The sequence below is a fragment of the Pygocentrus nattereri genome, chromosome 14 (genome assembly GCF_015220715.1).
Source record: "Pygocentrus nattereri isolate fPygNat1 chromosome 14, fPygNat1.pri, whole genome shotgun sequence".
NCBI classification, from domain to species: Eukaryota; Metazoa; Chordata; class Actinopteri; order Characiformes; family Serrasalmidae; genus Pygocentrus; species Pygocentrus nattereri.
Genome location: NC_051224.1, coordinates 7,852,943 through 7,924,689, shown reverse-complemented (window position 1 = coordinate 7,924,689; position 71,747 = coordinate 7,852,943). Strand labels below are relative to the sequence as shown.

At 39.0% G+C, this 71,747-nt stretch overlaps 4 protein-coding genes and 1 non-coding gene across 7 annotated transcripts; 1 reads left to right on the top strand and 4 right to left on the bottom strand.

Annotated features, from left to right (window-relative positions):
* Positions 1-25,428: 25,428 nt before the first annotated feature.
* Positions 25,429-29,016, top strand: s1pr5a (sphingosine-1-phosphate receptor 5a). The gene is made up of 2 exons (XM_017705914.2): positions 25,429-25,555; positions 26,582-29,016. The coding sequence occupies exon 2, from the start codon at positions 26,817-26,819 to the stop codon at positions 28,008-28,010; it is 1,194 nt and encodes a 397-aa protein (XP_017561403.1). The 5' UTR covers positions 25,429-25,555; positions 26,582-26,816; the 3' UTR covers positions 28,011-29,016.
* Positions 29,017-30,919: 1,903 nt separating this feature from the next.
* On the bottom strand, positions 30,920-36,480 carry spc24 (SPC24 component of NDC80 kinetochore complex). Of its 2 annotated transcripts, XM_017705834.2 has the most exons (7): positions 36,304-36,480; positions 35,997-36,110; positions 35,186-35,393; positions 34,858-35,002; positions 34,264-34,368; positions 31,954-32,030; positions 30,920-31,178 (listed from the first exon to the last, which is right to left on the bottom strand). In XM_017705834.2, the coding sequence occupies exons 3-7, from the start codon at positions 35,358-35,360 to the stop codon at positions 31,072-31,074; spliced, it is 609 nt and encodes a 202-aa protein (XP_017561323.1). In that variant the 5' UTR covers positions 35,361-35,393; positions 35,997-36,110; positions 36,304-36,480; the 3' UTR covers positions 30,920-31,071. The 2 variants fall into 2 exon arrangements, with proteins under 2 accessions (XP_017561323.1, XP_017561324.1); XM_017705835.2 differs by lacking the exons at positions 35,997-36,110; positions 36,304-36,480 and adding an exon at positions 35,853-35,967.
* Positions 36,481-38,791: 2,311 nt separating this feature from the next.
* kri1 (KRI1 homolog) lies at positions 38,792-48,763 on the bottom strand. The gene is made up of 19 exons (XM_017705913.2): positions 48,548-48,763; positions 48,291-48,370; positions 48,076-48,181; positions 47,879-47,981; positions 46,608-46,665; positions 46,472-46,521; positions 46,254-46,338; positions 46,029-46,106; positions 45,604-45,707; positions 45,128-45,260; positions 44,462-44,557; positions 43,771-43,941; positions 43,469-43,547; positions 42,579-42,709; positions 42,281-42,449; positions 41,586-41,716; positions 41,250-41,314; positions 40,682-40,777; positions 38,792-39,477 (listed from the first exon to the last, which is right to left on the bottom strand). The coding sequence occupies exons 1-19, from the start codon at positions 48,621-48,623 to the stop codon at positions 38,946-38,948; spliced, it is 2,343 nt and encodes a 780-aa protein (XP_017561402.2). The 5' UTR covers positions 48,624-48,763; the 3' UTR covers positions 38,792-38,945.
* On the bottom strand, positions 41,390-41,487 carry LOC119265176. Its single transcript, XR_005131460.1, has one exon. It is a non-coding gene; the product is annotated as a Z30 small nucleolar RNA (small nucleolar RNA).
* Positions 48,764-56,307: 7,544 nt separating the features above from the next.
* On the bottom strand, positions 56,308-70,981 carry ldlra (low density lipoprotein receptor a). 2 transcript variants are annotated; one of them, XM_017705911.2, is made up of 18 exons: positions 70,763-70,981; positions 66,507-66,629; positions 65,756-65,878; positions 65,256-65,639; positions 64,228-64,350; positions 63,992-64,114; positions 63,755-63,874; positions 62,892-63,017; positions 62,610-62,781; positions 62,026-62,253; positions 61,795-61,913; positions 61,510-61,649; positions 60,486-60,627; positions 59,808-59,951; positions 59,430-59,639; positions 59,143-59,220; positions 58,839-59,002; positions 56,308-58,545 (listed from the first exon to the last, which is right to left on the bottom strand). In XM_017705911.2, exons 1-18 carry the CDS (start codon positions 70,818-70,820, stop codon positions 58,513-58,515), a joined length of 2,610 nt encoding a protein of 869 aa, XP_017561400.1. In that variant the 5' UTR covers positions 70,821-70,981; the 3' UTR covers positions 56,308-58,512. The 2 variants fall into 2 exon arrangements, with proteins under 2 accessions (XP_017561400.1, XP_017561401.1); XM_017705912.2 differs by having other exon boundaries at positions 59,436-59,639.
* Between the last annotated feature and the right edge of the window lie 766 nt (positions 70,982-71,747).

The window sequence follows — 71,747 nt, the reverse complement described above, 5'->3', positions numbered from 1 at the left end:
AGCTCACTCAAGTACTGAGGGGCGAGTCCGTTTAGAGCTTTAGAGCTCAGTCTTAATACTCATTTAGCATTAAACCTAAGATGTTGCAGTTTTAACTGGCAATAACTAAAGCCTGATGTACTTCAATATTAAATATTTCTCACATGTATAACTGAAAGTTTAGGATGCAGGCTTCTATAAATACATGCAGAATTTTTTTCTGGATCCTAAACTGATATCCTGTTTATGTTTGTGACCAGAAGAAGACATGATTTATGATTTAAATTGGCTGTATAGTCTTGCTTTGCAGAAACAAAACAATCCTTTACATTTTTTAACACATTTTTGTCATTTTCTGACATCAAAGCAAATGTATAGACTCAAATCTGTTGACAGTGTATAAATGAAAAATAAATTATTCATTGCGACTTTCTAATAAATACGTAATTTAAAAAAACAGCACAATATAGTAAAACGAAGAGCTAAGTTTTGAAGTCTGACAAAGTGCTTTGAGCTAGTTCTAATGATCTAATAAACATACAAAGGGTTTTTCTACAGTCTTCCATTATTGTTCATTCAAGTTAAACTGGTTTTGTGCAAATCTTTGACTCTTCTACACTTTTGCTTCACAGCTCACAGTTTGAGAAGATGTGATGGTTGGCTTCAGGCACTGAGGAAATGCGTGTTACCCGTCAGCCAGACTGGCAGACATTGTTCTACAGAGGAAGGCTGGCCATGACTAACACTGAGATAAAAATGTCAGAATTTGGGAGGGAACTAGGTCACCTTTAGAGGAGAACGATTGTAGTGTTTCTGATTTAGAACCATGAGTACCAATGCAGGTTAATCTGGGAGAAAATGCGTAAGTAAGTGTTCTTCCTTACTAAAGCAATATTGTATTGCACATCTCTCAAGTGTTATTGAAATTGAATATTTGTGCTTTTACTTCAATATAATTTCAATTAATGAACAGAATTATCCATACAAACTTCTTTGATTCAGTTGTACATCAAAGTATTCAATGAAAATGTCAATGACTACGGCTTTTCTTTTTTTCTAAAATGTTGTATTGTCAATCAGAATAGCCTGACTGTGCATGTAGATCGTGTGACCACTCAGCAGTAAAAGCCTTCACTTGACTTTGTTCCTTTCAACACCTGAAGTTTGTAGTGGAAAATCTGATCGCCACCTTATAATGGAAAATAAAAAAACACTTCATTTTCAGGAGGTTGATAGTTTGTTGTATGTAAACACTGTTAAAGAGTCAATACTGTCCATAGAGGGAAGCTAAGCATAAAAAACAGACATTTGCATCTATCCACCTATTTGGCCTTCACCAGTTTAGCCCCACCCACACACACTAAAGTTATAATAAATGTTTTAGTCTTGACTGTTTTGAGGTACAATACAAAGCAGCCAATCAGATCGTTTACACATATCCATCTCAAATATGTATACATCAACTTTGTATTTGTTGCTTTTTTAATCTGCATTTAAATATCAAAAAATAATTTTTAATCAAGCAATTCAGGTAATGATGGGTTTGCTGCCTGAAGGCCTTGGTAAGCGTGTGATGATTTAGGAATGGAGATTGCATTACATTAATTGCTGCACTCTTAATAAAGATGGTTACTTTGTACAGAGAATGGTTACTGTTTAAAAGAATGAGTTCTATATTTCATGCATAAATGGTTCTTTGTCTGGTGAAACGGTTCTTCAGACTGATGGAGATTGTGTTGTATACGGTTCTACATAGCACCAAAAGGGCTCTGCTACTGTCAAGATGTCAAGGTTGTAACAACAGAAGAACATGCCATATAGTACCATTTTCAAAATAAAAATTCACATCAATCTGAAGAGACATTTAACCACACAAAGACTGTGTAAGCACAAAATGGTTCTGTATAGAACTCATGGTTCTAAATAGAGCCATTCCCTTTGTTAAAGAACCCTCGAAGAACCATCTTTTTACAAGCGTCGGGTATGAGCTTCCAATGCTTAGCAATGTTAGTCTTGTAGTCTAGGGCATAATGAAAGAGGCAAATGTCGGACACAACACATAAGTAAATAAATACATGAATAAATAAATAAAAGGGAATTTTATTTTGCGGCACTCTGTTCTTTGACTGCTGGATGTACAGAGCTTAAGGCTGAGGTAAGTGGGGTCACTGCATGAAAATAGTACTTGTCCAGTAAAGCAGCTGTGTTAGACCCTGTAGCCCACTGCTGATCTGCACGTTCTTCCACACTGGCACTGTGCCTACCCAAACACCCCCGCACCTTCTCCTTAACCCCTCGACCTCTGACTCCATGACCCTTTCACTGCTCGCCCACGTCACATGCTAGCCACAGCTGCTTCCCACAGAGCTGCGGGACAGCGTGTGGGTGACAGTAGCTCAGTGAGTGGCACAAATAACCTTCAAACTTGGCCCCTCGCTTCAAGGATAATCCGGGACACTGAAAAGAGGAAGCAAATTTTCTTAAATCTACAAAAATAGAAAACACCTCTGCATCATCAGCCCCTCCACTCTTAGCCTTGCAAGACCGGGCCAGGAAAAAAAAGGAAAGGAGAGAGAGAAACGAGTGGGTCGGATTTGGTTTGAGTGTCCAGCTGGGAGGTCAACACTCCTTGGGGACAATGTGAGGATATGAGTGTTTGATGACAAGAACTGATAAGACGCAGTGAGGGGAAGCGAACGGAGGGAGAGAGGCAGAGATAGAATGCAACAAGCTTTTTTTTTTCCTCTCTGACTTGGTCCTTTCATTCTCCACAATGACATGCCCAAGAGCATAACTAATGACTTTGATGGCCTTGATTGCTCTGACTCAGTGAAAACAGTACTTTCAACACAAGCTTCTGAATCATACAGCTGCGTCAATAACAAGACAAATTGGTTGTTAATGCCAAAGTTATATCTTTTCTTCCTTCTTCTCTGGAGTAGGTGTAGACTGGTAATTCTGGTTTTGAGGCCTCAAAGTAGTTTGCTACCAAATGTCACATGTAACCACCAAATGAACGTTGAGGGCAGGTACACATATTTGTTTGAGCATTAATCCATGAAGCATGTTCAGACACCAGTACAAATGTACAAGGGTTGTTACCAACAGCCAAAGATCATCTTACTCAGCGCAAATCATTTGTATTTTGGGAGGAGTTGTGTTATTTACCTGTGTGATTATATCACGGAGGCAAGATACCAAAAGAGTTCTTTGGAGCAATGCCGGTGAAGAACCACCTTTGGTTCACTAAAGAACCTTTCAGGAAGGCTCTATTTTTAACCTGACCTCAATCAGCTAAATGTGTACTGTGTGACCAGTTACCATGGACAATGATTTCAACACATTTCCCTACATTATCCTGTAAATTGCCTGACCTATTATATCCTTAGGCTTATTATGTATTAACTGTATGAACTGCAGCGCCTTTGGCCTGAAAGCAGGTACAGGTTATTTAAAAAGTTGATAAAAGAACAAATTGATTTCAAGAAACATCTACTGAAAGGCTTTTTAGGAAACCAAAAGAGGTTCTTCTCTGGCATTGCTCCAAAAAAACCTCCTTTGGTACCTTTATTTTTAAGAAATTAAGTTGGTAACAATTGGTCTACTTGGAAACTTAGGAATAAAAAATGTGCTTGCTCACCAAATTGTCACAACCCACACATCTAGCAGGGCACGTTCAAGAGGTAATACCTGGGTAACAGTTTAAAGCCAGTGGGAAACAATCATCTCCATGAGATTCTGTTTCCTGAGAGAGTGCTAGCGATTAGCAAACAGCTCACATCTATTCCAGAGCATTTTATCAGTTCTTGAAGTCTTCATCAACGCTTTTATCTATCCTACCGGACAATGGGCTCAGGATTCCTGCTTTGTCTACTGAGGATTAGCAAGCAATTTAGATAACCATATCTCAGTGTCTAGACACAGAGGCAAAGCCAATGGCCTGACAATGTCACTTACTGAAACAGTACTCTAGTACGAGGCCTTTAAGAACTGTTGTTTCCAAGTGTTTCCAGGGGAGTCGCAGTCCATGGTGGAATTCTGATTGATTTTGACCTGAGGTTTCAAGCTTTGAATACAAATGTTAAAGATGTTTGAAGAGCATGGTATACAAGGATGAACGGAGATGAAGGCAGGAGAATGTGCATTACAGGAAACATTCAGTATTGAGCAAGCAATGTCAAACAAGCACACCATCTGGACAGCTGATGTGCCAGGTCTCAGATGTGGTGCTGGCAAGCAGCTTTATCTGGTGTGGAGACATGGAAAGAATTTGAAAGAAAAAAGTACAGTCAGGAAGACAGAGGAGGAGAAACGAGAGCAAATTCTTAAAAAATAAAGGTTCCTAAATGGTTCGTAGTTTGAATTTAGAGAGCAAGGACAAACTTTAATTGGTATATAATCTTTACATACTGAGGAAGTTGCTTAAATAAAAAAAGACCTCTTTGGCACCTTTTAAGAGTATAATGGTCCAGCAATAAGCAAGTCCTGAAAAGAAACCACAGTTGGTGGTTGAATTAGAATGGAATTAGTATAACTGTGCTCTACAGACTGAGTCTTTCTGTTTTAGTGCAAATCTTTGTGGCTCTCGAGCAAACTTCAGAGAACCCACAGAGTGAATGCGGGAACATACGTGGGTGGGAAATGTGTGTTTTTTTTTTTCTCAAAATGGCCCAAAGCCAGATGGTAAGTGATGATTTCCTGTGAATTAAGCTGAAATGTAAAAGCAACAATTCTTTCCATACTCTCAGTGGGTTTTCCCTCTCTCACATTCGACGCTCACATTTTCCCCAGCATTAGAGACACAGCAGGACGTTTCTCAGAGGCCACATCTTGTAATGACAGGTCTCACTCTCCAACTCCCAAACCCACAGAATTGAGGCTATGCCGAGAAAAAAGGAGGAGTGGGATGAATGAATGAGTGGATATGGGTGGGAAATGGTCCCACTAAAGATAGTATTGAGATGTGGGTGGTGGAGCCTCTGGGCCACTAGATTAACTACATGGGGCTTAATACTAGGGTATGACTATGTGGAAGTCAGTATTGGGTAATTGTGAAAGGGTGTGACCTCTTTTTGACCTCCTTTATATAGCAGGCATGATAAATAGCCATAAGCACTACTATACTGCGACTTAGGATAAAATCCTGGGTGATACATTTCGGGCCAGACTAAAGAAAGCATATGCATTTACAAGAATTGCACCTTTCCCTGCAGAGGTGTGAAAACCAGCACCAAGGGCATGCACAATGCTGTTGAGTGTGCAACCTCAGTAACCAGAAAAAAAACCAATTTGGTCAACTCATTATCACTCTAACCATGTGCTGCACAGTAGATGTTGCTATTTCCTATTTAATTGAAAACTTTCATTCTGTGAACTGTCTTATGGCCCAACAACATATGTTTATCTGTCCAGTGCTGGTGAACAAACAGTGCCTTATACTGTTACATTATTATCACCTTTTCTCACTAATTTGCATTTCCAATCAAATCCAAAGGTCCAGCCCAGTTTTATAATGGTGTGAAAATGCATTGCAAAAATAAAATGTTTCCCCTTCAGTTGAGCTTTGGGGGAAATATAGTTAAACTGCCTATGTCCAGCAGACAAGCATGGAACTTTTTAAAGACTCAGGACCACTTTGGTAGAAAGAGTAAAGATTATTACCCTGCAAAGTATATGGGTGTTTGCATGACACTACTAATATAGTGTTGCAGTTAGCATTGTCTACGGTTAGCATATTGAATGCTTGTGTTGGGAAAATTATGCAAAACCAGCCACCAAGCAGACTCAACATCACTGATATACATAAACGCATGGATGCACCTCCATTTTTTAAGGCACCTTCAGAGATTTTTTTTTTGGGACTGGGCCTGTTCGTCACTGCTAAATGTTGGTTCTATAGGAACTTTCAGGCAGCAAAGAAGATAATAACAATGTAGACAAGTAAGCAATTTAACTATTTATGCTATTTTCTAATGAAATCAGTAATGGCTGTACATTGAGCAGTTTAACCTGAATTTGATTTACAAGTTGACATTAAATTCAATGTTGCAACATATGCAACACCATATGGACAAAAATACATGGACACTGGACCATCGCACCTAACTAAGTTGGTTGGACATCCAAATCCAAAACCATGGGCATTGATGTACATTTGGCCCCCATAACAGCATTTGTGAAGTCAGACACTGATATTGGATGAGAAGGCTTGGCTAGCAACTGATCATTCCAAATATCAAAGGTCTTCAGTGGGATTGAGGTCAGGGCTCTGTGCAGGGCACTGGAGTTCTCAACACTAAATTTGTCAAACCATATCTTAATGGACCTCACTTTAGGCACAGGGCACAGTCATGCTCTTACAGGAAAGGGGCTTTCTCATATTGCTGTCACCAAGCTGGAAGCAAATAACTATCTACAATGTCTTTTAATGGTGTAGCATTACCATTACTCTTAATCAAACCCTGAAAAAAACAGCTCCAGACCATTACTGTTGGCACTATGCATTCCTGTAGCTAGCGTTCTCCTGGCATCTCTGGCAAACCCAGACTCATCCATCACTGCCATTTAGTAAAATGTGACTCATTACTCCAGAGAACACATTTCTTCTGCTCCAGAGTCCAGTAAAAACGTGCTTTACACCACTCCAGCTGACACTTGGCATTGCACATAGTGGCACTTGGCATTAGGTGTGTGTATAGAGATGCTCCACCATGGAATCCCATTTAATTGAGCTCCCGATGTACAGTTTTTGTGCTGATGCTGCTTTCAGAGGCAGGTTGGTTCCCTGTAGTGAGTAATGCAAGAAAAGACAGGTCATTCTAATGCGCTACATGAGTCAGCACTCTGCAGCCCCACTCTGTGAGTTTGCATGGTCTGTCACTTAATGGCTGCACTGTTGTTGTTCTTAAACACTTTCATTTCATAAGAATAGTATTTACAGTTGATCAGGGCAGAACTAACAGTACATGAGAGTGAGCTCTTCAGTACAATCCTTACTACTGCTAATGTTTGTCTATGGATATTGCATGGCTATGTGCTTGATTGAAACAACTAAATTCAGTAATTAGGTGCAGAGTGCCCATATTTTTGGACTAGTGTATTAACACCATTGCCTGACTGACGTACTATGTCACTCACATGATTGAATGATAAATGTAAAACCTATGTCTGCCCACAACTTTCATAACTATATCATAACATATATGTCATATTAAATTACTACATAATTGTGGTGGTTATAAGCTCTGCATTAAATACAAAATAGGCAGCTCACAAAGTGAAATAGTCATGCACATTAGGGACTGCCCATACCCAAGGGGAAATTCACAGAATCAGCAGAACCTTCAGGAAATCTGTAGAAGTCCACACAGCCCACTCAATCAAGCATAGATAAAAAAAGGAAATACAGTAAATAAGATAAATAACAGGAAACTGAGGATCTGATAACAGTAGTGCAGTAGTGCATTCTCAGTGTTAGCACTGTCAGGTCAAAAGGTAAAGAGCATGTGACCCCGGTCTTCTTATCGCTCATTAGGTAAAATATTTCATTATTCTGGTTGGAATCTAAGCCAATGTCCTGTAAAAGTATGCCAGGGTTCGCGAACTTCATTTTGAGTAATATTAAGTGATTCAGTCTGAATTGTAAACCACGGCAATTCACTTGTAACTCATGTCAATCTGTTGTTGCACATCAATCGAAATGCTAAAAGCATGCTTGCACCACCTTAGCAGCATGCTAGTTCTGCAAATGTCACATAGTTTAGAACTTAAGCATAGCGCATATGCTCTCAGAAGCTAAAATTCACAGCTGCTCCACCCATAAAACCACGGGTTTTCATGAAGCGACTCACACTCTCTCCTCATACTGAGCAAGGCTAACAACTTCATGCTCTTAAAAATAATGCTCTTGACACTTTAACACCACTTGTGCTTGTCAGCACTATTTAGACTTAGCTGCACCTGTAGCGAAGATGAAATGGTTCCACAGAAAACCCAACCAAGGGTTCAAAATAACTTTTGACTTGAGACAAACTGTAATAATATATTTTCTTTCCTATCACAGCACTCACAATGTACTACGGCCATCAGAACCACTCCAGTTTTTTGGACCTCCACCAGTTTGAGGGGCCAAAATTCAACAGTCAGAACTGCGTTTCATAGCGCATCTGTGGAACATCTATAGTAGTGCAATGTGAACTCTGAAGGAGCTCAAATCATTATGATCAGCAGTCATCAGTCTGGGGTGAGTCTTTTGAGCCCTTTCTCATTTCCAGACAACGGTCAACCTGTAATCATGGTGTATGTAAAAGATTCCCGATCAAAACTCCAACTAGTCCATTTAGGTTCTATTTTAAACTCAGTGCACCTGAATCGGACATGGACAGCACAATGTTGTTTACTTTACTCTGTATGAGAGAGTTTGAGCACTGACTGGAGGCCCTTAAAGATTGGAGTTGTACTAACATTGTATAACTTGCATCAAAAGCTTAGTTTTGTACAAAACCTGTCTGACAAACAAGACACAAAGAAGCTATGTTATAGTAATTTGTCAGAGCTTTAAATAGGCACAATGTTCATGGGTCGTTTTCAGTAAGGTTAGCTTTAGCATAAGGTGCACTATTGCTAAGGACAGAGACATATGCACCGGCAGAACTGATATGCTGCCTTCAGATGTGATCAAAATGTTTTCTGACACTGCTTCTCTGGAGTGATCGTTTTTGCAAAACATTTTATGATGTTTCACTGTAATGTCTTTTTAAAAAAAACTTGTGTTTATTGAAGTATTTAACCATTCAAACAAGTTACATAAAACACCTTATCCTTTCCCCCTTCCCCCACCATCCAACTATCTCATAGCTTATAACATTAGTTCAAACTCACATTACTACACAATGTACATTAGTCCCAGGCTTTACTGATGCAGAATCATAAAGCATAATGTGGAAATAAATAAATAAATACATAAAAGCAATGCTAATTATGAATATATCAATTAAAGAACACATTTTTGCCTTGGAATGTCAGGTGCGCTGATTCAATATCTACCTCCTCCTTAAGTTTCAGAAACAATTTCCAAATTTTATTTTTAAAAAACTTTCTTTTCCTTTTATTGTAAGTTATCCTTTCCAGGATTAGACAGGAAGACAAATCTTTCAGCCATGCATTCATCGAAGGTGCATATAAACTTTTACAGTGTGTCTTAATCAGGTGTTTAGCATATATTAGACAGAGGTCTCACTTTAATATTTAGTTTTAAATGTAACAAAGATAACATAAAGCTAACATAAAAACAAGTCCTACACTGTGGTTACATTTCTTAGCTGTCCAACAATTATTTATTTTTGGACAGCTAAGAATTATTTGAACATCCCTTACATTATGTGACAATTTCACGATGAATAGAAATGCTCCAAAGTTATAGGGAATAAAAATGACATTAACTTACTTTAAAAGCTTTTGCCTTCCCCTGTAAAGTTACCACTGTGAAAAGGCGTTTTTTGGACAGCAAAGACATTTCACCATTTCTGCTAAATTAAATGGCTAAGATGTAAACTTTTAGGAGGTTTGAAATGAAATGCTTCATTTTAGAGAAATGAAGAGGTGGTGATAAGAACCAGACTCTGAATAATTTAATTCTAATAAAAGCTCCCTCATAGAAAGTTGAACATACATATATGGCTTGATGACTGATACATACACAAAACATAGGCCTTTTTTTATTTTACCCATTATTTTGTGAGTTCAGACCATGCCTTCAACATGCGGTGGTAGTATGAGGGAGAATTGATAGGGGAGAACTCTGAGAACTTGGGCTGGAGTTCTGGCCAGCTTCTGCCTGTAGCTAGAAGGCCAGATCCCCCCTCATAGCTGTAGTAGGACTGATGAAGGGCTGGGGAACAGGGAGGAGATGGGGTGGCGGTGTGGAATGCGAACACTTTGTCACGGGAAGAGGTAAGGATGTGAATTTATAGGGCGCTGGATTGAAAGAAGGAGTAACTTCAGCCATGCTCCTCCCCCCAAACTTCAGTTACAACTTAACTACATTTTATAGTGAAAGAAATTGTTTCACATCAATGATTGAATTATATAGAAATTGTTTTAAACATTGATAGAATACCCTTTTAACTCAAGCAGAACTGTAGACAGTATATTTTGTCTACTCCTGCTGTCCTGTGTAAATATTTGAGCATTTTACAAACACCTGCTATTCAGTGCCACAAAACTCAATGATGTTCTAACAGGATGGCTTTGTCAGTGTTCACTGACCTAAATTTCAATACTTAACAGCAACCTGTTTAGCACACAGGTGTGCCTTCTCTTATTAAGGGCCACTTAAATCTGTGTGTGTCATTGTTCTTGTGCTGTACGCCAGGGAAGAGCAGCTGGCTGTGTGACTCAGAAACCGCATGTCTGCAGTTGTGGGATAAGTTATGGAGCACACATCAAAGTTATGCGTAAGCATGAGAAGCCCTTATCACTGAGTCATAGCCCACAGATCTACCCACACTGGCCACACACTGTCTATTTTACTTTTGTCATGTCAGTCTTACTGTGAGGAAAAGTAATGATCAAGTGTTTATGCAAATGTGTGTTCAGTGGAGAGGTCTGTAGAACAGAACTCTTCTAAACACAGACACACACACACACATCTTCCAAGCCGCTTATTCTTCTGGGTCACGGGGGAACAGGAGCCTATCCCAGCCGTCATTGGGTGGAAGGCAGGATACACCCTGGACAGGTCTCTAAAAACAAACAATTCTCCCCAATAAACAAACATTTTATACTGAGTGCTGTCACTTTATTGGAAATGGATAAACCTTTTATTGTGCTGGGAAAAAGCATTTGCCCCTCACCAGATTTCTTATATATTACTTTTTCGAATGTGTCACATTTAAAAAATAAGATAATATAATATTATAACATAAAATAATTAATAAAAGATAAAGACAACTACAATACAAAATGTGGCTTTTAATTGCTCATTACAGTTATTACAGATAAAGGTTTATTCAAAACCTAAAAGGCCTAAAAGCCTAAAAACTGGTTAAGCCACCCTTCTCAGTAACACCAATCACAATCAAAAGTTTGCGATAACTTGCAAGGAGTCTTTTACTTTGCTGTGGATGAATTTTGGCCTATTCAGCTGCACAGGGGGGGGGGGGGGGGGGGGGGGGGGTTGAGTATGAACAGCCCATTTAAGGTCTTGCCACAGCATGACAACAAGATTCAAGTCACTATTTTGACTAGGCCACTCCAAAACCTTCTCTTTTTTTTGTTTGAGCCATTCAGAAGTGGACTTGTTTGTGTGCTTTGAATCATTGTCCTGCTGCATAACCCAAGTGCACTTGAGCTTTAGGTCACAAACTGACAGGCGGGCATTGTCCTTCAGAATTTTCTGATAGAGAACAGAATTCATGGTTCTGTCAATTATTTCAAGTGGTCCAGATCATGTAGAAGCAAAGCAGTCCCAGACCATCATACTAACACCACCATGTTCGACTGATGTACTTACAGTGGAATGCAGTCTTAGCTTTACGCCAGATGTAATGGGAGCAATGTCTTTGAAAAAGTTCTACCTTTGAATCATCAGTCCACAGAATATTATTACAAAAGTCTTGGAGGGTCATCTAGATGGTTTTTGGCAAATGTGAGATGGGTCTTTGCATTCTTTTAGACAGAAATGGTTTGCATCTTGCAACTCTCCTATGGATGCCATATTTGCCCAGTGTCTTTCTTACTGTGAAATCATGTACACTGACCTTAACTGAGGCAAGTGAGGCTTGCAGTTCTTTAGATGTTCTTCTGGATTCTTTTACAACCTCCCGGATGAGTCATCTTTGAGCTCTTGGTGAAATTTTGTCAGGCCGGTCCCTCCTGGGAAGGTTCCCAACTGTTCCAACTTTTCTCGTATTGTAGATATTTGCTCACTGTGGTTTGCTGGAGTCCTAAAGTCATTACAATGGCTTTGTAACCCTTTCCAGGCTGCTAGATTTCAAAGTCTTTGTTTCACATCTGTATTTAAATGTCTTTAGAACATGGCATCATGTGCTGCTTTTTGAAACTTCTAGCCTGCTTCACATTGCCAGACAGGTTTTATTTAAGTGATGATTAAATGACTTTTTCCACATAGGGTCTGATAGGGATGAACAGCGTTTTTCCTTCAATAAATGAAATTATCACTTAAAACAGCATTTTGTGTTTATTGGGTTACCTCTTACTCATTGAAAACAGGTGTTTCTGAGCCATGAAGTGGCAGCTCACATTAAGTTACAGAGCAGGGTCGAGTGCTGAGGCCCATAGTGCATAAACATCACCAACACTCTGCTGACTCAATAAGTTCCAAACCTCCTCTGGCATTAACATGAGCACAAAACTTCATTGCATGAGTTTCCATGGCCAAGCAGCTGCACCAAGCACAATGCCAAGCATCAGATGGAGTGATGTAAAGCACACTGCCACTGGACTCTGACAAGTTTATGGGTGAGGCATGAGACATATAAGTTGAGAAATTCAGTGAAGTTGGCTGAAGTTGGCTTTTCATTCTAATTTTCCTTTCCACCTTAAATGATGCAGCAGTTACATTCAGGCACCTGTATATGTGCCAAAATATACAAAAAAATACACAAAATATTTTTTTGGATAGTGACTCCATGCAGTACTATTATGCAAACTCCCAACAAATCACTGCCTGTTCATAAGATCAGCTGTAAAGCTATTTTTTTCACACATCCCTAAAATTGAGTGAACATGAGGCTAGTTTTCAGTACATCTGTCAGCACTGACAAGAAGCCAGTATTTAGTATTCAAAGGATGACAGTTAAACGCCAATGTTTGTGTGCTTTAAGAACTAAAATGCTTCATTTCCTTCCAATAGCTGCCACCAACTGTGAGACAAGGTTATAAACTCAGGGTCTCTAATGCTGTGCATTTCCTCAGGAAAACCTCAAAGGTCAAAGTGTTGGGTGCCCCAAAGCTGGGGGCAGTGAGTATGAACAAAAATAAGCAGCAGAAACCTTATCAGGCATGTGTGTGTGTTTCCTACAGTGTCTAATATGGCAGGAGTCCGGGACACAGAACAGTTTCTTAAGTACTTCATGAATAGTATTAACAGATATTTGCCTAGATGTCATTAATTGGTTATATTCTTAAAAAGAAAAGTTTTAAAATGGTTCTTTAGAAACCAAAAAGTGGTCCTTCTGTGTCATGTCTATGGCATCGCTCCAAAGAGTGTAGAGTAGGAACTTTCGCAGAAATGTGTTGAGTTGAACGCATGCACAGAGGCAGTCTCTTGTACTTCACGACCCAAATCTACTGAATCACTAATATACAGTAACATTTCTGTAACACTGTGAGTGAAATCCAGTGGATAACGGTTGGGATTAGAAACTTTGCTGGAGAATATCTGTAAGTAAATGCACTCTCAGTTTCAGTTGCTAAGTAGGCATAATAAAGCTGGTTTTATGATAACTCTTTCAATCTTGGCTATATTGATTCTGTCACCTCTACCAGGGGACACTGCCTTTCATGCAAACTAAAGTGATCTGATCTTATCAACAAACAACACTTTAGCCTTTATGTCTAAAGAGCTTGAACCCATAAACAGAGTTAATAAAATCCATCTTATTTTTCATTAATAGAAAACATTTTAAAGTATAAAGCTTCATCATAGGGTGACCACACCATTGTGTAAACTAAATTTTTTTGGCATGCCAAAGGATGAACCAAATTAAATTCCTGACTGCAAGAGAAAAAAGCTTTGGACTGTATTATATGAGCAATATTCTACATTGCAATTAAAACACTACATACTGCAATTGCAATACGCCTTGCAATATCTTAAACATTTAAATGGCTACTGGTGAGTCCACCAGCTTTATTACACACAAAGTTTTATTACACACTTCTATATCCTGAGAATAGTTCAGCCAGTTTGCACTGAAGTCCCCGTTGTTACTGAATAATAAGCCTTAGCATGAAATAAGCCTGAGATTCTAAGGTATTAAGCAAACCTATTGTCATTTTAGCCAATGTCTGTCCTTCCAGTAGTATGTTAGAGTAGAGTTAGATGCCGATATAAGATATGGACTGCTATTATGCTCAGTAGCTATAACCCACACCATAATTCTCTCCATCTGTGGCAGACAGTGCCCCATATTAGTAACATTCCAATATGGCAAGAATGTCATGAATATTATTTTAAAACAGAGGAAGCAGATGTTCAGTGTCCAGCTCTGAGCAAAATACATATGCTGTATTCTGTTTTACATCAATGTTAACACCAATTACGTAAGGGCTTGCGATGCAAGATGTTGCCAGTTATTTCAGAACTACAAGGTGCTTTCAATGCAAGGATAGGATAGCAAGATTGAAAGGGAAAGTTTACAAGACAGTTGTGTGTCCTGCTATGATGTATGGTTTGGAGACTGTGGCTCTGTCTAAAAGACAGGAGGCTGAGCTGGAGGTGGCGGAGATGAAGATGCTGAGATTTTCGTTGGGAGTGACAAGGATGGACAAGATTAGAAATGAGCAGATCAGAGGGACAGTGAAGGTGGAGCAGGAGAGGCCAGGTTGAGATGGTTTGGACATGTGTTGAGGAGGAATAGTGGATATATTGGGAAAAAAATGTTGGAGATGGAGCTGCCGGGTAGAAGAAGAGGTAGACCTCAGAGAAGCTTTATGGATGTAGTGAAGGTGGACATGGAGATGGTTGGTGTGAAAGTAGAGGAGGCAGTGGATAGGGCAAGATGGAGGCAGATGATCCGCTGTGGCGACCCCTAAAGGGAGCAGCCGAAAGAAGAAGAAGGTGCTTTCAATGCAAATCTTTTCTGAAAATCTGTTACCATAGAACTGTCTGATTTAAAATAAATCCCAAGTCAAACTTGAGACCTACTGTGTAAGTAAATCAGAGCCACTGAAAGTGTCTCACATTTGTTTTGCCAACATGCATACTTGTACTAGTGCATCCATAAGCTTAAGTGTAGTACTGAGTAAAAGACCCACCCCCTTCATTTATTTAATTTATAATCAAAATAGCCATTATGTACAAGTTATTTATTTTCTAGGAGATGTTTCTGATAAGCTCAGGTATAAGACCATCTTATTGCATAAGCCAAGACGAAGGCAAATTAAAAAAAGACGCAGCCCTGACCTCAACATCATTGTGTTTGAAATGACTTGGGTCATGAGAAGTAGAAAACGCAACCAACTTCTTAGACTAATTGAGGTGTGGAAAATATCCCTACAGATTTCTGATGCTCCCCAAAAGAATGGAATCTATAATAAAGGTAAAGGTGGACTAAATACTACATTTATATTTAGCTGTTGAGCTTCTGTGTAGTTTTCTTCCTGTCACTAAAAACTAATAACTTGTGCTTAATGGTTGTTTTGATCACAAATAAATGAAGGGTGGTCTCTTACATTTACACACTATCGCACAAACAGGACAGTGAAATCTGAGAAAATCTCCATACATGTCTGAATCATCTGTTTTCCAGGAATACTTTCCAGGAATAGGCAGACCAGACAGAAGTTTGGAAAGAGTAAACCTCTAGTGTCGTCAGTATATTTTACAGTGAAATGCCTCACATTGCTCTGTGTTCTATAGATTTACTGTAAGAATGCTAAAGCAGCAGGGAGCTGAAGTGCCTTTGCAGCCATGTGTTGGGCCCCATCTGCATTACAGTGCTCAGATTTACAAGATGGGCCCTTACTGGCCATCAAACTGGGCCCCCACAGCTGTTTCTTATATTTGAAGAAGGCCTGTGTTCAGCTTGTGTGCAACGACACCATATCTACACTTTTAAGAACAAGCATTACTAAATGGCTCCTATTTCTTATATAAAAACATTTACAGAAAATCTTGATAATAGAATCTTTGTTTTACATGAACGTTCACACCAGCACAGCTGATTTACAAAAGTAGTTCTTTAAGAACCCTCCAGAGAAATGGCCTCTGGGAACCAAAAGTTGTTCCTCTATAAAAATCGCTCCAAACTCCGCCTCTTTGGCCCCTTTATTTTTAAAAGTGTATGGTGTATGACTGAATATGCACTGCCATACATTACCAACGGATCCATGTTTGTCCAATGAAGGTAATGTAACCGGACCTGGCTCATACAGGCCTCAACTGATCCTCAATCAAGTTTAAAAGAACACCAGAAGTTTGAGTACAAGGCCTCAGGCCCAGTCAGTAAGTTTAAACATTCTGACCATGGATAAGGAAGTTTGTTGTTTTTTTTGTGGAAAAAAAAAGAAAAAAGGAAAAAAAAACAGCTTTAATGAGTTCCAGAGGCACTTGTAGTGGCTGCATAAGTCAGCCAAAAAATACAAAGCCACAAAGGCAGAGTAGTTCCGTTGCTGTCGCAGCAGACTGCTGTGGCCACAAAAAGCACTCATGTACAATCCCGTTTTAGCCCTAAAGCAGCCTGCATTCTGTCCATCATACAAAGGTTATACACACAAATACAAGGTGAGGTTGGCCATGAGATTACGTTATATAACTTCACTCTACTACTAGTGTCTGAAAACATTCCTAAGCCTCACTTTAGTCTTTAGGGAAAGTTGTGATAAATGAGCATTTCCATTATCTTTCCTGCTAGAGAAACATGCAATAGGAGAGCAGATGGTTAAGAGTTCAGTATAGAGTTGGAAGACAGAAATTATTAGAACAATTAAAGCGCTTTGGCTCTGCATATCCAAACAAAGTTTTGCCAAGTTTAGACAGCGGAGGTCCAAACATTCATCTTTATGCAAGAAACCAGAAGGAAAAACAATTGTTTTGGCTTCTGTAAGTACAGAAGCAGGAGCAGCACATGCATGGCAGAACCCAAGAATGGTACGAGAAAACATTGAATGAGGCCAGCTGTTCCTGCATAGTTAGCCCATACTAAAAGTGCACGCTTGTAATTTGGGTTTAACATTCTGTTTTTGAGGCTGCAACACATGGGGCCTAGAAAAAGGAACAGGAAGAGGCCAAAGCAAGTTTGGCCCATGAAAACATCATCTGCATGACTTTTCACTACAACTGAGCTAGCCATGATCTGACCACAAATGTGTTCTTTTGTTAAAAGTGTTTAACTCGAGGTTGGACAAGCTTTACCTTTAACTTAATGAGAAGTTGTAGGGAATTCACGTTTTTGTCACGTTTCTGTTATAAACAAAGTAATAATCGAGCTCATGCCAGCAAGGTGGCAAATTCCATTATTTCCAATGTGCCTTGTTTTGAATAGCTACAAAAACAAGGGTCAGCTAGTGTCCCATTTTAAACTGAACACGCAACGTTATGTAAAGACCTGACCGGGAGTTATTTGACTTACAAACATAAACATGTGAACATTAACTGCAGTTATGCTGGAGTACCAAAGTCTATACATCCTGACTCAACTTTATTTGATTGCATGGAAGTGTGAAATTAAAATTAAGTTCATTTTACTAATTCATTCTATTAAATATCCAAAAGAATTGCATTTGTGGGTGGGGCATGGATCTGTGAATTCTATCAAAGTTCAAGTGTCACTGATGCATTTTGTCTTGAGCTCAATAATAATGGTCTGTCAAAACGACCTATAATGTCTCATAAAAGAGGCAGCACAGAAAAAGAGGCTGCACTCATATAAACTCTTCAAATACCCTAAAAGGCAGTTATGGGGAAAAACGTGCAGAGGGAATAGCGAAATATTAGGCTGTCAAAAGTTAAAAGCTGTCATGCAACATTAGCTTTGGCTTGGCTGCAGCTTGGCTTTATCAACCATCTTGATGACTGAAACAACCTCATCCAAAAACAATAGCTTGAGAGCCAGTGAGAACTCTGCACTGGCCTCACTTTAATCAGTGTTTATGTCTCATTTATTATAGATGAAGCATAGTAATAAAAGCAAAACAGTCATGTTGGGTATACTTCATCATATAAAGTAGTGAAGATGTGCGGAAGATGCTGAATGAGATGAGATAGTCATAATAAACAAGCCAGAATGTTCAAACAAGAATGCTTTTCATCTATAAGTTACCTTTTGAACTCAACATGAGAAATGAAACTAGAGCCCACACAGGTAGAAAATCAAATGGCATCTCTATATCAGTCATACTTCCATCAAACTATGGCCTATAGCTTTTACACATATTACGCTCCCACAGGGCTGGACTAGTTTAGAATTTATTTGACGATTCCACTTTTTTTTCCAGGAAACCATTTTTCCGTTTCTCTGCATTTTTCTCATCAATTCTGCATAGTAAATATTTACTGACTTGAATGGTTTATGGTTCTCCTCTCTGCTGTACAATGAGTTATGCGACTCGCCAGCTGCTCTTATAAATTTTCTACATTCTTACCCAAATTACTTTCATAAATTAAGCTCTACCTAATCATGGGTGTTGTTTTAAAAGATGTCTCAAGTATTCAGAAAACAAGCACAGTCCCAGAAATCATTAATGTCTGAATCAATTATAAAATAAAAGTCTCACTTGAAACTTTCATTTCTGGAGAGGAAGAAAAAGTGCTCTACAACCTTTCAGTGCTTTGCCCATATTCTGCATCCTGTGGCGGCCCAAACCTGGCAATTACTTCAATAACATTCCAAATAGAGGATTTTTTCCCCACACAGACATACGAAATAGGGCTGTTTCTCATTATGAAAGCTGCTATGCATCATCCCCCCTACGGAGGCTGAGAGTGAGTGATATAGCGCAGCCACATAAGGGGCTTTTTCAGTGTGATTATTCAAAGTAGTCTGAATTAATTTTTTCTCATGATTCATCAGCACACTCCTTCTTATCTGCCCCTTCTTATTTAATGTGGGAAAACAACATTTCCCACCATTCCTACAGGTGAATTCACCCCTAACCAGATTCCAGGCTTACCACGGACACAAGGTTTCATTATATTTGGAAGTCACACACCATTATTTCCCAGCAATAGATGCGAAAATATCTGGGTGGCGCCACTGCAGAATCTGACATCATATAACATGATGTCATGAGTGTTCAGAAGTGACAGCAATGTGGTTGGGGGGCTATGAAAGGCGTGCACTCGATAGTGGCTGCTCTGGTAATACACCAGTAACAATAACACTCTGGGAAGGAATTTCTCTTTATCTCCACTGACCTCCACAACCCTGAAGGCTTATCAGACAGAATGCAGGGTGGGAGATGGGGGCTGAGAGAGAGAGACAGAGAGAGAGTCAGGGGAAGGGGTTATCAATTGGGGCGTGAGACTCTAAGTTAGTGGGGAAATTTGTTGAAAAAAATCATCCAGAATGCTCAGAATGCCAACACGTTGATGGGACAAACTGTGAGGAACATCATGGATATCATAGCTTTAACCATCAGACCTTTTCATCCTGACTGTCTGAGAACTTGTGATGTAACAATCTCTAGGGTCCTTCATTAGAAAACCAGAAGATGTACAGTACTGTGTAAAGTCAGACATATTTCTGAGAAGATTAGAAATATAAAAAGTGGGAAACATCATGAAAATGGGAACAGGTAGAACAAAACCTGGTAGACGACCAACAATCAGATTAACAGTATTTAACGTTTTCAGTTTTGAAATGTAGGAGAAAATTAAGCTCCACTCTTGCTTCAGATCTGAAAAAATATGTCCATCCTTACACTATGAGAAGACAACTCAACAGTGTCAAAAATGTATTCCTGGGAAAAGGGAACAGGCAAAAAAGGAGAAAATCAACAGAGAAGCTGCTGATGATCTCAGAATAATGGACTAGTCACCCCAGAGCCCAGACCTTATCACTGAGAATGTTTGGGATTAACTGGATCATGAGAGGCAGAAAATGCAGTGTGGAAAAATATCCCATGATTGGAACTGAAAGTAAGGCCTCACTAAATACTGAAAAATGTGTATTTAATATTTAGGCTTGATAATAATGATTTTATTTCTGATGCAGAAAAAATAACTTGTACTCAAAGGCTCTTCTGAATTAAATAAATGACGGGGGGCTGTCTCTTTTGCACAGGATGGCTTGTTACTTATATCTGTAAAACCTTTCATAGCACACATTTCTAATGTTCGGCAGAGTTTCTAAGCTAACTGTAACTTTTGGTTTCCAGGAAATATCTAGGACACAGTTTGCTCCGAGGAAATTCAGATCACAATCAGGCAGAGAGTTTGTTGAAAAGTTTATGCGAGAGACAAGGATGTTTGCAATTCTATACAAGTGTGTCTTCATATATGGCAAGTTTCAGTATAATCAAATGGTCCCAAATGGCAGTCTCTTCCTGTGTTTATTTGCACCAGAAATCTCTGCTGACTACAACAGCGCAGATCTCCACAAAGCGCCGCCTCTTCACTCTCCGTCTCCCTCCCTCTCACACAGGGAAAAAAGAAGTAAATACCGATTTGGAAAGAGATTAAAACGGCAACAATGTGTTTTATCCAGCACGACACATGGATGCATTCCTCTATAATCTGCATTTTACAGTTCAGCGTCTCTCAATAAACGCTGTGTGGTTTTCAAACTTCAAGAGAAAGCCTCCTCATTAAAAGAAATACTCTCGAGTCGAGCTCCACAAAGCTATCTGACAGTCTGCACACACTAAAGCAGCTGAGCTTTTAAAAGATTAGAAGAAAAGAGATGAGGAAGAAACCAGAACATTCCCATAAATACAGGGCCTGTTTTTGCATAATGCAGTGTCCCTCAGAGAAACAGAACTAGGCCCTCAAAGGTCAGACAAGTGAGTGTGAGGAGGAGGGGACATTTGTCAGGAAAACAATGGATCCATCAATCAAGTTGGTGGTTTTAGGCATATTGTGTTAAAGTGACTTTCTGCCCAAAGGCTAAGACACCTTAGGGACGGGGGGCAGACGTGCCACACGTCCTGCAAAGTGTAGATTGAATAAGAGACATTTCCTGAGGCCACCAGGCCAAGACGCAATGGAAAGAAAATGACTCCAGACTTTCAGAAGTTCCTTTCATTAGCTAGACACATGTGCTGAGGTCATTCCTGGATGTCAAATACAAAAGTCAAAAGCAGCACTACATTAAAGCAACATCACTTTTCACATGGTGGAATATGGACTCATAATGTGGTTTAGTAACTCTTCCATTCATAACTAATCTTCTTTAACACAATGGACCTACACAAGCTCACATTCACACTGAAGTGTCACATTGCTAAAAAATCTATCCATCCTTCCACTGTGAGAAGATAACTCAACACTACTGTCAATAATGTATTACTGTGAAAAGAGAACAGACAAAAAAGAAGAAAATCAAGAAAAAAAAATGGACTGGTCACCCATTATTCAGACTGTGAGAAGAAAAAAAATCAGACTACAAGTCAAATGCAAAAGCCAAAACCAGCGCTTCATTACAGCAACATCAGTTCTCACATGGTGGAATATGGAGTCATAATGTGATTTAGTAACTCTTTCATTCACAACCCAACTTTTTGCACACAATGGACCAGGCACAAGCTCACGTTCACACCGAAGTGTCACATTCGATCTTCTCGCACTTCACAGTCTCCATTGATCTTCAATGTCACACTGTGCGTGAATTATAGGTAGGAGTGAAAATGTCACCTCATAGTCGTGTTGAAATGTGAGAACTCTCTTGTTAGTTTAGGTAGCCAAAGGCTTGTGACCGACTGCCAGGGTCATGGCCAGCCCCTTTCATACGGGGGAGGAAATCCCATGACCTCAGGGTCCAGCCTTTCCGCTCAGCTGAGGAAGACCAGCCAGGAATATTAGAGTAATCTCTTTTTCAGTCTTAAGGTACAACTCTCTCTCGCAGACAAGGCACCTAAAAGAACAGACTGCAATTTCAAAATTTTAAGATCATAACAAGCCAAGCAGAAAACATTAGCAACATTAGCAAGAAACTACAGATAGCAGCTGATTAAACTGATTAAAACTATGCTTTAGAGTTTAAGGCTGGTGGGATACACAAAGCGTGGGAACTCTGTCCGTGCATTTTGTTGGAAAAAAGCCTGAGGGCAAAAATATAGAGGGACAAATAAGGCCTACACTCCTAAAAATAAAAGTTTATAAATGGTTCTTGGCTTGGACGTAGGTTATATGGAGACTCCTCACACTTCTCGACACTTGCAGCTCATTAACAAAAGCTTTCTTTAAGGAATCATCCACTTAAGGGTCCTTTTGTGGTTTATCTGTGGTATCATTGGTATCAAATGGTTTCAATTAACCCCTCTGGCACCGTTATGTTTTGAGAGCGTATGCTGCTGAAATAGTACTTAAGAATTTAAAGCTGAATCGGCATTGCATCGAGTCAAAGCACAAAACAATAATCACAGTGGCCAAAGCCACCTTGCACAACAATGAAATAAAATAAAATAAAAGTTCAACTCCTGAAACTTTTATAGTATTTTTCCCACACCACTGTAGTCTGGTTTTTAACCAATGTTTAGGTCCTCTCCAGCTATTGCCAATTAAACTTGAACAAAAATGGGTGAGTGGAGGGATTCAATTTTTTTTATAGTTTGTTTATTCAAAAGCTGGGCTGTATGTCATTTTGACAAGGCAAACAAATGGTGAGAATGTTGCACTTCAAGTGGATTAACATCTACCAGCCCAAATGACTCCAACTTTCCCAGGCAATGCAGAGCACATTAATAGTTATTTAGGTTCATAATGCTACAGCTTGTGATCACATGCTGTGTTTTAACAGCTTTTATTCAAGACTAATTCATTCAATGCACAACAACTGGGTGGGTCATTCAATCATTGTATAATAGGGTGGTCCACCACAACCCATGCATATGAATGGGTGATCAGTTAACACAAAAGAAGGCAGCACCAAAAGTCTGACTTAATGTCAGCTTAATCAGTGAGGCTACACATATAAATCATTCAAAACACCAGCCCAGTGCTGACACTGAATAAAGTGCGCCTGTTAGTAACTTTACAGTATGCATATTAATTATTTTAAATATAGAGTGGAAACACTGGATTTTATGCCACAAAAATGTTTGTGATACCAGACATACTGACACATTAGCTGATGTTATCAATTCTGTTTGACAGCACAAATTCCTGTGCATGTCTTAAAAGCACAGAAATCCCCTTGAACAGATTTGCTGAACTTGTAGCGAAAACCACTGCCAGTATTCTCTAGTTACAAAGTCAGGAAGCCTTCAGTCGGGGCGTGGCCCCTCAGTCTGCAGGAGACCACCGGATGGATAATCATAAACAAGAAAATTGTTTACAACTGTCTGTCTTTAATGGGTGCTCTTAGCAACTTCCTCATCTGAAGAACATTCACGTCACAGCGGTAAATCATCAGGAGAGTTGGAGGGAATTATATAAACAAATAGTCATTACTGTAAAAGCATAAAGTGCTGAGGCCTGGAAATGAGAGAGGCAGCTATGTGCCTATTGGCCTCTTCAGGAGGTAGTCAAAGCAGAGCTGTCAGGCCTTTGTGTGTTGATGAGGGTATGTCTATAACACTCGGGGAGACGGGGAGAGGAGGATCATCTTTTGGTTTTCTTAAGACATTTCTTAGTCCTCTCTGATGGTCAGTGGGTGGGCCTAGGGCAGTGGCCTAACAGGACATAAGGGTAGGTCCCAGCCCATTGCTGGCAAATTGACCACCAACTGGAAGTCAACGGAATGTGCAGACGGCTTTAAAAAGTGTGACCCCTCAAGGACAGGTGAACAGCAGAGAACTACACAAGGCGTCAAAAGCCATGATAGAAACTCAAAGAGCCAAAATGAAAGCATTTCCAAAGGAATTTCAACTAAACTTTGGAAACTTTTGGAAAAAAATGTTTGGAATTCTGTCGTGAGAGTTGTCATGCATTTTCATTGTTTTGTAAGCTGCTCTATTGACAGAAAGATTGGTGGTCAGTCAAACCAAGAGAACAGCCTGTTCCCCATGGAGCGAGTGCAGTGTCCAGCCCAGCCTAGTATGACCTCATAGGTGTTTCTCAAGGAAATCCCTCTCCCTTCCAGGCACAATGACAGAGGTTCCTGTTTAAAGAAAGCAGTCCACCTACCAACCAGTGTAAATTTGCTCTCTGCCTACGTAATTCCTATATTCACTATTACTCATAATCAACATCCAAGTTGTTGTTTTGTGCTTCGACTTTAAATGTGTAGGGGTCAAGAAAACTCCCCAAACATCACATGAGTCACATTTACACCTTTATATAATATGTCTGACAGACCAAATTGCAAATCAGACCATAACATCATCAAATGTTGGAGTACTGGATATTCAAGGATTGCCACCAAGTTCTGTGCTTCAAATCAAACTTTTGGCTTTGCAGTGTAAACAAGAACTCTGGAACTCATCTGGAACTCACTTTCTAAACTTTAGCTTTCAATTAGTCTTTGCTTTTTGAGCTGCACTTTAAGTTACTTTTCTACTTACTAAAAGTAAAACATACTTAAAAGAACAATACAAATAAATATTATGACTATTCCTGTATTAGCTCTGTGTAAGCTATACACCAGGTCAATGAAAGCATATTACAAATAAAGATTATTATTATTACTGCATTAGCTCTCTATAAGCTGTGTACAGGGACAATGGTGAGTCAGTGCCACTCTATCAATTCATGATAAGTTGTCACAATACAAAATGTTTTACTGACATATTGTGTGTATTGTCAGTAATTGTAGAACACTACCCAATTTTACGGCTTATTATAAAGAGAGTAAGACCCTGTTAGTCCTGTTTAATTGGATTCAGTGCAACACAGTATGTCAAATATTGAATAAAAATCATTATATTGACAGTTTTTGTGTCACAGTCAGATGAGTCAATTTTTCAGTTTGTGTTTGGGAAAAACGGACCAAAAGGGACCAAACAGACCTTTAGCATTAAAAGTGTAAAAGCCAACATCTGTCATGCCTGGTGTGACTTACCTATATGTGAAGGTACCATTGACGCGGAGGCGTATATTGGGCTTCTATAGAGACATATGCTGCCAGTAAGATGACATCTTTTTCCAGGAAGTGCATGGTTATTTCAGCAAGACAATACCAGACCTCATTCTGCACATGCTACAACAGCATGGCTTCACAGAAACAGAATGCAAGTGCTTGACTGACCTGCCTGCAGTCCAGATCTGTCTCCTATTGAAAATGTATGGCACACTTTGAAGGCAATCACGGATTGCTGAGTAGCTCAAGTCTTCTTGCAAAAACTTCACTTGCTAAAAAGGGCATTAATTGGTATTCTCAGTATTCTCAAATAAAAAAGTGTAACTAAAAGGAAAGGCAGTTTAACACAGTGGTAAACTGTCTCAGACTGTCTCAACCATATATATACACCAAACCTGTCAGGTTTTTTTAAATTAGCCTGATTAACTTCATTTTTACAGAAAGCATTTGCTGTACAGTTCACGTCACCTTCATAGCTGTAGTAATGATTACATAGGAGGGCATAAGCTCCCCCACCCTGGGGCAATTCATTTTCACCTCCTCATGAGCAGCCAAGCAAGGGAGAGGAGGGAGAAAAGAAAAGCTGAAGGGGTAAAGACCAGGACCAGCCCACTTCAAGTCTAATCCTGTCAGCGACTCCCTCCTCATCACCTTGCCTCAGCTCAGTTTGTCACTGCGAGCACAGCATGAGGACCCACGCGCTCTAACGCTCCACGGTACGTACGACTCGCACGCTGCTGCAGTTTCAGGGGAAAATGACGGCTAGCCTCTTGCTAATCAATACAATAAACTGTAACGCTTTATCGGAATAACTGGATACTTGCGTTGTGTGTGAAGCAGAGTTGGTCAGTTGGACCAAAGTTGGTCAGTTCTTGCTCAAAATGTTAGTAGTTATTTCACCTCAGCTTCGTTACGTCCAGCTTTATTTTGAGCCGGTTTACGGACTAATGCGCGTCTTATAAAAGTCTTACTTTAAGCGTTTCTCCCGCACGCCACCAAGTCTTTGAATCTTTTGCCTCAAATCCCTTATTCAACCTTTGAATCCTAGTTTTATTGACCAACTCATTCTCGTCGTGAAGTTGGTGTTAAAGAACTGCGCTGCTTTAGAAAAGTAACGCAGACTGGCTGATGAAGTAACCCAGCTGCGTCAGTGGCTCGTGTTAAATGGTGAGAAAGTTTTTCATTGTTTTGCTTGAGGGCTTTACCTGCTGAGATGGCAAACACGCCCGTCTTCTTTCCTCTTAATCAAACTGGCAGTTTGGTTGGTCGCCTCTACCTGCCCAGCAGGAGTTTCTTCACCTTTGCTCGTTCATTTTTCCTTTTAAATTTGAACCTGCTCTCTAAATATGTACGTGAAGTGCAGCCTCTGAGGCATAACCAAAAATGGTCATTGTATGAATTAACCTATGTTTCATTACAAGGAGTGCATCATGAATCCCGTTTAAATGCATTTAGTGCAGTGTTGTGTGTGAAACGACAAATCATTGTACTCAGTATTTGATAGTACCTTAAAATATGGCACTACTGGTTCTTTTTTGTCTGTTCCAACTTATCAAACCTCAGAAAAGCTAAATATCATAATGCACTGTGTATTGTATCATTACATGTTTTTCCTATACCCTCCCCCACCTAATACTACAACCTCAAACTTCTAAATATATTTGTGAGTTGTTTTACTTGTTTATAATGCAGTTTGAATTTAGTTTTTGCTGAACTAATTATTCTCTTATGTCTTCTTTCAGGTTCTTCTAATAATTCATAGCAGTTCTCTGGACACAAGACGCTCCAGCCCAAGTTATCTGAGCCAGCAGTGAGCAGAGCGTCATCAGGTGGGGCTTCCTGAGTTTTTAACAACAGACCTGACCATTGAAAACCTCAACGTCTTGTGGATTTATTTGTACAGTCCACTGGTGGAATTATGAGTCCTCAAAGGACTAGTTTGTGAGCACAGAACTCAAAGAAAGCTTTGCAAATATAATGGAAGCTTCACATGCTGCCTATGTCGCTGCACATCCGACTCCCATGACACCAGCCGCAGGATACCTGTTCAGAATGTTCCGGGAGTACCAGAGCAATGAGGTTATCGTAGCCCATTACAACTTCACAGGAAAGTTATACAAGAACAAGTACAGGGACGGACTGAAACCTGAAGCCATCGTGTTCCTCATCATCTGCCTGCTTATTGTGCTGGAGAATGCTGTGGTTCTTGTAGCAATTTGGAAGAATAAAAAGTTCCACCTACCCATGTACTACCTGTTGGGAAACTTGACTTTCTCAGACTTATTGGCAGGCTTCACATACATGGTGAACATCATAACATCAGGAGCCAACACACTCAAAATGACGCCTGTCCAGTGGTTCCTAAGAGAAGGGGGTGTCTTCATCACACTGGCTGCATCCATCATCAGCCTGCTGGCCATCGCTATTGAACGCCATGTTACTATGGTGCGAATGAAGCCATACCAGGGGGCCAAGCGTGGACGTATGTTCGCTCTGATTGGTGCAAGCTGGGTGCTGTCAGTTTTTCTGGGCATCCTGCCTATTATGGGTTGGAACTGTATGGGCAGCCTGGAACAGTGCTCTACTGTCTTGCCACTCTATTCCAAGAGCTTCATTCTCTGCTGCATTACAGTCTTCTCTGCAATACTGCTGGCTATTGTGGTGCTCTACATACGCATCTTCCGCATTGTGAAGTCCAATACACAGCGGCCAGGCTGCGGTCCACAGCGCAAAGGTTTGGCAAGGAAGTCCCAGAAGTACATGGCTCTGCTGAAGACAGTCACCATAGTGCTGGGTGTCTTCATCGCCTGCTGGCTGCCCCTATTTGTACTCCTTTTGTTGGACTTTTGCTGCCCAGCACAAAGCTGCCAGGTTCTCTTCAAGGCAGACTACTTCCTGGGTATTGCTATGATTAACTCACTGCTCAACCCCATCATCTACACATTAACCAGTAAAGATATGCGTAGGGCCATACTGAGACTGCTCTGCAGCTACTGCCTGCTGACTAAGGAAGGACATATGAAGAAGTTTGGAATACCCTTCTTGGAGTGCAGCACAAGTAAGACAGAGGTGCCATCACACAGACTAGAGGGCCTGGAGACAACAGTGTCCTCTGGAAACTTTACACCAACAACTATAAAAACTATTTATCCCAGAATGTCAAAGACTTGAGTTTTTGGGACATTTTCTGTCACAGCTTGGCTTTACTGTGGACTGGATCAGTCATGACTGTTGTCCAGTCCAGATTGGACTGAAAGTGCTTCCTAATAACAGAACTGCCTACATAGCTCTTGTTATTTGATACCCAAAGAAATACCGGCAATGGCATTAAAACTATGGGCATAAGCAACATGTCAGTCTTTCTTGTCGACTGATCTTCTGTGACTGCTGCCAAGCATCAAACTGATAGGTGAGGACTTGTAACAGCAAAGCAGGACCTGTTTTCTATTTAAATGAAATAGAGCTTGAAGCAACATGCACTTAAGACGAAAAACAACTGTGAGAATGTGGCAGACATTATTGTGATTATGGCCTTTTGAGATTACTTGGCACACCCGACTGTTAAATAAGATCTGTTATCTTCCAGTTTGAAAGAACCATAAACAAACCCCACGGCCTAAATGCAAATACAGTTTGTGCATCTTAAAATATTCAGGTTCTAGCACTATACGGTGTTCTACAGACGGTGCTGCACAAGACTGATCAAATGAAGAATGGAGGCAGCAAAAAAGGCAGAAGGTGACTTGCTAAATGTCTCCCTCCTGTTTTATGAGAGTGCACTTTTAGAAATTCTGCAAGTTTCAATATGCTAACAAAAGAGGTCAGCACTCCCTTTTTTTTTTGGAGTAGCTCCAAATCTTACACAATAAAGCATTTTTTTCAAAGGCATATACATTCTCAACAGACTAAAAGGATGTTAGATTACTTAACTGTCATGAACACAAACCTATTTTTAACATGACATTCTATCTGTATGGAATAATGCCTTGCATTTGTAGCAGTCTGGAAAGCAATTGGTGCAGTCTTGTCATTTGTTGTTTAGTTGTAAAAATAAAAACTATGTATTGTGAATAAAGTAAGCAATATTTGTTTACTAAAAAAATTGTTTTCAAGACCTAAATTATGACATCTTACTCAAGTGTATATATGTACATTGACAATAAATATAGTGTTTATATTCAATCTTTTGCATTTCGTTTTCCTTTCCATTTTTCCACCTATGGAAACGTCCACTACACAAATGGGTTCTAAGAGACTTCTGTTCGGGGCTGCTGATAGAGCTACATCAGCATGGATCGAGCTACGGTCTTTGACTAATCACAAGACAAACAACCTGTTTTGTATAATCACATTATCCGACATACAGGAATCAGCATTGAGGCTTGGGGCTTTCTTGCCATTTTCCAGCTTCAAACTGGCAGCGATTTAAAGGTCTTGTGACTTAGTGACACTGGGCTAAGGAAGTGAATGGTGTACCCTAATTCTCTTTGAATCATTTAATCCTGTCCCATGGTTGATGAATGGGCTATTAGTTGATTTTATCATGCAAGAAAGATTGAAGAGGTGGTCAAAAACTGATTTCAGTACAAGACTACAATCCATTTAAAAATATCAGATTTAATTTCTACTTTCCCCTGAAAATGACACCACTCAAGAATATATTTAATGTTAAATTAAAGTTTTTAGAAATCTTTGAACTCAAATTTAAAACTTAAATTTAAAAATTTCCTTATAGAGGCGATTTCCCATGACCATCATCTCCTACGTGGGCTTTGTTACAGCACCACACATCTGGTGAGTCACAAAGCTGCACTACATTCGGTGTGGTTTAATGGTGGTACAAGACGTGTGCCTAATCTGCCACTGCTGCCTCAGCAGGAAACTTCAAAATAAGGTTACTGTGTGGTACGAAAAGTGAACATACCCGAAGCGTGAACGTCTGCCGCCCTGCTAAATGCCCACTCCACCACATACAAAGTAGCGCTGCAGCCTGAGTCATTTTGTAGTGACATTGGGCAACCAAAACACCAGCAAGTCACGCAACCAAGACTATTTAAGTATGCAAATGTTTTTCAACAATAAACTATTACACATCACGTTCACTAATGATACAAACCATAAAGCACAATGTAAACGAAATGAAAAGGAGTATCCTTAAACATTCTCCTTTCACAAAAAGCATATCAGAGATAAGTGCCTAATTGAGATGAATTTATATACTGTTTTAAATGGTAAATTTAACAACAGATCTATACTTGAACAACTTTTAAAACATTTTCAAGCTAACCCTTTTTTATCAGCACACTGGTAATTTACATGAGGAAAAAAATAGCCTTTCTTGGTTCTCTCTTTGCAGTCTCCTTTCTTTTTGTCCTACTCTAACACACCTCACCCATTTCATGAAGGGCATGAGCTGAAGTAAAGCAAGGACAACACAAAAGTATACACTACAAACTTTCACTTCACTTTTACACTGATTCAGGCTGAAATGACTAACCAAAAGCTATTTCTCCAGCCATTTTCAGAGTGCCTGATCAGCATGGACCAGTTCATGCGGACAACAGCTACTAAAAGAGTAAACAAAGGGTACAGAAACTAAAAAAAGACACCATAACAGTGATGATCTCTTCGCTGACGAATAGAGGAATGGCAAGACTTGGAGACACTTGCAGAGCAAAGTGAAGGCTTTTAAGATTCACAATAAGTTTGTGCTAAGCTACAGAATGCCAGCACTTTATGCAAAAGGACACCACAGCAGTGGTAAGGTTCTAATCTAGCGGTGTCTCTCTTTAGCTATAACTGGCACTGGCTCCGATTTTTTTTTTCAGTGTGGTGAGAACTTTCAGGTTGTTCTCATCACCGAGATTGAAATGTCTCTTCATTGAGAAAGCAATGTGTGGCAGATTCACTAAACTGGCCAATTACAATAATGTAAAGAATGAAAGCTTCACCTTAAGAAAGTAACAAAGACGCTACTTTTGGAAAATAAAATCTGAAGAACTGTCCAAGAGATTTTCACTGCCCTAAATGTACAAACACAAAACTGTAAGTTTAGACAGACAGAAAAACGACACCAACCGTAACAATCAACAAAACATATATTTGAACTTAGTAAAGTAGATTTTAGGCTATTATACAGAATGTATAACAAAACACACAAATGAGAAAAGTACAATGCTAAATGATGATAATGATAAATTTACAATGGACTATCCCATGGTCCAATGGACTTCTACCAGTCTGTGCTGACTAGGCTCCACAGCTCATCGCTGACCTCACAGGGGGACCGGCTGGATGTGTCTATGTTTATAGGGGTAGCCAGATCTGTACCATAGTGTGCTGGAGGTGTAAAAAAAAAAAAAAAAAAAAAAAGAACAAAACACAGCGCGATTAACACAGTGCGATTGTTGCTTTATAAATACGTAAGTCATAAATGACAGATATGCTGCCAAAATATAGTTCAGACATTTTAGTTCAATCTTAAAAGGTGCACATATAATCAGCTCCATATGTTTTCGCATAGCTAAATTAAAACAGTATCCTGGATATTTAACCAATATTAATTGAAATTAGCACCGATAGTACCGATGACTGAAGGGACCCACCAACATTACAAACTTGCCAAGATCTGGTCCTTCCTACCAAGTTTAACTCCAGTTCTTTTATACAGTTAGTCAAGATTATGGAAGCATATTAGACCTAAAACAAAGTATAGAGGATAATTTGTGGAACTAAATCCTTGGGGACAATAAATCCCTTGGAGTAGGGCTGGCCAACCATATATCTCAGTAAAGGCTGCCCTCTAGTGACCAGTCTTTGCGAGAATACATCTAACTACAAGTCTAACAAGACTGCGTTCATAACAACTGATTTCCATTATATAATTATCAAGGTCAGTATTTCTTCAGGAGAAGGCTCATTATTTTTTAAATATTAATATGCTAATTATAATATTAACACAGCAGTAATGCCTGACATGCCTTAGTTTTTATAACATAACCCTTATAAAAAAGTACTTAAATACACTTTCTCAGTAAATGTAACTAGAAACACAGAGCACTGAAATAACTGTATGAAATATTTAAGCTTCATAAAATAAGTTTGAGTGGTTTACCTCCCCTCAAAATGTGTGGCTCCGTGTCCAACTCCAGCTTGATTTTGGTAACCTTAAAGTAGAGCTGAGCCAAGTATCTGCAACAAAAGAGTGGCAACTGTAGTGTAACAATAAATACCTTTATACTCATATTTTCATAATAATGATACTACTACTAATAATAATAGCCGCAAGCGGCGATGAGCGGGTTCGAGCACGTACAAGCAATACCAGCCCTTCAGGCGTAAAAAGGCCTCAAGCTGTTCGAATCTTGTTCAAAGGCCGAGCGAATAGAACCGAAATGATGTCAATTCATCAAAAGGCCTTCAGTTTGCATAACAAACTGACAACGAGCAGAGGTCTTTACCCACATTATACGTTTCCATTCATATGAACTGAGCTACACTGGTTTGTAGAACAAGAGGTTTGTAACATAGATGTCAGAACTACATGACTAATGGCAGCATTTCTCACATAATAGCACTTGCACAGTGGACTGCTTCAGTATTTAACCCATTGACTTGATGTAGTCCATAGTGAGGCCTAATGCAGTCATAATGGGCCCTTTAGTTGTAGAGCAGCTCAGTGAAACTGGGTCAGAATCAGTCAAAAGGCCTCAATATGATATCAGTATTGATCAAGGACTTAAACCATAGACGTTCACCAGGTTTTGGTCAGAATGACCTTTTGACCTTTGTATAATAAGGCTTTGTATAGTGAAATCTTTGAACAAATAAGGCAAAATACCAGACAAGCAGTTAAATTTTTGACATGACATGCAATTAGAAAGTTGTTCAGGTGAGTGAACTGAGTGATATGGCACCAACTGTTTGTTAATCAACCTTGTAATAGCAACTTAATTGATTATGAAGTGTTTTTGAGCGCTGAAGTGCCCCCTAAAGGGCTATCTGGACAAAAAGTTGCATACACCATACATACATACATACAAGTTTGGAGGTGATGTGGCCAATGGTCTTTGAGTTACAGTAAATGAAGTTAGAAATGCTATGACCGCAGTAATTAGTTGACTGATCCACAAGACCCTGAGTCGAAAAGTCAAAATTATTTTGATAATTATTTACCTGGAGATGCCTGAGAGTTATGCTAGGCCAATTTCAATAAGTTTGGGTGAAAATCCAGAGACTAGTTTGAAAAGTATGGTTTTCGAACAGTTAACTATTACTAAAAAACGGTGAAGGTTTTTAATGAACATATATTGACAAAATTGTTTGACATGACGTACTACAATGTATTCATATGGAAATTATCAGATTTTTAATAATGTAGTAATGACATGTAATAAGTTTATTTTTATGTATAGCGCCCCCTTGTGGTCAAATCCTTTCAAACTAGATTGTTTGTTAGGAAGTGGATACATTTAGACAGCAGTGAAGTTTCATGATGATAGGTCAATGTTAAGCCTGTCAAAGGCCTGCTGAATGCTGATTGGCTGATGGTGGCCATACATTTCAATGTATCAAATTGGCCTTCAAGATTCACTTACAGTATGTGTAGGAGAGGATGCCTGCCAAGTTTCAACTTGATCGGATGTACGGATGCTGAGAAAATGCCCTGTTTTTATTGCCCCGCCCCCTAATTACATATGCGTATAAAAATTAAATGGCTACCTCAGAATGACCTCCAAACATGGCCTGTCAAGTTTGAAATTTTTTGCACTGCGTGCTTGAACCCTAATAAGATACTTCTATTTATAATAAAATATTTTGGTCACTTTGGTCAAGTTTAAACTGTGGCAGTTTAGTCGTTAGAGCCAGTTAAACGTTAGAGGATGAGAAAGGATGGCATGAAATTAGAGATGGCAATACCCGGACACCAAGAATTTGTATTGGGCTGATATCAGCAATAATAATGCTGGACTTGATATCAGAAAAAAATAATTAATTTGATCCAATATTGCAATAAATCTAGCCTGAAACAGCACACACACCGCCCCTGTGTGATGTGAAGTAATATTACACATCCCTGCAAGGTTGTAGTGTTCATGTAGATGCTCATTTTAAGTGAGGCTCCATTAAAATAGTTTATTGTGCAATTTCTACATGAAATTGTGAATAAAGCTGAGCATTGGTGTAAAAGTAGAGGAGGCAGTGGATAGGGCAAGATGGAGGCAGATGATCCGCTGTGGCGACCCCTAAAGGGAGCAGCCGAAAGAAGAAGAAGACAGCTGTGGAGCTTACTTCTGAACTTTAGAAATGGCATGAATTGCTGATTTAAAATGTTCAAATGGGTTTGAGTAAGCTGCTACACAAATGTACTATTGCTGTTTTTATTATTAATTACAATTTGTAAGTGTCTACTAGTTTTCCTTACATGGCTGATGGAATGACTTCAGTAGTGTCTTCATCTACTTCATGTTGCAGAGCCTGAATTTCCTGCTCATTCTCCCTTAGCCTCTCTATCTCTCTCTGCAGAAATCTGACACATTAAATCAAGGAAACAACACCAAAAAAGGCAGGCCAACACTAGCAGCAGAGTAAAGATGCATTGACAAGCTACAGAAATTCCATGGACATATCATGTTTGGTGCTGCATATGATAGGAGAGACCTAGACAGCAAAGGAGGAATGAGTAAGCTAATGAGAAACACTGGGTAAAATAAAAAACCTTAAAATATCTTGGAATTTAAAAAAATAAATCTCCATCACTACTTCCTCTCCAGACCTCTCCGATAATAGCAAATACCCATGCACTCACCAAGACTGTGTAATGCGACAACAAATGTCAACATGCTGCATTTTATTCAGTCCATCAAGTTCTGCCACTTTAACATGTAGAGCTTGCAAGTGCTATTCTAACGCTGTCCCACAGCTGTCGCACATCGGTTCAGTATGTTCAGGTTATGGCAAAGTAAAAGTTGCAATGTAGCAAAGGGCATCATATACATGCAACATTAGTGAAGGATACTGTATCTCTGAATCCAGAGTGTGACTTTTGGCCAGACTCCGCTGCACCTCCTGCTCCACACTCTCCAGATCCCGCATCATCTGGTTCTTCTGACTCTCCAGATCCAGGAGCTTCTGGCCAACCAGTTCTTCAGAGTGCACCAGGCCTACGAGCAGAGAGAGAACAACAAACAAGCCTTTCATATACAACCCTTCACCTTTCCTGTGGTTTCAATATTTGACAAAAACATGAGCCTGAGCTGACATTGCACCACTAGTAATAATGCATAAAATTTGATAGCGCTACAAGTGAGGTGTAGAGGTGGTCGTCCAGCTGCATCGTTTCCTACTATTTAAGAGTTGAGTGACCGTTCTCTTCGCCTCCATGTGGTGGTCAAACAGTGCTTGCTGTTTATTTCTCGCTGCCCTCAGCGCATTTTCAGCTTTACTGCTCTCAATGAGCTCGATGAGCGCCTCTCCTGCGTTCTCCAGATCAACATAATGTAAGGCGTCGTTTTGTGACATCTTTGTCCAGATGGATTTGTAGTAACGTTATCCCTGTGAGGAGAATAAAATGTAAACATGTGACTAATAATGTAAAACACGACGTTAACAATTCGCCACGTAACTAACTGGAACATAAAGGAAGGAGTTGACCAGTCTTTGAGATATCTCTTATTCTCGAAAGCTTAGTTAGTGTGTTTAACTTATAAATAACATACTGTAAAACCAGCGAATGGGACACATGACCAGGGACATAGGGAGGAAATACATTAACGTTACTCACAGAGAGAAGGCCGACCGACAACACAAATATAAAAAAAACAGGCGAAATAAAAGTAAAATTGTTTTATTCGGTAACACGAATACAGTAGCTCATAACATTAATTTAATATTTTATGTTTTAGGACAGACAAAACAGCGTTACGGTCACATTAGTTAGCTAAGGCTAGCTAGGTTAACGCTACTCAGCGTTAGTAACTTAACGTTAACGTAGTTAGTTAACTAGCAAACTACCGTTAGCTGTCGTGCTAATTACTCCTACTGAATCTGCTTATATCGTAGACAGTTAACTACAGAGCACAGCTACAGATGTCTTATTAAATTGTGCTTTCTTTCATTTCTTTTTAAACTGCTCTCTAATGAAAGCTTTACACTCACCTCGCTTGACGTTTTGTTTTCAAACTGAGCCGCTCATTGCCGCCCTTTGCGAAGTGTGCCTGAACAACGGCTTGGCTCAATAAATCAGCAATCAAAACGAATGCATGTCAAATTCTGCATGGAAAGGTTTGTATATTAACGAGCAATAATATCTGATGTGCTATAGATCAGCAATCATTACTTATTTTCAATAATTCTTAGTCTTTTATAATTTACTCTCAGGCAAATGAGCTGGACGCCTGGTTTTCTGTGCTACCCAGCCCCTCCGCTCTCCAGCCCAAATAAAGTGGCTGCGTCCAAAACCTACTCTGTAGACTAGACTGGTTCTCTGTAGACTACCAGAGGACGCGAACAGGCTCCGATACCACCAGAGGACGCGAACAGGCTCCTCATAAACCGGTTCTGATACTACCGCGATAAATACTATGTCAAAAACAATGCGACACCTATAGAAGTCCGTTAATTAGTGTAGTAGAATGTGGTTCCGGACACAGACACATTTTTTACCCCCTTAAAGGGTAATTCCTATTTTTTCCAATGTCCACGTAGTTAATTCAATAGCTGAGATGTACACTCACCGGTCACTTCATTAGGTACAATTGCTTGTTAACATAAATAGCTAATCAGCCAATCACATGGCCGCAGCTCAATGCATTTAGGCAAGTAGAGGTGGTCAAGACAACTTGCTGAAGTGCAGACCGAGCATCAGAATGGGAAAGAAAGGGGATTTAAATGACTTTGAACGTGGTGTGGTTGTTAGTGCCAGACGGGCTGGTCTGAGTATTTCAGAAGCTACTGATCTACTGGGATTTTCACGCACAACCATCTCTAGGATTTAGAGAACGGTCAGAAAAAGAGGAAATATCCGGTGAGCGGCAGTTGTGTGGACAAAAATGCCTTGTTGATGTGAGAGGTCAGAGAAGAATGGGCAGACTGGTTCGAGATGATAGAAAGGCAACAATAACTCAAATAACCAACCAAATTCTCTGAGGAATGTTTCCAACACCTTGTTGAAAGTCTGCCACGAAGAATTAAGGCAGTTCTGAAGGCAAAAGGGGGTCCAACCTTTTACTAACAAACCTAATGTACCTAATAAAGTGGCTGGTGAGTGTATACAGTCATTCCACAGTCATCAAATAGTTCATTGTAGAGAAACTTACTTTTATCAAGTATCAAAGAATAATGAAACGGCTCAACACACCTGAGAGAGACAGGGACAGTGAGGGAGCTGTGGGCCCAGTATGAACTAAATAAGGCAGTAACTTACAAAACAGCTGTAAATTCAGAATCTATCAGCAGATTGAAGAGAAGTGACACAGTAATCACACAGTACACATGCCATCACCCATGTAAAGACAAAAATGAATTAGTAGCTAAAATGCATTTTTTTTCTCAGAAAGTCTTCATAGTAATACCATTTGAAAGTACAAATCCACAAGAACTGCTAATTTGCTAATTCCTGAATCAGTTGCTTAATTATTTTCTGCACAGAGATTAAGTTTATTACATAATCAGTCTCATGACCACGTCTTGTGGAGTCGTCACTGCAGAGACACAGGGGTTGTCATGCTGAACTTTTCCAATTTTGTATTACTAGGTAGAATAACAGGTGTAAGTGATGAAATGCAGGAAATTTGTTCCTTTTTAATTTGTTTTGTTCTGTTAGGTCCTAATTTACAGAATATGGTTGTATGAAATACTTTTCATAATACTGTAAAAGTACATACTATAAAACCAGTTGATCAGTAGAGTTTTTGGTTGAAATTGAGGTTTGTGTGCCGCTACAATAATCAGAGGGCTACAGAGAAAATTCTGTGAGAAATAAGGTAAAAGCATTTCAGGGTGCACTATCAATATTATTGAGCACTTGATTCAAACAGTAATAATGGTCTACCTCAGATCGGTAACGATGTATATTTTGATAGTTATTTTAAATCAAAAGCGAAACATTTTAATTGTTTGCCGGCCATTATTTTAACACTTTCAGAAAATGTGTTCTTGAAAAACAGCTGCAATGTAGAAAGCTCTAGTTAGGATGTTTGTATTCCTCTCATTGTGGGGTCGTGCCCTTGACTGACCAGCCCAGAATTAAACACCTGTTTTTACTGGTTGCAGCACAATTTTCAGAATTCAAAAGACTTCAAAAAGTAGCAAAAAAAAAAAGATTTTTCACTGTACAATAAAATATGGCATAAATGATCCATTTTACTGTTTTATTTGATTGGTTGAAATAACATGCATGTATGCTTTTGTCTTTTTAGTGTTTGCCCTGATCAGCTCTGTCGTGCATCTGCAGTTTTAAACACAGGACCGCTGTTGACTGGACATTTTTGGTTGATAGACTATTCTGGATGAGTTGAATATACAAGATGACTCAGTTTCAACAGTTGTAGGCATTATTTTACAAATTAATTATGGATGTCCCCATTTGGGTTTTTTTTTGTTTATTTTTTTGCACCTGATCTGATTTGAATCTCTTAAGTATCAGCTGTTTCTGAATTCTGCCAAATATCTCCAACAGCAAATAATCCTATTTTCCCTAATGAAAGTTATCGTGCACTGTATATTTCATGTTTCTTTTTTCCAGTATGTTAAATTCAAACAGAAGTTGTGCACCAAGATTCACAGAAAAAAATGGCACGTTAACATGTTTTCACCTTTGGCATGCTTATCCAAGTTTAGAAAAAAAAGGTCCCAACTCTTTGAAATTAATATATGAAATCTTTTATAAAATTTTAAGACATCAACTGATCTGGCAATATGCAATACTGAAACTTCACAAATTGCCAGTAGTGTAACACTATAAAACCATACAAGCTTTTATTTTGCAACTGTACATCAGTATGCACCGATTCTTCATTGGCAGTCAAACCACTAACCTGTGCACCAACTGGTGGTGCCAATGAAAATGTTAGTCTCTTATCAACCTCATTGGTCTAATACTATTTCTCAAGCACTCTTGGCTTTATTTTTCAACTTTTCTTTCTTTTCTCTTTCTTTTCGTTTCTGCCTGTACAATTCTCTGAAATGCATCCTCTTCGGATTCAGGCCATAGGCTCTCAGTCTCTGTCCGCTAAACTCTCTGCCTCCCATCTTCACCTTCAGAGAGCGAGAAAGTAGCTGTCCACCTCTGTGCCTGTTTTTCTTCTTTAGCCATTTTGGCTTTTCAGTCCTGGGCTCCTCTTTGGGAGCCTCTCCCTTTTCATCTTTAACAGTGCCCCTCTCCATCTTCATCTTTTTCTTAGGCACCAGGAACTCTTCATTATCCTCTTCCTCCTCAACCAATGTCTCTCTCAAGGCTTCGGCTGCTATGCCATCTGCCGTGTTGGCTGCTGAAGCTTCCTGATTGGACTCCGCTTCCTCGTTTTTGTCTTCCTTCAGCTCTGTGTTCTCTCTCTCCATCTCTGCCTTCTTTAGCTGAGCCCTCCTTTTCTTACCCATTTTTACCTTGGTGTCTGACTGACTATGGAGTTCATCATTCCTGCAGAAGAAAATGTAGCATTTAATAAGATACCTTCTTTCATAAGACAAACATGGGTGTTCAAATTAAAGACAAGTTGAGATTCTTTAGCTTGGCAGCATATCTTTGGTTTCATAAGCTCTCACTACACTGTCCATTTGTGAACTCCTGCTTTACTTGATGTTTGTACAGCTGTTTTAGCACATTACTGTGCTGAATATCACCACAGCTCTCAGTAAAACATTGTGCTTTAATTTTATACTGCGTTATAGCTAGAGGGTCTACTACCCAAAAGGAACCAAAAGATGAGACCAATTAATACTGTGTAAAAAATAAAAATGAACTTCGACTGAAATTAACATTCAGCCAAAAGCCTATTGAGGTCTTAGAAATGGTGATTAGAGACCACCTATAGAACAAAAATTTAAAAGCAATCAGGGGAATGTGCTTCATTATTTAAAAAGCTGAGGGAGATCAGCAGTGTTTGTTGGATTAGCAACAGAAACTGCCCGTGAGCTAAAACTACAGCTACCTGGTACAACATTGGAAGCTGAAGCAGACTCTGTCTTACACAATGTATTTTCTCCTCAGCGGATGATGAAATATATTTTCACTATTCATGGACTTTGTTAACACCAGGTAGAGCAGTTAACACAGAGAGCAATAAAGCCATGCTGCCTTTGTCAAGTCCTTAATGTGTTATTGCCAACATGTTCATATTACTGCACTTGTGTTTCATAGCGGCACAGTGTAAAATACATAAATACTAGTACAACCATAAGTTTTTACAGTCCTGTTAAAAGATAAAAACAGAGTCTAACTGAATTGCTAGCCTGTATATTTTTTTTTCCATCTTCCTGCAATGAAGCACAATGAGTACCCAAACAGTGGCCCAAATGGATAATACAGCACATTCTTAATAACCAACAACATACTATTGCTATTAAAAATAATATTCAGAACATGGCATGATTGTACATGCATGACTGTGCACACAGTAGTTAGGAAAGTAGTGTCATTTCACTAACTATCCCCAGTCTGGGAGAAGCATAGAGTCACCAGCTGAGCAGGAGGTGTGGGGACACTTTCACATAAAACAAAACTAAAAGCCATTAACAAATCTGCCAACTTATCAAAACTTCGGTCTTTTTAACAGTTATGACAGCCGTGACGCCATTTTTCATCTTTTTCACAAATGAAATGAAGCTGAAGCCTGAATACTTACTCAGTATACAAGGATGTGAATACTTGTTTCTTCTTTTGGACGTTCTGAGCTTTGATCTGATAATTCTTCACATCACAGAGCTCTTCTCTCTCAGTTCTGACACAAATAACCAGACACAGGAACAGTAAATTAAGGAAGGGCAATTGAACATTATAGTGATAAATCACATCACTCTATACTTTTCTGAGTAGATCATTCGTGTTGTCAGTACTTCTAGATATGGAACATCTGCATATCATAAAAAGGACTAATAAACTGCATGGTAACAAGTGCCAGGATGGATGGTCAGTCCATTTTGCCATAATTTTATTTATTTTGTTTACAAAATCTCACTGTGCTTAGTTTTGAGCCATCTTAAAATTTGACATTGGTTTTGTCAGTGCATTGTCAAACTTTTTTTTCACAAAATTGTTTATTTAAATCTTTTATTACAGTCCACATTGTGTGTGGTGATGTTATATTTTTCACCCACCCCATAGTATCCACTCTAATGTCAAATAAAATGACCTCATCTTCCAGAATATCTTTCTCCTCCTAACACAATCACTCCATTCATAAAACCCTATACCTGTGCATGCAGGTCTTCCTCAGCGAGCACCAGCGATTTAGCTCCTTCTCATCTGCTTCCAGGACCTACAATGAGGCAAACCTTTAGTAATCCATCACAATGCAACCTGCAGAAGTTTCAGTAGGGTCCTACTCTATGGTCTGCTCAGAGAGAAGATTAAGTCTCCAGGCTTTGGTCAAAACTATTCCCGGAGGAATAGCAATACCAGGTCAGACACAATCACAGCTCATCAATGCAAGACAGGTTTGTCCAATTTAACCCACTGCCCTACTCACCTAGCCAACAATCTTACATGAGGATAGAGATAATTCTACAGAAAAGATTTTACTGACTCACCTCTTCAGTGGTTAGGCCAAAGTCATTTGGCACCACTTGTCTGTAGCGGAACCTGCAGGGCAGATCATCTATGATGTCCTCATAATCCAGTTTATAGTACTCATCCAAGTACTGCTCAAATGTCTTCTCCTCTAAAATCCACAACAGACATTAGAAGTAAAATACTTGATCATTAAGCATTCAAAACAAAACCGTTCTGATCTGAGGTTCATCTCAAAGTAGTTTGTTTAGCCAGCCGATTTCAAGCTTAGTTCGATCTACTCATGGATCTAACGATGGCAACATATACCGCAGCACACCTAACCTGCTCCAGGGCAGGTTATATTCAGGATTATGGATTATACAGTATTTGGACCAATCAGTGATCAGCCCCTCCCATTCTTTCTCCATGATGTTTGTGGTGTCATTCACATAAATTAAGAAAATAAAGCAACAACATAACAAAAACAGAATACAATGATTTGCAAATTGCAACTTCTCTGGAACGTGTTGCGGGCATCAAATTCAAAATTAGTGAATATTTGTGAAAAACAAAGTTGATCTGTTTGAACAGTAAATATCTTGTCTTTGTAGTGTATTCAATTGAGTTTAGGTTGAAAAGGATTTGCAAATCACCGTATTGTTATGTTTTACATAGCGTCCCAACTTCATTGGGGTTGTATATGAAAACACTCCTCACATCTGAGTTCACTTACGTGGGTCAAACACTGGTTTACTTTTGGTGAGGACTTCAGCAAAGTGATGTTTCTTCTTCTTCTTCTTGCCCATGAGAGGGGCATCGTCTTTGGTTTTTTTCTTCTTCAGCTCTTTCCGTTTCTTTTTCTTAGATAGAGGCTGTTGACTTGGATCATAGTCAGCATCCATCTGACAAAGAAACAGAATTTATACATCCTTTAATACAAACATCCTCTACTGAGGACTTGTAAATCAACTTTTAAAATATTTAAGAACAATGCACAATACAAGAACATAAGAAGTTTAAGTTGCTCTTACAATGAAGTCAGGATCCTCACAGTTTGGCTGGAAGCTCTCCTGTTCACCATCATACTCTTCCTCTCCATACTCTCCCTCCTCCTCAAATCCTTCCTCAACCTCACCTGTCCATGTGTCCCAATTCCAGTGCCCTGGAAAACATTCAAAACACTTGGTGCACTGGATTTACATACAATACTGCGGGCTTGGGTTAGGCAGTATGACAGTACATCAGGCTGTGCAAAATTAATGACAATACTTAAAAATGATTACCTTTTTATCAAAACTATGAGGTGTCAAAATTGTATTCCACATCTGAATGGATAAATAGACATGCTGCACCCTTTTATATTAAAGTGTACTTATTGATTGGTGGTATAGGAGCTCACCGATAGATGGTGATCATAGAAAAAAAATAGCAAGATCAGCCATGGCAAAAACCAAATCCTAAGTCAAACATGTTCTGTCGTGGTCAGAGCTGCTAGCATACTAGCGAAGCTAACACTAACTAGCTCCTCTCTCCAAATTAGCAGCACTGTTTAACATGCATCAATCATTCAAAAGATGGTTTGACATTTACTGAATGATGGCTTGGAAATCATGCAATGTTCGCTTCTTTGGTAACCATGTAAAGCCTTTATTTAAATGTTGAAATAATGCTAGATAAGTCAGAAAAAAAAGCTTTATAAGTGACTCATCAGCAGCTCAGCTTTTACCTTTATTCACAAAAACACAGTCATATATCGTGTAGCCCCTGGTGAAATGTCAGGGTGGTGGACAAAAACAAACCAAAAAAAAAAAAAAAAAAAAAAGGATGCCACTCAAGCCTACTGCTGGTCAAACATCTCTCCAAAAAAAAAAAAAAAAAAAAAAAAAAAAAAAAAAAAAAAAAAGATTCAGAGATAACTTACCCTCCAACTCTTCATCAGCATCATCAAACTGAGGTTTCTCCTCCTCATTGTCACCATAGTACTCATCGCCAAAACACTTCTACAGGTGTAAGAAGAAAAAAAAGTTGCTCATTTTAGTTACAGTAGATTCTCTTAACTGTACAAGAAAGAACATAACAGCTCGGTTTTTTATGAACCTCTTGCTATAAACAAGCATTTCACTTGCTTGGAAAAAATGTGCTCCTTGGTCATCACTTTTCTCATTATGAAACTCCAGTGGGCACAATGCTCTTATTTTATTGACTATCCTTTGCCATTCCCACCTGCATCAGTTGGTCGTGTTGCTGAGGATCGAAGTCTCCCTCCAGGTCCAGTTCACTAAATGCCAGCTGTTCATTCCCCGTTACTTTCTGAAGAGTCTTTAGTTTCTCCATGATCTCCGCTCGCTTCAGGTTCTTCAGCTCCCTTAACTGCTGCTGCTTCCGCTCCTTCTCCTACTCAAAAGAACAGTGAATGGACCAGTGGGTAACAACTTTGGCATGAACCGTAGAATGATTTTTTTTGTCCCCCTTGTGAAGAGAAAATTAACGACGAGTTGTAATGTTAACACTTAACTTTGTGAAAATTCGGTGGGTTTCAAACCTCAAATTCACTGTGTTATAAATAACTGAGGTAATGGACTTACTGACCAATAAAAGACTTCTCACATTTAATATTTGTGAGTTTGGATCATTAGAGCCTCTCCCCATTACAATCCACTACACAACATCCAAATATGCAACAGCCAGCAAGTGATAACACAGCTAAAAATGTCAATGAGGTGAAACTACAACCTGTGAAAGGTACGCGGGACAAAAGGGTTTAATCCCCATTAGTTTCATTACTGTTTCTAACAGTACTAAACCTAAACTTATATCGTTTTTGGAATATCTGAACCCAAAAGGTCTGACATTGAGCTACTTTTAGACACCCCACCCCCCTCAGAGTTGAAAATGGTACCAGGGAAACACTTACCTTCACCTTTCTGTCCCTCACTTCTTCCCTCTTTTTCTTCCTCCTGTCATCTTTACTTCGGACTGAAGTGGCAATTGTGCGAGGGTATGTCTTGATCTGTGGATTCATAGTGGGTGTATAGGAGAGAATAATAACTCTATACATATATACATACACACACACACACACACACACAATATATATATATATATATATATATATATATATATATATATATATATATATATATATATATATATATATATATATATATATAATAACAACAACTCACACTACAATTACAAAGAAAAATCATTTTTCCTAATGGTTACACATTCAGTACAGTGAATGCAATGAAGACATTTTAACACAGTATCCAAGTGTCACCTACATGTCCTGCTCTTCTAAAGTACAATAAAAACGTGATCAAATACTATTTTCAAATATCCATCAGATCTGAACATCTTTCACATTACAATAAAAGCATTATTATATACTAATATAAATATATACTAACACAGATATTATCAACATGCTGTACTGTTACTAAAAAGCCTCTGTTTATGCAACTGTAAAGTCTCCAGGAATCTCTGAATGGGAATTTAGTAAATAAGAGAGTACATTTTGCTGTCCAACAACCAACACACAAACTTAAAAAAAAAAAAAAAAAAAAAAAACAAAACATGCCTGTTGAGCACCAGGCTCCTCAAAGCGGAAGTTGTAGTGCCTCTCAAAGTCCTCTTGCTTTTGCAGAAATGATTCACCCTCCTCCTCAGAGTCTTCCACATCCTCCTGCATGAGCTCGTCATAGGTTGGAATTCTGAATACCAGCCACATACACAAGATTTACTGTAATACTACTCCAAATCAGAACTATTTAAAACAATTTTCAAATATAACTCAAACCGATAATAATAATAATAATAATAATAATAATAATAATAAACTTGATTACGACGCACAGAATAGCATTATTTTCTACTTGACTAATTAAGAAAATAACAAAACAAAAAAAATATCTTGCACGCAAATCACCAAAGATTTAAGAGAGATTTGGTAGAAAATATCAGAGAACAAACTTGTACAGACAAAGTGCAAATGGGAAATGAATACAGAAACATGCCCAGAAGCACCATCAACCACAAAACCAAGGAAAATCTTACCTCTCCTCATCCTCGTCTAGATATCCTTTGTTGAGGATGTAGTCTCGTAGAAAAGATTCCTTCTCATCCAGCTCCGGATTGTTCCAGTAATCTTTCAGGTATTTCTGCAAGAACATGGTCAGAACCAAATTCAGACTTCAGAACATCCAGAAACCAAAGAAAAATATGTAACTGTCACATCATGAAGATGAGATGCGAGATTTGAATGGTAATTTGTAGCCAAAACATATGGTTTCTCAGCCTAATCATGTAGTACCCTCACAACAAATAAACGAGAAACTCTAGAAAATACTGACTGTCACATGCTCCCATTTCATGACCTGTTAAGACTCATGTGTATGCCAGGCTTAACCTTGCAAACAGAATTCACTGCACCAAATCCACACACAACTGCAAACCTCACAAATGTCAGAACCTAAGCTTACCATGTCCTGGACTTCATCTCTTCCTTCCAGCTCTGCCTGCCCTTTCAGCCATTCCACATAGTCAGCCTCCTCTTTGTCCTGTAGGATAAGAGAATGAGAGATGAGGAGACAAAGAGAGAAAACGAATTCAAGACATTTAGCACATTTACAGACATACACAAAGAACAGTAGTTCATGAATTCTGAACTCACTTATCCATCCATAGATGCAAATCTCTAGACATACCTTCTCCTCTTGTGTTTTGGTCCTGCGTTTCAACAGTTGGCCTTCATCACTACCTTCATCACTGTCTTGCACAAACTTCTGAAAGCTAAAAAAATAAAAATAATAAATTCTATTTAGCTTTGTGGGCAATTAAAGTAATAAAACAGAGGAGTGTGAAGCTCTATAATCAGAATGCTCAAAGAGATATAACTATTTCCACCCTTTATCCATGTTCCTACCTCTCCTTCAGTTGCTTCTGCTCCTGAATGTAGCTGGGAGATGCAGCTCTCTGTGAAAAACACATAGAAAGATTTAGTAATAGTCTTTGTGTTGCAGTGTTAACAGGAAACATACCGACATCATGAGTTCCATTACCTCTCGCATTTGCCTGGCAGCCTCTTCATCTTCACTATCATCATCATCATCAAATTTTCTAAAGAGATTGAAAGAGGTCAATTTTAAGAACTCTTTCAACTTAAAACAGATTTCGCTTTAGTAAATAAAGTTTTTCCTACTTAGGGTACACACAGACACACATTTATTGGAAACCAATGGAAATTTTGGATATTTAATGAAACAAAACCAAAGCTTAATGCTCTGCTGCATTTTAACAGAAGATGAATGATGACAAATCAGGTGAACCAGCAAAACTGATTTTCCCTATTTTCCAGTAGACTCACAATTGAAAGATCAGTGAAACACACAACCAGGAGTTTCATTTCCCAACTTTTGCTGCCATGATGTAGCACTGGGACAGACCATCTTTCTTGCATAAGGACAGCTCTCACATGGTTACAAACACCAAACACACACCATACCACTCAGTGCCTGCCATCTGTAATTACAGCAAATCTGTCTTATATGCCATATAAATAGATATACACCATTTTATTGCACTTGTACTTTCACTTGTGTCTAGATGTATTGCTATTTTGCAGTTACGCAAGTTTATGTGTAATTATATGTCTTGCTACTGAAACACTGGAATCACTGACTGACTTGTCTGTCTGACACCATCAGCACACACGGATAGGAATTCGAGGTCTGCTACCCTACCCATAAAAGTAGTGTTTTGGACCAGGTACGGGGCACCTTTTCACATGCAACATCAGGCTCAGGATGGGTTTGTTTTTTATGCAGTAGATTTGCTTTTTTTTTTTTTTTTTTTAAATGTGCCAACAGATATTTTGAAGACTCTTACATTTCATGTACCATGCTCTCTCTCTCTAGTATAGTCTTCATGGACATTGTATTCCAAACAGTTTGCCATACGTAACATGAAGAAAACATCCTAAAAGGAACTGCATACAAATCCCATACAAATCAGTGCCACATTCACAATGGTAACATTATTAAAATCAGACAAAAAGCACACTGGTCACAAAGAGTAGAGCTTGACATACACTTTTAAACCTGTGGATGGAGCCGTTGCACAGCACTGTGAGTGGGTTCAGATTTAAAATTCAGTAGTCAGCAAGCCACCTTGTCCGGTCTCGAAGTCACAGACCTCTAGTAGGAACGTTACTAGCCCATCCCTCCGCCCCGTGCCAATATGCAAATGCTGGATAAGTGCACTATACATACCACACAATTCTGTTGAGGCCTAGCGTTTACAATATGTCTCTTCAAAACGAATGACAACGTACCCTTCCCTCTCCAAAATCACTTTCCGCTGATAATCCTTCAGGAACATTGGTTTCTCAGCCTTTTTAGACGTGGAGGGTCTCTCATCGCTTCCTGAGCTGGCAGCTGTTGGAAGACAGACGTTGTGAGATAACATTGAAACAAATACGTACAATAAAAGTGTTTTGTGCCTTATTAGTTACAGAAACGCTTCACATACCTTCCTCTGCATAGAACCTCGCATCTTTCTGATAGATCTTCGGGTCTTTCTTCTTCAGCAGAGAGAGGGTTCTGTAAAAATCCCTCTCGAGTTCAGGATCAAGTTCCTGGAAATAAATTCCACAATCCTTCAGCACGGTTCGCTGCTTCAAGACAGATGTGACAAAGCCCAGCCAGACGAATCAGCTCTTTAATATGAGCAAAACAAGTTCTTACCACTTCACTTTCCTCACCAGAGTCCGAGTCTGAAGAGCCAGAAGAACTTTCTACATCTCGGTCGCCAAAGCGGTCTTTTACTGAAACATTACGACAAAAGAAGATACATTTATCTGTTATATCACTGAGGTGAACACATCCACACAGCTAAACGCGACCAACAGCGTTACACGGCGAGAAAGCCCTAAAGCGGCTGTGAGCTAGGTTAGCTAACAAGCTAACGCAGTAGCCAAACTAACTGTAACTGAAACGCTTACATTTCTGCAGCTCCTCCTTTTGTCTATATTTGCCGTATCTTTCCGCGAACTTCTTGTTAATCTTTAGCTCCGACATAACCACTTGGAACAGATATTAAACGAGCCAAACAGTAAATGTTAGTTACTGCACGAACGCTTTCACGCTTTCCTGAAGCAGCATGGCCAGAAGAGCGGAGAGCCAACCACGTGACCTCTACGTCACACGTCTTGGCGACGTAACCGAAACACTGAGACGGAAACGAGGAAAATATTTACGAGACTTGAGGACTTTTATGTGTTTTATTCAGTATTAATAAAAAGTTATTCAAGGTCAAATAACAAACCCTAATTATATTAATTTTGAGGTATTCGATACTAATTGTAGTATCATTTTATACAGTCATTTTAGAAGCCGCCCGTTCAATGATTTTTAATTTTCAGCGAACCTTCGATCTTCTACTCGTATTCTTCTAATCAAGGTATTAACACAGTTTTAAAAGCAAAATACTCGTGTTATGTTTGCCTGTATTTGGGTCATTCTGTGGTAAATTGCGTCCCACGTGCTCCTCAAGTGAAAAACGTCCTTTACTTGCAAAAATGCCCAAAATGTTGTTACATGTTTTTGTCAAAATAAAGGTTTTAATAAACATCGTAAAATTACACCGAGTATTATTATTATTATTATTCAGTTATTCACTTTTTGGAGGAGTGCCAAGCTGATACAGTCTCACAAATAGCAGCCTGTTCAGAGAATGGCCCATTTATGTCTATTTGTATTTATACTTGCTTTGCCAAATGAACTGATAGAGATACACACTCAGACCATGCTGCAGAAGACCACTTGTTAGTAGCAATAGAATTTACAACCATTTGTCACTGTGAAATTAGACCTCTGCGTTTAATCCATCCATGCAGTGAAACACCCACATACATGCACACTAGTGAACACACTTGCCAGAGCAGTGGGCAGCCCTATCCTAACACCTAAGGGGTTAGGTGTCTTGCTCATGGGCACTTCAATCATGCACTGCCAGCCAAGGGGATCAAACCGGCAACCTTCCGGTCACAGGGCTGGTTCCGTAATATCCAGCCCACGACTGCCCCCTTGAAGTATTATCGGTATCAGTATTTTAATCAATTCTCAAAACAAAATGTCAGGCTCAGTACATGAATGCTGATCAAATGAGCATATTGTCATATTCAAGAAATATGTGATACATCTGAAAGCACCACTTGGCGGTGCTGTAGCACAGCATTAACTCTCTAAAGGCACCTCACCTGATCAGCAGTTAAGATGTTTGTCCAGTTGTACCTTTTATTCAGTTCTGTCTTTGTAGGTCAGGTTTTAGTCTTTTCACGATATCTACTCACGTTTTACTTTCATGAATCCACTGGAAACAGAAAAGATTTGGCCAGGCAGTTTGTCAGGTGAATGGTCTCAGGTTAATCTCGGCCTTTTCTTGCCACATAAAACACAAAACAACTGCAGCAGCTTTTGAGGTCTTTGGATTTGTCCATCATCCAGTGTGATGTGGACTCTTAAACTGTGGGTCTCTTGGTTCCATATGACGTTATTCATGTAGTGTGCATCCTAAAAAGCTCTGAATCATCCTCTCTCCTCTAAATGATCCTGCTAACTGTGCAGCATACACCTTTATTCATAAGCTACAGTATACAGTGTTACACCTTTCATTTAACCCACACCCTTCAAAATGTTGGTACTTCCAGGATTCTTCGCTAAAGGTTATACTTATGGAGAACTATGTCAACTCAAAGAATGGATAAATAGTTTTTGCATGGATAAATGCTTCTCCTCTGTTGAAAAAACACACATTATATGTAGTTTTTTTAGAGAACCCTCTAACATGGTTCTATAACATCAAAAATCACAGAATCTTTTTTTTTGGTACTATGTAGAACGCTTTTTGCCTCGAGTGCAGTCTGAAGCAGAATGTTTTCCACTACGCATGCATTGTACATGCAAAACTTCATTTTCTTGTTCTTGACATTTTTCAGAAACAATTAACAAAAAATATTTTGGTGATTTCATTTTCATTCCTGAGGTTGGTTGTGGTATCATTAAAGGGGAATTTTGTTAGTGGTTGAGTTGTCAACAAAGTAAATCAGATTGGTTTGATATGAAAAGGGTAATTGTGGAGAAACTTACCATTTTCTTTACAATGGTGTTCTCAGTATCTACAACACAAATATACATTCCAATATATTCTTACATCTGATTCTTCAGATGTCTGGTTCCTATCACCACCACTGTAATCAATTCTGAGTCTGTAAATATCTGTACAATTAACTATTTCTCATCTCTTTTACATTCATTATTTTAGCACCATCTCTAGAATATCTTTTCAGAGTCAGTCAAAATCAGTTTCTGTACTGACAGTGAGTTACAGTGCGTATCTTCAGACACTCAGAAACCTGCCTCACACTGTAAACTTGAACGTCCACTTGTTGATTTTCATGAATCAACCGAAGGCACCTCTCTCTTCAATATCCTCTCTGTCACTGTGTAGATCTGGTAAAGAATGAACTGCAAACACATTGTATTGTCATATTAAACCATTAAAAAACCTAGATGTATTCATCCCCCAAAGCTCTTCTCTGTGCAGTAGCTGAACCTGTGTCTTCCTGTAGGTCTCGGCTAGTTCACATTCGTTTTTGACCCACCCAGAGTTTTTACAGCAGCATATATAAAATCTCATAATTCCTCCTTAATCAATGCTAATTCATACAACTTGCTTGTTCTTTGTTAGATTAGCAGTGCCATTCACAACAATCTCTCTTTTAGCAGTTATCTCTCTCCTTCTCTGTGCCCCCGATAAGATTTAAAGGAGGGAGGGGGGATTTGAAGAACTTCTTCTCTGTTCATTCTTAATTCTTGGAAGAAACGTCTGGCTTTACATTCAGGCGGGGTAAAGGCTGAGGGAGAGTCCTATAGTGAGTTCTTGTTAATATCAGTGTGTGTGTGTGTGTGTATGTATGTGTGTGTGAGAAAGACTATCTCCTCTTTTACTTATAAACACAAGTACTTTCAACACTTTAACATAATTTCTCTGGTTGTTTTAATGAGCTATGAGTGAGAAATACTTAATACACAGGAATACCACAATGCTTTTATGACTGCCAGCAATAACCACAGCTTCTAAGGGTTAAACATCTCATTCATATCTGTCCTTTACTCTTTCGAAGAATAGTTTCAGGAGTTGCACAAACATCTGGAGGAGTTTCCGCAGCCTATCCCATCCTGGCCAATGTCCTGGGTTCCCTCTCTATGCCGAACTGACCCACATCTCTTGGAAATGTAAATAAGTCCTGCCTCGCTATATGGCCTGGCAAGGTGCCAAGCAACAACAACAAAAAAAAAACATATGGATCTGTTCAGAGTGCAGAGCCATTCCATTAATTACTGCTTTCATCTTTACTGCTACAGTTTTGTGTTGATAGAGAGGTGTGCCTGTAAAATACAGCGATAACGCACACAGCTGGTTGTAAACAGCAGTGAAACAGTCCTACTTTACACACTGAGATTTAAGAGGCCATAATAGGCTCACAATCATATAAAGTTGCTTTATTGTGTGCTTTAGTTGTGGGTATGATTGGGTTACATAGACAATGAATGCTGTGATGTCAGACCAAATCACAGGCCTATTTTGTCATAGGTCTGTGATTTGGTCTCCATACTGACTATATTGCTATAGCTTCATGATGACCAGTTAACTGCCCCATATTAACTCAAGCCAGGCCTCACACTCTTATCTGGGGCCCCTTTCTTTCTTCTTCTGGGAAACAGCTGTGTTACACTAGTCTGACGAATTAGTGGCAGTAACAATAATCCATGGTCAAAGTCAGTGGGGAGTTTCAGAGCATAAACATGAACTCAGTATGTGTATTATAACACAGGAAATAGCAGCTAGTTGAATATCCAGTCCAAAATAATGAATACTGCACATTTGGTAGTGGTACAAGGACAGGTCTTCTTATTGGTCACCAGATGTTTGTTGCTCAACACTTGATTTTGGCTTGGTTTACAGGAATGTACCAGAATAGGGAGTAAATAATAAAGTGGAGTTTGGATAATGGATACATTAATCAGTTTTAAATCAATTATGATTGATATTTCACTTTCAGACAGAAGCAGTACATATTCCTGTAAAAATACAAAAAAGACATTACACTTTTTTCCCTAATGGTTAATCATTAACGAGGCCATTTGGAACAACTTGCTTCTACTTCATGCCAGGAAAACACACTGGCACTACATAATGTTAATGAACATGTCACAAGTACACAATGAATGTTTACAACAGGAAACTCCAAAAATAATAAGAGAATGTAAGTTTTATGATAATTTATTGTAATGCTGAAAATAATTATAATTAGTCTTGCCTTGCATAGCCTTTTCTCAACACTTGGGTTCCTAAGCAACATCCCACCTGACAGCTCACACCCCAAATAAGAATATTTAATTAACTTTGATAAAGAAACACTAAGAAAATCTCTTGAATTACTGTTTTTGACAAATAATATTGAATGAAATGAAAAATACAAAAATTAATTCACAGGCACCCCTGGTTGCTTATAATGCTTATACTGGTTGTAGCTAGAAACAGTCCTAGTGTCAAGTAACAAAGAGATCCCATAGAAAGCGTGAAACACATAGAAAAGCACAAAGAGGCGAAGAGAAAGGAAAACAAAAGAGCATTCTATTCATTCTAAAAGTCTTTTTAACAGTGCTATCACCCATACTTCTCCACAGCCTTGAACTTTGCCTACTAGCTGTACACACAATGTCACTAACATTTACTGGGAAAGAGCCCCAACATCCCCCCTTTCATACATTTCTCTCTGTAGCAGTTTTCCAGGAGCTCTGCATAATGATACATGTGGGAGTGGCAGAAATGTGACGCTGAGATAAGCTCTCCATTTGAAGTGAAGCCGCTTGCCCAATCACGTTGGACTAAAACAAACTTTGCTGAGATAAATCCTCTCCTCTCATTGGCCAGATCTAAGTGTCGGCTCCTTTTTCCATGACTGTTGTGAAGCAGGGGGTCAACTGGTGGACTAGATTTGTTTGAGAAAGTAAGATACAAGTGATGGAGCTTTGCCTCCTGATTGCTGTTTTCCACCAACTGGTGCATTCTACTGCTAAATCCATGGGACACAACTGGTGTCCCAAACTGTCCTTGCAAAAAAAGAACAGCATGCAAACTGCAATATAACTACAATTTAAATACAGCACATCTGCAGTTAAATGGAGTATCACTGTAGTTCATTGGAATATAATTGAAGTTCAGTGGAGTATAATTGTAGTTCAGTGGAGCAGAACTAGTTCAGTGGAATGCAAATGTAGTTCAGTGGAGCAGAACTAGTTCAGTGGAGTATAACTGTAGTTCAGTGGAGTATAACTGTAGTTCAGTGGAGTATAACTGTAGTTCAGTGGAGTATAACTGTAATTCAGTGGAGTATAGCTAGTTCAGTGGAATGCAAATGTAGTTCAGTGGAGTATAACTGTAGTTCAGTGGAGTATAACTAGTTCAGTGGAATGCAAATGTAGTTCAGTGGAGTATAACTAGTTCAGTGGAGTATAACTGTAATTCAGTGGAGTATAACTAGTTCAGTGGAATGCAAATGTAGTTCAGTGGAGTACAAATGCAGTTTTATGAAGTATAACTGTAGTTCAATGGAGTATAACTATAGTTGAGTGGAGTATAGCTGTAGAACTTCTTCAGTGGAGTATAACTGTAGTTAAGTGGCTTATAACTGTAGTTCAGTGGAGTATAACTGTTTCTTTTCTATTTCTATTGTTTTATTCTGTTATTTAGCCCTGCGATGGACTTGCGACCTGTCCAGGGTGTATCCTGCCTTCCGCCTGATGACAGCTGGGATAAGCTCCAGCACCTCCCCGTGACCCTGAGGGAGAAGCGGCTTAGAAGAAAATGTGTGTTTGTGTGTGTGTGTGTGTATTCTGTTATTTACTCTAGCAGACTGCAACCAAACAATACTTCTCTTTGCGGGACCAGACAGAAGCCAACATAACACGCAGGAGAGAGAAAAACAAGATTTTGACATAATCGTACAGGATAACACATGGCCTCTCAACCTTTCCCTTAATCTCTGACAGTTACAGATACCATTAAAATTCTTGAGAAGCTCAAAGTTTAAAGATGATTGATGAGGCAGTTGATGAGGGGCCTCACAGCGGTGATGGATTCAGCAGCTTCTTAGGAGGAAATAGAATTGTAGGCCCATATGGAGCCAATAAAGCAGAGCAATTTAAAAATTAGAGCTCATTCATGAAGCTCCTCAGAGCAGAAGTGTTGACTTGGGTAGTACTCCTGTCAGTAAAGGCGTAGCGAATAACAGGACTCTGATCCAAGATCAGCACTTCTACTCTGAGAAGCAGTGTGAATCTCCTCAAAGTGATCCTGTGGTAATCATTTTTGCTTTGTTTACATAGTGAAGTTCCCAGAAAGAACTGTAGTACAGTACAGACTATAAAAAAGAAATATGTCTAGACTGGGTATCTCAGGATGTTTTGAAACACTGAATGCTGAAAAGTTAAAAAGATAGTTACCATAATGTAGATTAACATAATACAAAAACGTCTATGCTGGTTTTATACCTGTATTTGATGAATAGAAGTCTAAAGCTAAAGTGAATGTACAAAAAACCCTTTTTAAGCGATCATTTATCGACACAGACTCTGTATGTCCAAAATTGCCTAGAATCTGTTCATCCAGAGTTTCCTTTGAAGACAAAGGTATTAATAGAGTTCGTCCCTTTTTAACAGCCTCTGCTCTACTGGGAATCTTTACACTAGATCAGGGGTGTCAAACTCAACTAGTAAAGGGCCATATTAAAAAATCTCATCAAATCTGTGGGCCAGAGAAAATAACGTTTAAACTTCATTTTTAATAAATGTGCTATGACCTGAACTGGTGATTGTTGATTCAAAATATGCAAAAACTTCAATAGTAAAATACAGACACTTACAGTAGACCTTGAAATATTACATGGACGCCTAAATTATTGCAAATTTAAATGCCTTCAGGAGCTCAGTCTTTTAAACCCACCTATCTGCTTGAACTGGACACCTGGCATCCTTTCTTTACTGCAAGTTTGTTAATACTTGAGCTCAATTTCCAGCTGTTGAGCTAATGCTAAGTGTTTATTTTGGCTGAACTGCATCTGTAATGCATTTTGGTGATATGGCTGGTGTGGAATTGAACAAATTATGTAGAATTGGGGAGTAAATGCTATCCCATGGACTGCTGTTGGGGTGGGAGTGTTGTAGCACATTACGTTGTAGTGCATGCTGGGGACTGTAGTGCAGCACATTGTGAAAGTGTCTAATATTAATAGAAAACTAACATACTTTTGCGGGCCAGATAGGATTGTGTGCCAGACCTGATCTGGCCTGCGGGCCTTGCATTTGACAAATGGGCACTAGATAGAACATTGCTGTGAGGATTTAATTGCATTAAAACTATTATATGTAGCTCCATCACAAGACAATATAATACTGAAAATCCAATATCAATATATAGAATTAAATACAAATTGATATCTGTGCCAAACATAAAAATATATGCATTTTGCCCCTAGTAAAATATGCATAAAAGCTGTAAGTGCATAGTGCAAACATTAACATATGAACACAAGAGACATACTCAGGCACTTGTTCTTGCTGTATCAAAAAATGTATCTAAACACTACAGTATTGTGTAATTTGTTGTACATGATACAAACTCTAATGAAAAACAAAAGAAAAATAACATATTTATTTACATTTTTAAAAACAGGAGTATGCACATGGTAAGACATATTGTGAAGACTTCAACAAAAAAGGTTCATGTGTCACGTTTCATTAAAAACCGATCAAGACTGTTTAATATATGATCATTGTGTGTACAACTACATCAGGCAGAACATACAGCATCAAGCACAGCGGTACAACACAGTGATTCTATTATGGGATTCTGTAGGTGGGGAACTTTATTACACACTCTTAATCATACATTATGCACAAGATTCCAAATATTAATCAAGACATTTAGATTCTACAATAAATAAATTTTACATACATCAAAGAACTTCAAATGTACAAGCTAGGAACAATAATCACAAGACATGAAAGTATATTTACATACACAAATAAAAGATTTACACACATCGCACTTTAATCAGTGACGGGAGAAAGACACAATGCACTTGATCTTATACTGTTCCTATGTCTACTAAACCAATCCATAGCACCTCATAAACGTCCCGCATGGTAGAAAACAAAACATGAATAAATATCCTTCTCTAAAACTAGGTCCTACAGCAAGCCAGTCAAAAAGCCTTCTCCCCAGTTCTGCCTGTCAGTTTTGGTCTTTGCTCTTGGTTGAAAAAACAAACACATCGTTCTCCCTCTTACTGTCACTGAGCCAAAATGAAAAACACATACACGTCTAAATTACTGTGTTTGCATATTTGTGGAGGCTGGTGGTTCAAAAGGTTATTTGTTAAGACAAAAGAACCTAAAATAATCCTATCTGAAGGACAGACGCAGCTGTACGCGAAAGTCTGAAAACCCCTGTTTTGTTGATTTTCTACATGAACGTAAGTTAACACATCCTCGATAGAAACAGGCTTAAAAAAGGCATTTTCTGCTAATTTTAGTGCACAATTCTTCTTAATTGCTTAGTTAAAAAAGCACCCAATATAAAATGTAGCATGGCTTTTGCACAGGCTATTTACATTTTATTAACATTTTAATTTTTCCCAAAAATGTTAAATGCAGCAAATAAACACACAACAAATGTGTAGAAGTGTGTTCTCTGTAGAGGCTTTGTTAACTTACTTTCATTTCAATCATTTGACCAGGGGTGCCAAAACCTTTGCACACAATCATATGAATACTGGAGACGTTATGAAGCACCCCCAGAGCTGCAGAGCAAGGAATCTGTAAAATATTTATATACTTCATACAGCTTCAAATAAGCAATAACCTTGTCCTGTAACTTTCAAGTAACAGTGTTTTACCCCTTTAGTTATTTCTTTGTCCCTGATAGAAATTACACTAAGATAACACTGCTTATAGCTACTCTTTTAACAGTCACTGAACAAGATATAAGAAGCAGAGACTGAAAAAGGAAACAATAATGCTTATTTGAGCAATTATGTGACAGACTAGACATCCTCTAGGCTTCTTTGGAAAGATGCCATAGAAAAAACATTAAGAACCTTCTTTATAGAGCCTTGTCTGTTAAAACATTGACACTGGTTTGTGTCCAACAGTTTCAAAGTATGTCATAAACTACCTTGCATCACCAGTTTTTGTTTTTTTTCGCTTCATAGACTTTGGTTTATTGATCATCAACGTTACAAAAGCAGAACTCCTTTAGTAGACTAATAGACATCTGAGGTTCTCTTTAATGTGAATCTACTTATTAAGCTTTTGCTGGAAGTCCTGAGGTTCTGCTATATTGCTGTGGTGTGGAAAACAGCACTCACCAGTCAAGAAAACAGTAAACCCCCCCAAAAATATATTTACAGTATCGCATAGCTGACAAAAACCTACCTCATAATATTGTGTATTTGCAGGATTTTGGTTACAAAGTAAAAACATAATCATTTCTATAATTTCATTATTCTTAAAAGAATCATTTCACAAGGCACATTATTGTTGAAGCTAAGATTTACAGCTAATTACAAAAGGTCAAAAAAGACAAAGACACACAAAAGTGCTAACTACAGAAGAGGTTGATGTTGTTTGAGGTTATGATGTTTTTCTGTGCTTACTAGAAGCTTCTAGGGCTCCTGGAAGGATGACCCTGTTTTGTGCCAGGAACAAAATCGTTCGGTGTTCTTCATTCTCCAACAATCTCCAAATGTCTGTTTGCTGAGGTTGTATGGAAAAAGAGGATCTCCAAGCTCAGATGTCCTCTGATTTTGAAGCAGTATCCAGCCTCAGCCTTGACATAAGTTTATATCTCATCTTCAAGACTGACAATTTGCCGCTGAAAAAAAAGGTAAAGAGCAATTAGGAGACAATGCCATGCAGTCCACTTTCCCATTCTGCTCATGGAGTACTGCTGCCCTGCATGTCATAGACCACTGTCATATGTCACCAATCAAGATGGTTTTTTGCTTTTTTAGTTTAGCTGTCATTTTGTTACAATTCACAATTTGGTCACATTCAACTTTGCTAACCACTTAAATAATTTGTTGGAGTTGATACTTAAAATGTCCAGTGGAAATACAAACTGGCTTCCCAAAAGTGATGCTAGAGATGCAAACATTATGCTCTTACAGGTGGGTAGGAGTAGCCATCAGAGTTGAAGGTTCTGCATATGTGAACTTTGTCCTCTGTGGTCTTCTGGTAGACTGGGTTGTCAAAGTGAATGCTGTTTGTGTTTTTCAGCTTCCAGGTCCTCCACAGCAAAACACCACCAATTCCAAGAAGACATAACATGCCTTTATGAAGAATGAAAAAAATATATTATGAAGTGTGCTGGGTTTTTCAGATCATTTGAACTGCATTTGAGGACTTTATAGAGACAGCCCGAGTCTTTCTCTTTGCAATTTATAATGTGGTATCATTTAGTTATACTGACCTAAGGACAATACAATATAAAGAGCAACTGATGTTGGAGATGTCTTGTTTACGGCTGCAGCAACACCACTGTGGTCATCTAAGAGAACAAAACAATACCAAACATTAGAAGGTTGAAATTCCATGAGTCTAGAGCCTGAGCTGTGTTGTCAGTCAATTAAGGGCAAATCTGAGTTAGTGTGTGAGTCGGTCAATGTACAACTCAGATGAAAACAGGGTCTCTATCCCTGCTACTTTATAATGACACACTCATGTACCCAAAAACGTCTGATTTGAGTTTAAACTGACCCTTACTTGTCTGTGTGGACACCTCAGAAGGAGTGTTGGTTGACAGAGTTTCTGTAACACCTTCTTTGGGCTGGGTGTGAAGAACAGGCATAGGAGTGGTGGTGCTCAGAGCTGACGCTTTGGTAGTAGGAGGTACAGTGGTTGTGGGGTTTTGAGGCTGAGCTGTAGCAGAAGTCTTGGGCTGGACTTGTGGCAATGTTGATGGCACAGCTGTCCGAAACAAAAATACAGCACACAGAGAGGAATTTACATGATGTATGCTTAAATGATTATCTGCAGACAGTGTATCTTGAACAAAGCCTGACACTGACTTTAACATTACATTCTTAACATTTATCCTAGTATATATTATAAATAATTATAACACGTTGATCTTACCAGGGACGCATTTCCTCATATCCTTGTCTAGCATCATGTTGTCAGGGCAGGCACATGTGTACTTTGGTGAGAATCTGCTAACCTGTGGGGCAGCCAAACATAGGAATTCGCATCCGCCGTTGCCAAGCATGCACCAGTTTACAGCTGAAAAAGGACAACAGTGTGAAACAAGAATAGTGAGCAAACCCATGCATAAGAGGCAGGCTCGTGTTTTTGTATATGTATCATTAAATGGTCACTGGATGCTAATAAAATATACACCTGAAAGGGTCATCTCTGTATTTAACACATTGTAAAATCCAGAGTACTATATGGAGCACTAACATAGGAAACATTTATTTCACACAAAATTACACAAAAGCTACAGCTAAACAGAAAGAAAGGTTTTTCAGTATTTACTGTGAGCCTTTATCACAGCTTGCATTTTTTCAGGAAACTTGCTTTCGGGTTTTCAAAGAAACCTATAAGGAAGTTCAGTTTTCGCTGCATTTTCTGCCTCTCGCAATTCAATAATTTACAATTACATTTAAGGTCTGGTGAGATCAAAGAGGTTGAGTTCTGGTGTACTTTACGGACATTTTGACTGACATTTAAGTAAATAAAGGGTGGTTTCTGACTTTTACGCAGTATTTTAACTTGCAACCTTCTCCTACCATAACCTTCTCCTGGCCAACACACCTCGGGGTTGCTTGAGGTTGTGGAATAGCACAATGTCCTCGGGAGATGAGAGGTGCTCCGCCACTTTTGTGATGTCTTCTCCTGTCACACGGTTTGCACTCAGGATAGCATTGTTGCTAACATCAGTCCAGAACACTTTCTCCTGAAGAGAGAGAATGAAGGTAATGTGTCTTATTTCGGCAAAGCTTCACCAATGCATATTAAAACCTTCTAAAACCTTCTTCTTACAACTTAAACATTAAATGAGATTTGAAAACAAGTGGAGAAACCCTGTGGAAAGTGCAGATTCTAAATATTCCGTCAATACAAGATTTGTGCTTGTAACAAAATTTTATTTCATTACAATGACAGTTGTTCTAAATACAGTCTTGTTTTGCAGAAAGACCACATTTTGTTATTTATTCAACTTTCCTTCTGACAATTTGAAAAACGTCAGGTTTGTGGAAACAACAAAGTGAAACATTACAACAAAGAATTTAAATTAAATTAAAATGTACACTGCAAAAATTTTTTGGCAAGTAAAATCTTAAATCTGGACAATGTATCAGTTTGAGAGTGTTGCAAGAATATTATAACTTATTTCTAGACATTTTTACGTCTTTTCAGTCTAGTGAAATTATTATAGAGTGAAATGGTCTTATTTCATTGGTGGACAGCAATTTATTTTGAAACAACCAAAATGACCTTAAGCAAGGAAATTATCTGCCAACAGTAAAATAGTTATATAGAAGATAAAATTTATGTATCACTATGAAACAAAACATGTAATGAACATCTAAAAACTAGTTAGATAATATTCTTATAGCAATGTTATAATGAGAAATGTTAGATAATTTGACTTCAATTATTTTCAGTTTCTAGGATATCATATTTTTGCAGTTTAATTCATTATTCAGCTAACAAAATATGTAACTACATATGAATAACCACATAATGTAAATTACATCTATAGCAAAGCAAAAGTACTAACTAGACTTCTAAGGGTCATTTGGACTTTGAATGGGCTTCTAAAATGTGTGTTCACCTCAAAAACAGTGACGCTCAGTGGGTGGGCCAATCTGCCATGGTCTATAATGAGTGTCCGGCGACTGCCGCCCTGTACATCAATGCTGGAGAGAGTGTGCAGTTTGGAGTCCACCCAGTACAGTCGCTGGTTCAACAGATCTGAACAGAAGAGAGGATGGGAAAACAGGTCAAACCAAACTGATCCACCACACTGACTCACAAAGCTTTATGAGGAAAGATTTCAATACAGCCAGTCAAGACACTTGTCACTAAGGGACAATGAAGCAGACTGGCAGGTTCTTACCAAGAGTTATCCCATTGGGCCAGATAATGTTATCAGTCACTAGTGCACTGCGGTCAACTCCATTCAATCCACCCCTCTCAATCTTAGCTGGGGTACCCCAGTCTGTCCAGTACACAAAGCTAGAAAATACAACATAGACCTTATGTTACAGGACTAGGTAAAGTGGTCAGTATGCATAAGTATTCAGACACTTCTAATTAGTGTTAACATCAAGTTTGGAACATGACTTACTTCTTAATTGGGTCAACCACAATTGCTCTTGGCTTGGCCAGGTCTTTTGCAAATAGTGTCTTATGCTTCTTCCCATTGGCTGTTGCTACAGAGATTGTGCCACGAATACTGTCGGTCCAGTAGATGTTACCATGGACCCAGTCCGTAGCGATCCCCTCAGGTGCTTCCACGCCACTGCCAATCACAACGCTGTGCTGAGAGGAGTCTGAGGCTGAGTCCATAGGAGCTCTAGGAAAAACACAACAGTATGGAAGTGATTAGATTGTGGCACAACTGGATTTGTATCTCTTGATGTCTCTAGGTCAGAAACTTTAGCAAGTCATCAGCTGCAAAGGACTTGCAACCATATTTATTTTTAAGATAAGTCCAGCTACTTTTGGACACTGGAATGGGGGCTTACATATAAAAAGACTGGGATTTCTATATCATTCACTACCCTTATACCCTTTATAATAAATATTATACACTCTGCCCCCTTGTCAACATTTCATTTCATATCCATGTTTTTTTTTCTAGAGTGCAAGTCACAACCACAAAAACTGCTATGAGAGAATCCACATAGGTAAACAGGGCTTTCTTAATACCTGTAAATCTTTTTAAGAGACAGGTCACACCAGAAGATCTCCTTGGTGGCAATGTTCACGTCCAGTGCAACTACGTTTTTCAGGCGAGAGATGACACGTGTGTATTCACTGCGATCCAGAGTCATCTTTCTCACCTCATGGCGATTGGTGAAGAACAGGTAGGCTATAGTTCCTGAACACAATAAACAGACCAGGAGGATAAAGGCAGAGAAAAGGAGTATTAAAGCCATCAGAAATAAATAATACTTAAAAGTAGGTGCACTTCTGAGTTTTAATACACACCGATAGCTTTGCAGGCTTTGGTTGCTGGGTCTAACTGGTAGCCTTCCTCACACTCACACTTGTAGCTGCCCAACTGGTTTACACAGATTTGGCTGCAAGTGTCTGGATTAGCACATTCATCAATGTCTGTGTGGGGAAAAATTATAAATCAGATAAATCATCAAATGTCAGTGTAGTATAAAGATAGACACATCATGTTAGGCTGAACCACAATCAGTTTAACCATCCTTTTGCTCACTAAATACAGGTGTAATCGCCCTGAAATATGAATGAGATTTGTGATGAAGCTGAATTTTACATAAATTTGAAACTCAAATACTTTTTTTTCTTCCTTTTTTGCACAAACTACAATATTGAGTTGACATAACAAGGCCAAGAACCTCATGTCATATTTGCATCCTCTGAATAATGTTAAGAGCTAACAAAAAAGCAGAAGCATACTATTTCTGAAGGTTCAACAAGAATAGTTGTAAGGGAATAACATTCAAAGAACAACGATATTTCTTTTTTTTTTTGTTATTATGTAGCTGCTATAAAATGTGTTATCTATTAAAAGTAACTTTCCATGTCTACTAAATTCTACATAAAGTAAATTACATCTTACTTACATTCTAGTTGGGTTGCACATAATTTACAGACAACTTATGACTTCCACCACTGAACCTACAGAACTTGTCTAATAGATTATAGCAAATTTAATATATGGATCAAATTTGACTTTGGACCGCCATCTGTCTCTAGCACTGGAAACTGATATAAACACAAGTTTAAACAGAAGCTTCAGCCAGGAATCTCATATGTCATGTTTCGGCATGAAAGCTACTTTGCTTTCTTTATCTATTTCTGCATCATCATTATCTTACCTTCACATCGCTTCTTGTCCACTAAGCGGAATCCACTGGGGCACAAGCATTCATAGCCAATCTTCAGGTCATTACAGATATGAGAGCAGCCACCATTGTTGTATAGACACTCGTTAGAATCTGTTGGTTTGCAAGTTATGGTTAAACACTGAAAAAACAAATCCTAAAAAAATTTTAGGTCTAAAGAAAGGAATCCAAACTACAATGCTTTTTGTGTTTAGTTGCTTTTGTACTCACCACACTCACGCAGTGGTTCATCAGACCAGTCCCTACAGTCACGCTGCTTGTTGCAAACTTTGTCGATGCTTATACATTCACCGCTGCGGCACTTAAACTTGGATGGAGCTTCGCAATGGGATGCTGAAAAAAATAGGTAATAAATGTCAAGGAAAGCTATTTCACCTACTGTGCTTGTACTGCAGCTGCAATTACAGAGCAGAGAATAGTTATTAACAAACACTGACACAACTCACCATTAACACAACCCAGTTCATCAGTCATGTCTTTACAGTCATAGACCTGGTTGCACTGGCGGCTGCCATGAATACATGATCCATCACCACACTGAAACTCATCTGGTCGGCATGTGGATAAAGCTGTTCAAAGAATACAGGTTACTAAAGCATCTTTCAACATATCATACCTTACTGTTTTCTTTTTTTCTCCTGACCCAATAATGCTATTTCATTACATTTCAAAAAAAATCTTTAGTGTAGACATAGTGTAGCTTAAAAATATATTAAAACACATTAGTGAATCCCTGATGTGGGAGAAGATTTGTTCGCAATATTTGTGACCAAAATGTAACTGGAGCATCTGAGATCCAACATCCAGCATATATTGAGCATGTAGTGAGGAAAGATAGCCTGAGGCTTCCAAAAGGTTCTTAAAGTTTAAGGGTTACAGAAGGGGCGAGTGAATATATTGGACAACAGATATCAGTCAATATTGGGGTGCAACGGATTTATCAGTATCTCTAACATTTCTCACAATGTTTAAGGGCTTGATTTATATTGTAATGAAAAGACATCTCTTGCACAGGAGAAACCATTTGTTTTTGAGGATGTAATAGCTGAGAATCACCAAAAAAGCTTTCCTATGGCAATAACTCACGAAAAATAAAAGCTAACAGAAACCAACACAATAACAAAGCGTTCTGGGAAGCCTGAGTTTAAGAAATGTGACAATTGACTGCCAATCATATCAGTTATTAAAGCACTGTTTAACTAATTAATGGTGATTAAAAGGTTTATTTCACAGGCTTATTATTCACTAACTACAGGGACTTCAAAGCAAACTATTTGAGATATTCTTAGGTTATAGAAGTGTGTAGTAAAACCTTAGGCCTGCTTGTTTAAGGGGTTAATTTTTGATTACTTTAAATTGTACTGGCCAATATTATAATCAAAATTAGAATTTTAACTGCCTTAAAATCAGTATTGCAAAATATTTTACACTGATCACACACTAAAAAAGATCAATGGTGTGGATTACGACTTACAGCAGTTTTTCTCATCTGATCGATCCAGACAGTCAGCCTCTCTGTCGCATCTCCAGCTGCTGTGGATGCATTCTCCACTGCCACAGTGGAACTCCAGAATGGAGCAGGGCCTGGTTCTGCTGGGAGGTACTGAAGGCCGGACTCCACAGTTCTGCGGCCACTCATCCGAACCATCAGGGCAGTCCATATCTCCGTCACAGGCCCACAGTCGAGGAAGACATGCTGAGTTGTTGCAGCGGAAGGAAGATGAGCCGCAAGTGCTGGGCAGGCATTGAGCTTCATCACTGCCATCATCACAGTCTGACTCATCGTCACACACAAATGCACGAGACACACACTGGCCATTGGCACAGCGGAATTCACCACTGAGACACTGTCTGGAACCTGTGAGAGAAGTATAGAACATTTAGACATAATTAATCCAACAGCACAGACCCTCATTATTTATATGCTACAATAATTAGCTGTTCCAAAGCAGGATAATGTCAAATTCTGCTCACCACAGCCAGCCTCATCCGCACCATTCTCACAGTCCGCATTGCCATCACATTTCCAGCTGTTAGGCACACATTGGTTTAGTCGTCCACCACAGCTGAACTCGGTCGGTCTGCATGTTTTTGACACTGCAAGGGAAATGACAGAATGCAGACTGAGATTGGAGCATGTGGTATACCACAGCACTACTCAGCATTACCAAAAGCAGAGTCTGTCACACTTCTAGATATTAAAGCCATAGTAGTTCTGTCACAACTATTATATAATCACCTCATGGCAATTATTGGAGCTGATTGCAATAATAGTAATATTTGTTCATTTGAGCTTGAACTGTTCCTGTTGGGGGCTACTAAGTATAGACAGCTGGGAAGCAAGATAACTAATCAGACAATCTGCCATCTTTAGGCTTTCATAACCGCATAAGATAATCAATTATTAATCGCAGTTATTTATATGGTAATTAAAGGCCCATTTCCTCATTTTTCTTGCTTTTTATTTTTTTCTTGAGTTTAATTTATAACATTTGTGTGTTTCTGTGTACCAAAAACACTCATAATTAATTTTACATCACCATTAGCTGTTTTTGCTTCATAGCTATAGCGGAAACCTAAAGAGGCAAGTTTAGGACACCTAGCATGCCTGCCAACTGAAAGGGGGAATCTGTCCAAAGGTGATTTTCCATTGAAATATTACTCTAGCAATATTTATGACAAGTGATCCTTTAATGGCGTCAATTGCATGTAAAGACATACTCACAGCAGGCAGCAGGGAGCTCATCAGTGCCATCACCGCAGTCATCTGTACCATCACACATCCACCTCAGAGTAATACACTTCCCATTGCCACACTGGAAATTCCTGGAGTCGCATGCAGCAGCATCTGCAGAATGTGCACATTTAATATTGGAATAAATCGTCTCACACAGAGCTTTTCAACCCAGTGCCTTGTGACAGATTATCGTAACACTGTGGTAACAATAACGTCAGTGTGATCTAATGCGAGATCAGGAAGAGAGTCAGAACTGAAAGGACTGAAAGTACAGATCACTAGCACCTTTAGCACACATCAAACATACAGTCGTCCTGGTTATTGCGCGCCAGGTTGCAACAGATCTGGAGCCGCCAATTAAAAGTTGTTAGTTAGCTCAACGGTTGAAACCTGTTACCTCATCGTTCTTCACAACCAACATGAATCATGAAGACACATAAATTCAGGAAGCCTATTGAATTTCAGAGGAGTTGGGAAGACAATGGCTTATTATAACAGTGTGGAAAGGTTGCAGCAGGTTTGTCCTGTTTTGTGGTAGGAGAAGAAATGAGAGTGTGTAATGTTACATGCTAACTGTAATGAACAGTGTGTTATTTGCTGCACAATTACTGCCATTTTATTTTACTTACTATTGTTGTTATCACTATATTAACAGCAGTTATTCTTGGTTGCAGCATTTGATGTTGAAATGGATTTACTTAAACTATGGTAGATTGCCAAAAGCAAGCAGATAAAATCAGTTTTCATATTTATTTTATTATTATTATTGTTTATTTATAATTAAAAAAACAAAACAAAGCTACACTATGTAAGCGGATTCGGAAAACACATGTGGAACCTTCTTTTTGAGCATGTTACGTTAATACGTAAAGATGTACGACGTTGCCCAGAAAACTGCCTCCAAATCTGGCTGAACTATTATTACAGACTGACTTGCAGCAGCACACAGATATTTAAATATTTTGCCATGCTTTTTCTCCTAATTCAGTAATTCTACTTTTTAACAAAAAATCTTTATTTATTAAATTATATATAAAATTAATATATTAAAATCAACCCCTTAATTGTCCAGGGTCCACCGGCTGTCCCAACGTTTTATTTACACATTTCTATAACTTAAGATTAGCTCAGCCAGTTTGCAGTGAAGTCCCTAAAGTTAGTAAATATACTTTAGTATGTAATAAGGTTGGGATTTTAAAGGGTAAACAAAAAAAAAACGTATTATGGTGTTAACTACATAACAATTTATATTGTGTAAATTGTGTTGTGATAATCTTTTTTAATCTAACCTGTGTTGTTTAAGATGGGAAGACTCTCCGATGCTTTATGCTGGTAAAACACAGATTATAATGTTTTTCATCACCAATGATCATCCTTTGCTCTTTTTTGAGAAGAAACTACTCCTGGAGTGTGGCGTCCTGTTCTAGAATAAAGCAGTGGTGGAACACTGGAGATAAACAGGAGAAACCTGCTACTATAGCTGGCATAAACCCTTAACAACGATGTAATTGCTGTCTATTAAATCTCCTTAAAATGACCTCAGTGTGCTTGTTCAGTAAATAAAGGCTCAACCCTCAACTCTCACTCAGCTGAGCCAGTTAGTGCCTGTATTTCGACAAGCACCAGGGGAGCTCTGGGATGTGCCTTCTGACAGAACGGTCAGTGACATGGTCACCTGTTTCTGATAGGAATTGAGGAGGTGGGCCTAATGGATCACACCACTTTTTGCTGAGATTTGTTTACAGAGATAGTGACAGGAACCATGCAAAACACACACACACACACACACACACACAAACACACACACACACACACACACACACACACACACACATATATATATATATATATATATATATATATATATATATATATATACAAACGACCAGTGAAACTACATGGGTCTTCTGAGTTCCTAAATGTGTGATCATAATGGTAAAATTGTGGTAATTTTCATGTTTTCTCATTTTCATATCATTTTCATATCATAAAACAACATTGTGGGCATTAGGCAGAGCATTTTATGTAGCTATTTTATTGTAATAACTTGAATGATTTGCTTTTCAAAACCATTCATACAATATAAAGGACAGCAGGAATTTCCAAATTGTGTAAAAAAAAGAATAGAGTTAGTGTTTTTTTTTTTTTAATGATGGTGTCATTCATCATCTCTGAGTTATATGAAGACTGCCAAAGCAGCCATCCCAACTGTCTGGTTTCCAAAACCTGTCCATGTCAAGTCTTCTCTGTTATTTTCTCTATGATTTATTATCAAAGCAGTCTATTCATGGAACCACAGAATATTCACGTTTGTACAAAACAAAGCAGTCAAGAGAAGAAAAACATGGGGGGAAATCTTCAGGGATATTATATCTTTCTCTGAGAAAACTACAGCGTAACTTACAGAAGGCTACATTCCAGCCCAGAGTAAAAATCCTTTATATTTTCATTTGCTCTCAGGAAGGTAAGCTTCACACCAGCAAGACTGTTTTAGCATCGATTTTATGGCAGATCATAACACTTGCTTTGTGACAACTAATTAAGTTACCATTTTACGGAAACATTTACCTGATAAGAGACTGGGGGCAAGAAGCCAGAGTTTCTCTGACATTGCTTACACATTAACTCAGCAAGTAAAGAAGAAGCGTCATGCAAAAGAGCTTCAGAGTGTTTAATCGATCCATAAGTGGTCATTAATACATAATGTCTATGCATCTGAAATCCACTCAGGCAAGGCTGCATTCTCATGGAGAGATAATTTAGACAACACAGTAAATGGAGCACTGAATGAATGATCACTCATCGTCTTTATAATTTTGAGAGACAATTTTTAAAATGTGCCACTACTGATTCTTTTTTGTCTGTTCCAACCTATTAAGCCTCAGAAAGACTAACTATCATGTTACATATAGTGTGGCGTGGAAATACTAAAGTATCGTAATGTTGTCACCATCTACCCCTAATAACAAAGACTTCAGAAATGCCCCACCCTGCATTCCAGTCAACGGCATAAAAAGCACTTATACATCATTGAAGGCAAGAACAGGCTGGATTACAAAAAGTGAATTGAACTTTCTCAAACCCAGCTGTCCTCAGATCAGTCCAGGACATAAGGAAAACATCCAAGAAGCACCACATGACCATCAAATGTAGCAACATCTACCATACGGGTGCCCCAAGTGCCTGCCCAGGGGCACCAAAAGGGCACTCCAAAAAAGTGCATGCTTTCAAATTATTTGAGTCTGTTAACGCTTTTTGAAAGTCAGTTTATTTTTACACACCACAACAGTCAGTCTGAAAATCTAAACCTCCACCACTGTTGAGTACATTTGGCAGACAGTGGCATGTATGTGGGTAATAGGATCATTTCAGCATCTTATTTTGTGTAGCGATGCCTGACCGATCTCAACAAGGTCTTAGCTGAAGAGTTTACTCTGGTTCAGATTAGCTTTTGATTTATATATTAAGTTTGTGAAGAATCAATATAACTTTTCTGTAAAACCAAGACCTTTTACACGAATTAGCGTGGGTTATTATCAGTGGGTTCGTGGGGACAGGGTGCTATAGACCTAATGCCCAGAGGAATCACAGGATCTTAATTTGGCTCTGGTCACTGCCTATGTAATATCTAAACGAACATCTCCACAGCAGTGAGTGGAAACATACAGTAGATACATTAGTATCAAAACTGGTCTTAAACCAATGGACAGGCTGTGCTGTGTACAGGAGTGTCTTTCCTGCTTTATGGAGGCAGGGGAAGAGGCCTCTCTGTTATGGCGAATAAATCAGGGAAGAGGAGGCCAGTCTCGACACGTTTGTGGTGTCACACTTGGACAAAGCCATGCAGAACCTCTGAACAGTTCCAGGAAAAGCGTTAGGGGGCGAGAGAGCTGTGGAGCTCCTGCACTCAGGCAGCCTCCACTGGCCTGGAGCCCATAAGAGGGAGTGGGAGGATGCTGCCGAGTGATGCAATAAAACCTTTTGCAGTTTAGCAGTAGCTTAAAAGATAAATGAGCTTTTGCCAAAAGTGTCAAGCCAGCTAAACTTGTTCCTCCAGTTGTTATCTATAAAAAAAAATCCATAGATTCTGGATTGGGTTGCCTGCAAATGAGCTAACGGATATCACACAAAATCTTTTTTCTTCGAGCTAAAGTTAAATAAAAACTTATAACGTCAATTTAAGTATGTTTTCTTCTATACACAACAAAATATATGTAAACTAGTCACAGCCTGCAGGCTCTTACCTGTTTGAACAGGAGAGAATGCGAATACCAAGAAGAGCACAAATAACCGCTCTCCCATTTCTCTAGAGCGAAGTGTCAGCAGCACGTTGCTCCTGGTGTTATGATAGACTGCTTTTACCCTTTTCGCTCAGTTTTTGAGGCTGAAGAAAACTATTCCACCGTTTTTTTTTGTTTTTTTTTTTTTGGAGACTGGAGAGGGTCTGTGAAGCTGCTCGCCGACGCCGGTGAAAAACTTTGTGTTTATGATGAACCGGTTCAATTTGAATGGCTTTGGGGAGTGGGAGGGGCCTGGCCGCTGGGTGGTGTGAGAGGGCGGGGCTTGAGGAAAACCCACACAGTGAAGCCACAACTTCGCCTCCAAAACTGTTTCTGGAAAGGTGTGGAGGATGGAGAGACAAAGACGAGGACAGCCCGCACACCTGCACGTTCACATCTGTGCTGGGTAGAAAAAGACGGACAATCTGATCAAATCAGTCTGAAACAGGGTTTAGTAAGGAGAATGGTTCTGTTTAGAACCATGAGTTAAGTGATACTTTTTGATCCCCAGTGCTGACAGTCCATGACGCAGGTGTCCTTGAGCAAGACACCTAACCCCCAACTGCTCCCCGGGTGCTGTGGATAGGGCTGCCCACCGCTCTGGGCAAGTGTGTGTGTTCACTAGTGTGTATGTGGTGTTTCACTTCATGGAATTTCCCCGTTCCTTTACTTTACTGTTACTTTAAAAAAGTGTCCTCTCTGTGTGGCATTTGAATGTTCTCCCTGTGTCTGTGTGGGTTTCCTCCCACAGTCCAAAGACATGCAGTCAGGCTAATTGGTCATGCTAAATTGCCTCTAGGTGTGAAGTGTGTGAGTGTCTGTCTGTCTGCCTTGCGATGGACTGGCGACCTGTCCAGAGTGTATCCTGCCTTTTGTGCGAAGACTGCTGGGATAGGCTCCAGCACCCCCCTGCGACCATTAGAAAATGGATGGATGGATGGATGGATAT

Excerpts from the sequence above, each read along its gene's own strand:
- s1pr5a (XM_017705914.2), top strand. The coding sequence starts at position 26,817 with ATGGAAGCTTCACATGCTGCCTATGTCGCTGCACATCCGACTCCCATG.
- spc24 (XM_017705834.2), bottom strand. The coding sequence starts at position 35,360 with ATGTCACAAAACGACGCCTTACATTATGTTGATCTGGAGAACGCAGGA. Across the intron at positions 35,003-35,185 it reads GGTCACTCAACTCTTAAATA|GCCTGGTGCACTCTGAAGAA; the intron begins GTAGGAAACGAT and ends CTCTGCTCGTAG. Across the intron at positions 31,179-31,953 it reads GCCACACATTTTGAGGGGAG|CACACTATGGTACAGATCTG; the intron begins GTAAACCACTCA and ends TTACACCTCCAG.
- ldlra (XM_017705911.2), bottom strand. The coding sequence starts at position 70,820 with ATGGGAGAGCGGTTATTTGTGCTCTTCTTGGTATTCGCATTCTCTCCT. Across the intron at positions 62,254-62,609 it reads TCTCTTAAAAAGATTTACAG|AGCTCCTATGGACTCAGCCT; the intron begins GTATTAAGAAAG and ends TGTTTTTCCTAG. Across the intron at positions 59,003-59,142 it reads TTATATTGTATTGTCCTTAG|GCATGTTATGTCTTCTTGGA; the intron begins GTCAGTATAACT and ends TTCTTCATAAAG.
- kri1 (XM_017705913.2), bottom strand. The coding sequence starts at position 48,623 with ATGTCGGAGCTAAAGATTAACAAGAAGTTCGCGGAAAGATACGGCAAA. Across the intron at positions 41,717-42,280 it reads TAAACCAGTGTTTGACCCAC|AGGAGAAGACATTTGAGCAG; the intron begins GTAAGTGAACTC and ends TGTGGATTTTAG. Across the intron at positions 39,478-40,681 it reads TTCACATCCTTGTATACTGA|GAATGATGAACTCCATAGTC; the intron begins GTAAGTATTCAG and ends TTTCTTCTGCAG.